General features: G+C 41.6%; 2 protein-coding genes, 3 long non-coding RNA genes and 1 pseudogene across 7 annotated transcripts in view; 1 reads left to right on the plus strand and 5 right to left on the minus strand.

Annotated features, from left to right (window-relative positions):
- Positions 1-4,352, minus strand: part of LOC309645388 — a 5,040-nt gene extending 688 nt beyond the window's left edge. The window contains exons 1-2 of the long non-coding RNA XR_014254855.1: positions 4,238-4,352; positions 1-3,823 (exon numbers count right to left, since the gene is read on the minus strand). The exon at positions 1-3,823 is cut by the window's left edge and continues 688 nt beyond it. This is a non-coding gene — a long non-coding RNA (uncharacterized lncRNA). The remainder of the gene's footprint in view (positions 3,824-4,237) is intronic.
- Positions 4,353-4,859: 507 nt separating this feature from the next.
- On the plus strand, positions 4,860-8,177 carry LOC309645394. The gene is made up of 2 exons (XR_014254861.1): positions 4,860-4,944; positions 5,606-8,177. It is a non-coding gene; the product is annotated as an uncharacterized lncRNA (long non-coding RNA).
- A 29-nt stretch (positions 8,178-8,206) lies between these two features.
- Positions 8,207-10,871, minus strand: LOC309645364 (antileukoproteinase-like). The gene is made up of 3 exons (XM_082430438.1): positions 10,715-10,871; positions 9,619-9,783; positions 8,207-8,295 (listed from the first exon to the last, which is right to left on the minus strand). The coding sequence occupies exons 1-3, from the start codon at positions 10,797-10,799 to the stop codon at positions 8,276-8,278; spliced, it is 270 nt and encodes an 89-aa protein (XP_082286564.1). The 5' UTR covers positions 10,800-10,871; the 3' UTR covers positions 8,207-8,275.
- A 23,432-nt stretch (positions 10,872-34,303) lies between these two features.
- On the minus strand, positions 34,304-47,887 carry LOC309645379. 2 transcript variants are annotated; one of them, XR_014254839.1, is made up of 3 exons: positions 46,860-47,887; positions 39,460-39,572; positions 34,304-38,943 (listed from the first exon to the last, which is right to left on the minus strand). It is a non-coding gene; the product is annotated as an uncharacterized lncRNA (long non-coding RNA). The 2 variants fall into 2 exon arrangements; XR_014254840.1 differs by having other exon boundaries at positions 34,304-39,572.
- Positions 47,888-48,034: 147 nt separating this feature from the next.
- On the minus strand, positions 48,035-49,712 carry PI3 (peptidase inhibitor 3). Its single transcript, XM_082430435.1, has 3 exons — positions 49,558-49,712; positions 48,395-48,712; positions 48,035-48,174 (listed from the first exon to the last, which is right to left on the minus strand). The coding sequence occupies exons 1-2, from the start codon at positions 49,652-49,654 to the stop codon at positions 48,396-48,398; spliced, it is 414 nt and encodes a 137-aa protein (XP_082286561.1). The 5' UTR covers positions 49,655-49,712; the 3' UTR covers positions 48,035-48,174; position 48,395.
- An 846-nt stretch (positions 49,713-50,558) lies between these two features.
- LOC309646105 (transcriptional adapter 2-alpha pseudogene) lies at positions 50,559-59,999 on the minus strand (annotated as a pseudogene). The gene is made up of 2 exons: positions 59,990-59,999; positions 50,559-54,315 (listed from the first exon to the last, which is right to left on the minus strand). The product of its transcript is annotated as a transcriptional adapter 2-alpha pseudogene (transcript).
- Positions 60,000-71,760: the final 11,761 nt, after the last annotated feature.

The following is a 71,760-nucleotide window of genomic DNA, read 5'->3' on the forward strand; positions in this document are numbered from 1 at the left end:
CAGGGACAGAATGTCCAGACTGTCCTGTCCTGTCCTTTTCTGTCCCACCCCACCCTAGCACTGCCCTAGCACTCCCAGAGCCTAACTTTTCTTAGGTTGTGGACAGATGCCAACAGATCAAATTTTTCCCATGAAATGTGGGTCCATGCCCTTGGAGATCCGACTCCTATTACCTAGTGTATTTCTGGGAAATTGCAAATTCATGTGCATATGTGGGTTTTCACTTATGACTGCATGTGTGTTTCTATGTGCCTGTTGTGTCTTTGTGGCACACCTGCTTGCTACTCAAGGCATGGTCCACAGACCAGCAGCGGTGGCGTACCAGAGAGCTGGAGAAATACAGCATCTCTGGCCCCACCTAAGACCTACTGAATCAGGATATGCATTTTATGATTCTCGTGCACAGTCAAGTTTGACAGGTCTGGCAAACCTGTTTGTATCTGCCCAGGAGAGCTTATACTTTGTTTAGGAGAGAGGGTCAGTACTCATAGGATGGGTGCATTGGATTGCAAGTCTGTATGTTTACAAGCTCACCTATGCGTGTCTTTACATGTGTGATGAGGGGAGTATTTCCCGAGGGCCGACTATATTCCAGGCACCCTGTAAATTCTTAACACAATCATTTGTATCCTCTGTCTCGTTTGATTTTGTTGAAGGCCTTGGGAGAAGCAGAGAGTAGGGATGATTTGTGCTGAAAGCCTTAAAAATATCCAAATGCTTTGACTCGATACATTCCACCTCTAGGCATCTGACCCAGCAGAGAAATCTGAATTAAAGAAAAAATGATTCATGCACAAGGACTTACATATACACATAATCTCTAAAAGAAACCAAGAACTGGAAATGACTGGTTTGTCCAGTGGAGTTACAGAAATGATGCCAAAGCCTTGAAGTGGATAACAATGTAGTCATTAGCTGAGTTCAGCAAAACACTTGTTTCCTGAGTGGCCTTTCCCAGCCAAGTGCATGTTGTACCTGAGGTTGATAGAGCTGACGCCCCTGCTCTCACGAAGGTCAAGATATTGATGCAGTTTGTATGACATCGGGAAATTGTGTTATAACGTAAACCAGAAAAGAGGATATGAAATTACATATACAGTGTAATTACAGTCAAGGGAAAAACGCACTTGAATCAGAAAGAACAAGCCACACCTTCCCTCTAGGCAAAGCGTGGGGAGGAGGCAAGAGGCCCGCCTGAGACCTCGGGCGCGCCTGGACACGTGGTCCTGTGAAAACCTTGGCTTGTCTTCTGTATAAAGTGTTTCTTATTCCCCATAGATTGCAAGAGCCACAGTTCAAAAGGAACAAAAGGGCTGCTTTGTGAAATAACGTCAATACTTGGCTGGGAGGATGGCTTTGCAAATTACGGGCAGTTTCGGAAAATGTTTCTCTTTGTGTAGATTTAGACTGTACACGATCTGAGAATTGTTTATCCTTCAGTCTGTCTCTCATCTCATCCACCCAATATTCACCTGACCTGCGGACAAATAAAGAAAATTATCTGCAATTCACAGCAGGTGTACTAACCATGTTGTGTCAATGCCCCCTCTGGATTATTTTGGGAAACATGGAATGCCAAAGACCTCACCAGACCATCCTGCTGTATTATTCCCTTACCTCCAGCAAGGGTTACTCCAGACTAAGGACCCCAGGCTCAGGGAAATACAGTCCAGCCCATGCATCACCTTGCATCAGGGGGAGGAGGCCAAGCCCCGAAAGGAGATAAACTCCTAGGTTACACACATGCTGAAGAAGCGGTGATAGGGTTTTTTTTTCTACTTCTCCAATTTTTTGACAATGATCACTTTTAAAAAATGAAACTCTTATCAATGAGTTTAAAAATATTTGAGTCCAGAAATTCCTTGTTTCTCCAGTTCTTCTTTTAAAGACTTAACGTTTTTAGACCAGTTTCAGGTTCACAGCAAAATTAACGAGGTAGAGAGATTTCCCATACACCCCCTGCCACGACACATGCATAGTCTCCCCTATTACCAACATCCCTCACCAGAGTGGTGCACCTGTTACAGTCAATGAACCTACACTGACACATCATAATCACCCAAAGTCCATCATTTACAGTAGGGTTCCCTCCTGGTGTCGTACATTCTATGGGTTTGGACAAATGTATAAAGACATATATCCATCATTATAATATCATACAGAGTATTCACTGCCCTAAAAATCCTCTGTGCTCTGCCTATTCATCTCCCCCTTCCCAATCTCTGGCAACCACTGATCTTTTTACTGTCTCTGTAGTTTTGCTTTTTCCAGAATGTCATATAGCTGGAATGACACAGCATTTAGCCTTTTCAGATTGGCTTCCTTCATTTAGTAATTCATATGTGTTTAAGTTTCCTCCATGTCTTTCCATGGCTTGATACCTTATTTCTTTTTAGAGCCAAATAATATTCCATTGTCTGGATGCACCACTATTTATTTATCCATTCGCTTACTGAAGAACATTTTGGTTGCGTGCAAGTTTTGGCAATTATGAATAAAGCTGTTATACACATCTGTGTGCAGTTTTTTGTGTAGACATATGTTTCCTACTCCTTTGGGTAAATGCCAAAGAGCATGATTGCTGGATTGTGTGGTAAGTGTATGTTTAGTTTTGTGAGAAACTACCAAATTGTCTTCCAAAGTGGCTGTACAATTTTGCATTCCCACCAGTGATGTATGGGAGTTCCTGTTGCTCCACATCCTTGTCAGCATTTGGTGTTGTCAGTGTTCCAGATTTTGTTCATTCTAGTAGGTGTGTAGTGGTATCTCACTGTTTTTCCTAGTTGCATTTCCCTGATGACCTGCGAGGTGGAGCATCTTTTTATATGCTTATTTGCCATCTGTCTTCTTTGGTGAGGTGTCTGTTAAGGTCTTTGGCCCATTTTTAATTTTATTTTTTTTTGAATTTAAATTTATGTATTTATCTTTGGCTGCTTTGGGTCTTTGTTGCTGCGTGCGGGCTTTCTCTAGTTACTGCGAGCAGGGGCTACTCTTCCTTGCGGTACACAGGCTTCTCATTGTGGTGGCTTCTCTTGTTGTGGAGCACAGGCTCTAGGCGCGCGGGCTTCAGTAGTTGTGGTGCACGGGCTTAGTTGCCCTGAGGCATGTGAGATCGTCCCAGACCAGGGCTCGAACTCATGTCCCCTGCACTGGCAGGCGAATTCTTAACCACTGTGCCACCAGGGAAGTCCGGCACATTTTTTTTTTTTTTTTTTTTTTTTAATTTATTTTTGGCTGTGTTGGGTCTTCGTTTCTGTGCAAGGGCTTTCTCCAGTTGCGGCGAGCGGGGGCCACTCTTCATCGCGGGGCGCGGGCCTCTCACTGTCGCGGCCTCTCTTGTTGCGGAGCACAGGCTCCAGACGCGCAGGCTCAGTAGTTGTGGCTCACGGGCGTAGCTGCTCCGCGGCATGTGGGATCTTCCCGGACCGGGGCACGAACCCGTGTCCCCTGCATTGGCAGGCGGATTCCCAAGCACTGCGCCACCAGGGAAGCCCCGGCACATTTTTAAAGTGAGTTGCTTGTTTATTTTCTTATTGTTGAGTTTTAAGAGTCTTTTGTTTATTTTGGATAACAGTCCTTTATCATGGGTGTTTTTTTGCAAACATTTGTTCCCAGCCTGTGGCTTGTCTTCTCATTCTCATAACATTGTCTTTTGCAGAGCAGTTTTTCATATTAATAATTTTTTTTGGCAATGATTATCTTGTATAATCTTCCTTAGGTCACATTTCCTGGGAAACGGCCTTAGGGGCAGATGTTTATGCGTAGGAGGTTTTCTGGGGAGTATTCTGAGAAGCAACACCTGCGAGAAGTAAGAGGAACACAGCTGGGGAGAAGAAGAAGTGGAATTGTGATTCATTGCAGCAAAGGCTCAGCCAGTCCCCTGGGGAGCTCTGGAGCTGGGAGGGTCCTTCAGAGGTGCCCCTAATCAAACTATGGAGCTGAGCCTTTGTACCCCAACATCAGCCAGTCTGTGGATACAGGTTGCCCCTGGGAATGGGGTGTAACCTTGGTTGAAACAGCTCACTATGGCCCAGGGAAATTCCCAGGGAGGCACTCAGCTCTCAGTGTCAGCAGCCAGCAACACCCCAGCAACTGATGGCATGAGTGCCTTCATCCTAAAGGGATCTGACAGCCCACTACAGTATCCACTATGTAATCTGAAAAAAAGTAAACTCGAAATAAAGAAAAAGAATATGGGGCTTGGAGATAAAGATATTGAGATCTACCAGTGACTTACTCTATGATCTTGGGCACATCTTTTCTTTGGGCCCATCTTTTCTTTGGGCCTAAGTTTTCCCATCTGTACACTGAGACGGTGTTATTAGACTCATTGGGACCCTCATAAGTCACAATCACCAGGTAAGGAGGTGCCCTGGAAGCTGACCACAACAGCTGGAGAAGATGAGGCTGAAAGATAAAGAGGGGAACCTGTAGACACAGAGAGTTCATCAAACTCAACGACGTGGCCCATCCCACTGGGGCTTTCCCTCAAAGGTGCTTCTATGAATCATTAATTTGTAAAACAGCAGAACAAAGTGGAATCTTAAAGATCAACTGGATCATCCGTTTATTATACAAAGGAGTCAAGGAACATGGCCAATGTCACAGAATGAGTCAGCAGCAAAATTGGGAATCAACCTCTATTCCCGAAACCTGCTCAAGTGCTTTCTCAACACCCACATTGCCTGTTCTTTGAGAGACTGAGTCAAGGCTTGTTTTGGTTCGAAGTAAGAGATACCCCCTCAAGCTAACTTCCCTGAAAGAAGAGCTATTTGAAGAGTCAGGATGAAAGAAAATCCCCCCATCCCCCAATCTTCTTAAAAAGGGAGAAACCAAGGGACTAGGAAGAAGCGATTTGAGCACAGAACTCCGTCAGTCAGTGAAGGATGGGTTCAAAACTTACCAAGAGGATTGGAAGGGCAGACGCTCTTTTAAAACAATAAGGCAGAATTCGCTCAGCCGCGGGCTCCGGAGCTGAGCCGAGCGCCTGGCGGCCGCCCAGGCCCCACGACCCTCGGCAGCCGCCCATGCCCGCCGCGCCCTGGGCCCGCGGCCCTTCCCAGCGCTGCGCTGCGCCGCCGGGCCCGGCGGGGGCGGGGCCGGGGCTGGGCTGGCGAGGCCGGGCCGGGCCGCAGGGCGGCCGCGGGGATGCGGGGCTGGCGGAGGAACCTCGCGCTCTGCCTGCAGCGGCTGCCGGACGAAGACTATCAGCACTGTGAAGGCTTGGTTCTGTTTGTGGCTGTACCTCCCAGCCTGACATACAGAAGGCACTTAATGAAACATTTGTTGAGGGACTTCCCTGGTGATGCAGTGGTTAGGAATCCGCCTACCAATGCTAGGGGACATGGGTTCGAGCCCTGGTCCAGGAGGATCCCACATGCCGCAGACCAACTAAGCCCGTGCACTACAACTACTGAAGCCCGTGCGCCTAGAGCCCGTGCAACAAGAGAAGCCCCCGCAGTGAGGAGCCTGCACACCACAACGAAGAGTAGCCCCCGCTCGACACAACTAGAGAAACCTGCGCGCAGCAACGAAGACCCAACGCAGCCAAAAATAAATAAATAAATAAAATAATTTTTTCAAAAACCAAAAAAAAAAAAATAAGGCAGAATTAATGGACCACGTGCGATAAGATTGGATTCCTCCATATAGACCTTGGGAGGGTCTCAGAGAAAAATTAACTTTGTCGTCCAAATATTTGATTTTAGATAAGCTAGTTGACAATAAGTTCTAGCCAGAGTGGAAGACTGCTGGGAGACCTTACTATTCACAAGAGCTTTTTGATTCTTCTCATTCTCAGCACCATGTCTCAGTTCCTTCCCCGGGAAGGCTGAGCCCGGGGTTCCTCCCTTTCAATTTCTACAGAGACCAAAGCCTCTAACTTCTTTAGGAGATGCCCAAGATATGGGCATAGACCTGGGAGTCTAATTGTTCTTTGTACAGATATTAAAACAGCACACCCCCGTTGAAACAATCTCCCTCTCTTTCCCACTCTTAATTTCAGAGCCTTTTAAACATTCTTCAGGGCTTCCCATAAATATCTCCTGCTGCAAACCATTAGCTTTCACCTTTCTCCAATTTAAGAATTTGATTTCCAGTTCTATATTGTAGCCAGTGGGTACAAATGATTTCTAGTTTCACCCGAGATGGTTTTTGAGTTTTCGTTTTTTGCTCTCCATGTTGTTGGGTGTGGCTTTTGGAAGAAAAAAAAGAGAAAGGTTTTTTTGTTTGTTTGTTTTGGTTTTTTTGAGAAAGATTTGTTTTATCCTAGAAGTACCTAGAGTGGGGACATTATATATTCATTTTGTTTTCAAGTATTAAATCCATGTTTTATTAATTAATTTTTTATTAGAGAATAGTTGATTTACAATGTTGTGTTAGTTTCTGCTGTACAGCAAAGTCAGTTATATCAATACATACACATATATCCACTCTTTTTTAGATTCTATTCCCATATAGGTCTTTACAGAGTATTGAATAGAGTTCCCTGTGCTATACAGTAGGTCCTTATTAGTTATCTATTTTATATACAGTAGTGTGTATATGTCAGTCCCAACCTCCCAACTTATCCCTCCCCCGCCCTTTCCCCCTTGGTAACCGTAAGTTTGTTTCCTACATCTGTGACTCAATTTCTGTTTTGTAAATAAGTTTGTTTGCACCCTTTTCTTAGATTCCACATATAAGCGATATCATATGATATTTGTCTTTGTCTGACTTACTTCACTCAGTATGACAATCTCTAGGTCCATCCATGTTGCTGCAAATGGCATTATTTCGTTCAAGCCTTAAATCTTGAAGATAAATCATCACTTTCCATAGTCAGCACTACCAGTCCCATTTTTAATTCCTCTTCTATGAAGGAAGGCATCATCCTGCATTTGGTGCGTATTCTTTGGTATATACCCATAACCAGCTTGATATTTTATGTGTAATTTTAAAGTGTATATGAATACTTCATAGTACACATTTACAATAAGTTTTCTGTGATATGTCTCCATGGTGATTCACATAAATTTATTTTCATTTTTCTATAGCATAGCAAGCATATCAAAGTACGAAAATTTAACCATTTCACAAATGAGAGCCATCTTGACTGGTCTCGATTTCTGACTCTTTGGAACAATCTTATACTAAACATCCTAATACATGTATTAGGTTCCCATTGGCAGGTATTTTGTCTTTCCTATGTCAATGGAAGGAAAATTGCTAAATGATAGCTTATATGAATTTTCAGTTTTATTAGGCATAACCAAATCACTCTTCTAAGTGGTTGTACCAATTTACACTTCCATCAGCAAACTATTAAGAGTCTCTGAGTGTTTATATTGTAGACTTTTAATTCTTGCCATTCTGACCAATGAAAAATGGTGATTGGTTGTTTTAATTGGCTTTTTCCTTGTAACTAGTGAGGATGAACCTCTTTATATGTCTATATACCATCCGTTATAATAATAATCTCTTATTTGATTGTCCATTCTATTCATAGTTCATTTATTCTAAGAGGTACGTTGTTTTTCTTACTTATTTGTAAAAATTCTTCACGTATTTTTCATTCTATTTATTTGTCTGTGATAATCATTCCAAATATTTACTTCTAAGCTATCATTTATCTTTCAACTCTTGTGTTTGTCAGTTTTGATACTGATGTCATCAAATTTAACCAGTCATTTTCTTAACTCCTTGTGCCTTGCTTACCCTGAGGTAAGTCTAGCATTTATTGAACCCCTAGTATGTGACAATCACTGAGCTATTCCTTTCACATGTTATCACCTCTAATCCTCATAATTTTATGAAATTGGCATTGTAGTCATCATTTCCATGTTATAGATGACAAAACTAAGGCTCAGTGGAACAGTCATTGCCCAAAATTACAGAGCCAGTAACCTATGGATGCAGGATTTAAACCCATATCTGCTTAGATCCAAAACACTTTCTTTTTTCTACTTTATAGGTTTTGGGAGAAATCCCGCACATGCAGATATTTTATTCTTCATCTCACACCTCATATCCTAGACCAGACTCAATGAGTCAAGGAAGATAGAAATGCAGAGAAAACCTGGGACATTTATTTATTTACTAATCAGCAGACATTTCCTGTCGTGTGCCAAGCTTCACGTTGGATGCTGGGGATACATAGATAAAACAGGCCAAATCTTGGCCCCCAAGGAGGTATTGGTCACAAAACCACATCTTCACCAAGGTGCTCTCATTTTTTTCCAGGCTTGGGGGGAAAAGGAAATCCCCAGACCACACAGACCAGGAAGTGGTAATCTTTTCAGACTGGCCCGGATGAATCTGTGGAAAGAAAATAAAGCAGAGCCTCAGCGCAGGAACAATTTAAGTGACCCTTATATCCTTCCTACCAAGAGGGTCCTTCTGCCACCAGGCCCTAAGTCCTTTGGGATACGTAAAGAGAGAGCATGGTGCTGGGATAGTCGAAACAGTGCCAGTCTTTGATCTAGGAATCAAGAAAAGAATCCAGGCTTTTCACTGGCTCTCTGCTGCAGTCTTCCCTCTGGTAAAATCAGGGCATTGGGCCAGATCTACATCTATGCATCTTACTAGACTTTCCTTTGGTTCCAGATAACCCAGCCAATCGAAGCCATAACCATAGCAACACTCTCTCAATGCACACAGCACTTTAAGTCTTAAAAAGCACTTTTACATTTAGTATCTCAGTAGATATAATTGTGTCCATTTTACAGATGGGGAAACTGAGGCTAAGAAAGATACAGTCAGTTGCTCATAGTCACACAGTCAGTCAGAGGCAGAGATGATATTAAAAGATAGAACCTTTGCCCCTTGTAACATGCTCCTTCCTCCTGGCTTATTCCAAGAAGCCTTCCTTCCCAAGACCCAGCATTACCTGTCACAGGCGCCCCCTTCCACTTCTTGTCTAAGGAACTCTAAGGGGTGAAGGGTGTTGAAGGGCAGAGGATCTGCTTGGGGGAGGGGGCAGTATTGGGAGACCTCAAACATCCTCCTTCACAAGCAAGGGCACCAGGAGGTTGAGACCATATTAGGATACAGGGGGATGTGGATCTTGCGAGGTCTTCTCCTTATCTTTAACTGGCTGTACACATGAATTCCTACACAGCCCCCTGCAACACTGGAGACCCTTCGGGCAGTGGCTGTCATTCAGGCAGTCGTTTATGGGGGTTGGGTCTCTTACACTGGCCAGTAACCACTGGACACTTCCCAGGAGTGAACTTAACTGGTAAAAACAAAGTCACAACTCAGAGGCTTCACTCCTTAGCACATCACCCAAACTCCCAACCCCATCTCCACCCTGTGCGTGGAAATCAGTTCTTCCCCAACCTCAGGACCAAAACTGAGGCTGGTGTATATCCTAAAGGAGACTCCTTCCCACCAAGGGGACCCTAACCAGTGTTGTATGTGTCTGACAGACAGACTGATTCATTATCTGATTGGCCAGCTAGCTGACTGGCTCACGAACTGACCCACTGTCTCCCTGAGAATACAGAGCTGGGGGTGGAGGATCCCTGGCTCGGTCCCAGCCTCCATCCCAGTTCAGAGGAGCGCTCTCTACTTCCTCAGGATGCGTATCCTCAAGTTCAAATCTCCTTGGTCCCGGTTTCCAGGACTCTACTTCCTCACCTGGATTTGACATGTATACAGGATCCATGCATTTGCGGCCACAATAGTCGTAGCAACATTTTTGCCTTCTCGGACACTGCCAGTCATTCTGGCATTCAGAGGGTGCACATCTAAGGGACTTCACAGAACGGTCGAAGAAGGGGCAGATTCCAGGTTTATATGAGCCTGAAAGGTAAGAACAAAGGAGGAAGAAGAAGCTGATGCTGAGTCATGACCACAATCCTGGAGAAGGAATCAGCTTCCCAGGAGAGGAGAGAAAACCTAACCTAGGTGGCTGACCCCAAAGGAATAAAGGGAACTGTTAGGATTCCAGTTTCAAGGCAGGTGTGGGGCAGTGCCTAGCTCAGCCAACCACTCAGCCAAGAGGGAGTCAATGGCACAAGAAAGAAGGTATAGATGGTGGTGTGTTACTAGATGCTTTAAGAGGGAGACTTTGTAGAGTTTGCCAATTTCCATGGTGTAAATATTCCCATCATGGCTAATTTCAAGCTACCAATGTGACATCAACTAGCTCGCAAAAGTCTTGAAGATTTCATAATCAGCCATTGCAGGTCAGTATAGGCCAGCTCCAGTAAATGCTGACTAGAGCTTATGGTCAGGTATCCCTTTCCCCGGGTTTGCCTGGGAGGGAGGCAGCACAGGACAGTGATAACGGGAGAGGCCACTCATCAGAGATTAAATAAAAGAGAACAGATCTACTGAGAAGAAGATAGAGAAAGAGAGAGTGACTGTTAAAATAAGAAACATTAAGAGAAAAAGAGACCAATTTGGAAAATTAAAAACGATAGTGACCAAAATCATGTGACAGAGAAAAAAAACCCAAACAAAACAGTAAAGAAGGAGCTATAGAGAAAGAAAAATAAGAAATACAGGGGCTGGGGTAAACAAGTCCATCTGGTGGAAGGTAAATTTCTGGATGTGCAGAAACTCCCTTAGTTGAAGTCCTCAGAGAGATGCTTGAAATTAGGGGCAATAGGCCCGACCATTGGAACAGTGGCTTCAAGGTCAGCCCCCAGGCTAAAAGGAAGAGGCTATTCCCACTCTGAGCTCTCACTGACTCAGGCACCTGGGTATGGCCTGAGAGAGTCCAACTCACCTCCGAAACCACCTTCCACAGCCCAGGGCATCAGGAATCCAAAGGCAAATATCACCAGGAAGACGGTAAGGCTGCTGGGCTTCATCCTGAGGGCAGGTGGAGCTGTGGTGGCCCGTGCTGGCTTCACCCTTTATACCCACTCCTATGCGTGTGGTCCCGCCAGAATTGCCCCGAGCCTTCCCAGCTGCTATTTCATAAGCCCGACATTCAGGTGAGGACAGTGACCACGTCATCCCCAGTGTTGCTGGCTCTTTTCTGCCCTTAGGCAAGAGTGTGAGGCCTAGGAAGGGAAATGTAGGACTTGGAGGGGGAGGTGTCACCAGGCTGCTCAGGAAGCCATTCAGGAACAAGCTAGAGGACCTGAACCACCCACCTTTAGGGTGGAGTAGGGGAGGGGGCAAAGAGGGCAGAACAGAGCATTACAAAGGAGATTCGTAGGGTCTTCCCTGGTGGCGCAGTTGTTAAGAATCCACCTGCCAATGCAGGGGACACGGGTTCGAGCCCTGGTCTGGGAAGATCCCACATGCTGCAGAGCAACTAAGCCTGTGCGCCACAGCTACTGAAGCCCACGTGCCTAGAGCCCGTGCTCTGCAACAAGAGAAGCCACCGCAATGAGAAGCCCAAGCACCGCAATGAAGAGTAACCCCCGCTCGCCACAACTAGAGAAAGCCCGCGCAGCAACGAAGACCCAACGCAGCCAAAGATAAAATAAATAAATTAAAAAAAAAAAAAAAAAAGGAGTTTCTTAGAAACCTGAAGCAATCAGCTAGCTGGGGCCTGTCTAAGTGCCCTGACTTTCCCACGCTCTGGGACTCTTGGGCGTTGCCACATTTGTTGCCAGATTACCCAGCGTCACTCTCTTCCCTGAATGGCAGGTGACACTTTCTCTTGCTTTCTCCTGACGCTTTCTCTTGCTTTCTCCTGTTTCGATGTAATACCTGCAGTGCCAGTCACACACAGAATCCTTGCTGAATGACAGGTGAAGAGGGGACAGCAAGCAAAACCTCTTTGGGCCTCAGCCTTCCCAGCTGTGAAGGGGGAATAATAGTAACTGACTAGATCACAGAGGGGGACTTGAGTTGAAAAGGGTGGAAGGACATTGAAGTGTGAACACACTACCCCTTAGCACTGTGGTTGGAAGTGAAATTGATGTGAAGCCAATCACATTTAAGCCACATTTCCTGAGATAAACCAACAGGGCTCTTCTCAGCAGTCAGCTGAATAGTAAGTTAAAAAAGGAGTGTCAGTTAACATGCTCAAAAAATTTTCCCACACCCTAGAATTACCCCCACTGCTTTTTCATGATTATAATGGACATTTATTGGACGTTGGCTACATGGCGAGAAATTCATATGGGACAATTCTAAACAGCAAAAGAAAGCCTATTAAGATGAAACCAAGGAAAAAATGCATGAAATACAGAAAATAGAATGTAGGAGAGGAAAAGAAGAGAGCCCCCATGATGATGGTGACAGAAGATGCCAGCATGACAGCTGAGTGCCAGAAATACAGACAGAACAAACTAGAGGTTACCAGTGGGGAGAAGGGAGGGGGGAGGGGCAATATAAGGGTAGGGGACTAAGAGGTACAAACTATTGTGCATAAAGTAAACTACAGGGATATACTGTACAACATGGGGAATATAGCCAATATTTTACAATAACTATAAATGAAGTATAACCTTAAAAATAGTGAATCACTATATTATACACCTGTAAATTATATAATATTGTACATCAACGCTACTTCAACAACAAAAAAATATTTTTAAGAAATTTAAGGAGAAAAAATAAAAGCATTACAAATTTGCTATTTAAAAAAGAAAAAAAAGGGACTTCCCTGGTGGCGCAGTGGTTGAGAGTCCGCCTGCCAATACAGGGGACACAGGTTCGAGCCCTGGTCTGGGAGGATCCCACATGCCGCGGAGTGGTTGGGCCCGTGCGCCACAACTACTGGAGCCCGCGTGCCACAGCTACTGGGGCCCGCGAGCCTGGAGCCCATGCTCCGCAGCGGCAGGGGCCCACGTGCTGCGGTGAGGGTTGGTCCCTGCTTGCTGCAACTGGAGGGGGCCCGCGCACAGCAACGAAGACCCAGTGCAGCCAAAAATAAATAAATAAATAAGAAAAAAAATACAGAGCTACCAGCCCAGATTGGAGGGGGTTAGAGGGCTCCAGTAAATTCATCTTCTGGAAGGTGAAATTAATAGAACATCTATGAATATGATATAAATACACACACATATGAATACATGGAGGGGCGATTTGGGCGATTTGTGGTTGAATAGGCAATACGTACATAGAAAACCAAGCAAACGCAAAACCAGACAATTTTTTCACATCAGAGAAAATTCAAAAGCTGTGCCAGAAGGGAAAAGTAGTTTGGTTTACTACATAGTTCAACTGTAACAAGTGTTTACATAGTCGTAATACTGTAAACAGTAGTGCTGATCAAATCACAATTATCATATAACACTGATGGGAGGGAGGGGAGTGGAAGTGCTGGAGGTGTAGGGAGCAAAGAGGTGGACAAAAATCTCGTTTTCAGTCATGGGAAGTCAATGGATTATATCTAAAACTGAAAAGTCGAGATGTAACATTATTATTACAACGATGAATATTACTTAGAGACAGGGAGACAAGTGTCAAGATGATAAACTAAAAGCGGTCTCCTCTAGGGGGAGGGTGGTGGTAAGCAGCCTCTATGCTTCACAACATGCTTTGTAAACTACGTGACTCTTTAGTCTATCTGCATGTATAACTTTGACAAAAATGAAAAGTATTTAAAAAGAGAGCCTGTTAACTCACATAGCTCCCCATGAAGATGTACAATCACCCAGGTAAAGCACTAAGCATTATTCTTCTCACAATAGGGTTCTTTTATATGAAAGACTCTCTGAATTGGGAGCCCTTGGTGGCCTGTCTTTTCACTTATTTAGCAGTGTTTTCTCAAAGAGCAGAAGTTTTAAATTTTGATGACAGCCCACTCAATATTTTCTTCATCATGCTTTTGGTGTTATATCTGAGAAATTATTGCATAACCCAGGGTCGCAAAGATTTTCTCCTTATGTTTTCTTCTGCAGGTTTTATAGTTTTACTTTTTGCATGTATGTCTGTGATCCATTTTGAGTTAGTTTTTGCAAATGATGTGGAAGTATGGATCAAGGTGCATATTTGGTATAGGGAAGCCCAACTGTTCTGGCATCATTTGTTAAAAAGACTATTATTTCTCCAATGAATTCCCTTTGCACTTCTGTCAACAGTCAATTGGCTACGTATGCGTGAATCTATTTCTGCACTGTCTATTGATCTATGTGTGTATCCTTTTGTCAATACCACAATGTCTTCATTACTGTAGTGCTGTGGACTGAATGTTTGTGTTCCCTCAAAATTCCTGTGTTGAAGCCCTAACCCCCAATGTTGTGGTATCAGGAACTGGGGCCTTTGGGAGGTGATGAGGTCATGAGGGTAGAGCCCTTATGGTGCATTTATAAGAAGAGATATGAGAGAGATGATCCTTCTCCCTCTGGCAGGATACAGCAAGAAGGTGGCCATCTACAAACCAGGAAGAGGAATCTCACCAGACACCAAATCTGCTGGTGCCTTGAGTTTGGACTTCCCAGGCTCCAGAACAGTGAGAGATAAGTTTCTGTTCTTTAATCCAGCCAGTTTATGTTATTTTTTTATAGCAGTCTGAGTGGATTAAGACATGTAGCTTTACGGTAAATTTTTCTTTTTTTTTTTTTTTTAACATTTTTTAGCAATAAAGTATTCTTTAATTAAGGTCTTGATTTCAGCCAAAAATTTTGGCTATTGTTGATGATTAGATTTTATAGCTAACCCTTCTGTGCCCTGTCCATAGTCCCAGGGCACTCTCCACTCCAGTACATGCCAGTGGCATCTACTATAATCCTGCGATACTCTGCCTGAGGGGTTTCAGGGAGCAGCTGTCAGCAAATGACAGATTGGAGTTGGAGGATAAATACCTCCTCTTTCTCACCCAGGGTGGGAAATTCTAAGGCAGGTTCTATAAAATCTTCCAGAGTTTTCCAACAGGATGAGCCCCAGTTGCCCACAGCAGTAAACTTCTCAGCACTGCACACTTTTTGGCTTCCATCCATTCCCCATCTCACAAACCCATTCTCTGAAAAATGCTTCTGGATCACTTCCCAAGTAAATTATTTGTCCTCAAATTATTGCCTCAGGGTCTGCTTCCAGGAGAACTCAACCAAAGATATATCCCAGCATCTAGCTCAGTAACAGGCATGTGTAGACTGCAATTGTCGTCAGAAGGAGGATGATTTCTATACAGTTCGGGAACCTGACATATGGTATGTGTTGAATGAATGAAACAATAAATGATCCATTGAGTGAACCCATGAAGGAAGCGCTATTAGCCACGCTCCAATCCCTCCCTCCCAGTTCATGCTAGTCCTTGGGGACAGTCATCTGTGTCCAGATTTTTACAGTGTTCCTTGCACACATTTGGAAAAGGTTCTCTGAAATATTCCAACAATCTCTAAGGGGAATGGAGGACCACTTCGCCACGAGGCTGGCTACTTGAGATAGTGGTCTCATGCCAACAAGTTGGTGGTGGGCAGCAGGGCTGAAACCTGCCAAATTGGGCCAAAAGGTAGAGATTGGGAAACATGGTGACAACAAGGGAGGATCACATCAACCACACCCTCTCTCTACCCGTCATCTAATGGATGACAACTGTGGCCATCAGAGCTCCTCCCATCAGAAATGAGCTTCACAGGTGAATTTCTTCCTGCAGGGGTTTTTCCCTCTCCAGCTCTTCCCAGATGTATCTTTTGAAATTTACATAAGGTTGGAATGCCCTCTCAAACATCCCCACAATTCTGTTGAGTCCGTAGATATAAACTTGTACAATGTTATGCCATTGAGACTTCGCAATTGTTTGTTAATGCAGCACGAAGTACATGATTTTGTGTGTGCTTGGATATGTATTTGGTCTCATATAATCATGTATGCAAACTGAAATAAGATATCCATTTTCAGATATCAGATTGACAAGAGTTTTAAAGTCTGACAATATATTATTAAGCTGTGGGGAAACAGAGACATATATTGCTGGCAGAAGGGAAAATCGGTTCATCCACTTGGCAGAATTGCTTGTTTTTTTCTACAAGAACAACCTAGCCTTGCCAAAAGGAAAAACCTAAAAAAGCAATTTGAATTCTAAGTATTGTCAGGGAGGAAGAAAGTTTTCTCTACCCTTTCTAGGTTCTTCCGTCTAGTCTATGAATTAAATTGACATGAGGCAGGTTAACAGGTGAAAATCAAACAAAAGCTTAATAACACGTATACATGGGAAAGACCCAGGAAAACTGAGTAACTCGCCAGAATGACTGAAGCCCTCACCTTAAATACCATCTTCAGCTAAAGACAAAGGAGGAAGGATGTTGGGGACAGCAGTTTGGAACTTCAAAGAGGAGGAAGGCAATTCATATGGAGATGGAAAAGCAAATGTTTGGTAAACAAATGTTTGCTGGGCCATACAGAAATAATGGACACATAGAGGAATTTTAAAAAACAGACTTTGCTAGGTTCCTTCCTGTCTACACACCTAGTTCATACTACAGTTTTCTCTGGTGATAGCTCCCTTCCTGGAACAGGTCCTCTATCTACATTTCTTTTATTTATTTTTAAATTTTTATTTATTTACTTATTTAGTTGATTTACAATGTTGTGTCAGTTTTGAGTGTGCATCAAAGTAATGATTTAGTTATGCATGTATCTATGTCTATTCTTTTTCAGATTCTTTTCCCTTATAGGCTATTACAAAATATTGAGTATAGTTCCCTGTGCTATACAGTAGGTCCTTGTTGGTTATCTATTTTATATATAGTAGTGTGCAAATGTTAATTCCAAACTCCTAATTTATCCCTCCCCCTCTTTTCCCTTTGGTAACCATAAGTTTGTTTTCTATGTCTGTGGATCTATTTCTGTTTTGTATATACGTTCATTTGTATCATTTTTTTAAAGATGTGGTATATATATATATATATATATATATATATATATATATATATATATATAATGGAATACTACTCAGCTATAAAAAATAATGAAATAATGCCATTTGCAGCAACATGGATGGACCTAGAGATTATCATACTAAGTGAAGTAAGCCAGACAAAGACAAATATCATATGATATTGCTTATATGTGGAATCTAAAAAAAAATGATATCCACATGTCTTTTAGGCAATTAGAGGGAAGGTCAAAGGTTCTTCCTGAGTCTTTTGGGCCTTAAAAATAATGAGCCTAAATTAATCCTCATGCCAAAGAGGCACAATTTGTGGTGGCAAATTTTGCTTGCCTACAGTACATATAGCTTAGGGGAAGAGCATGCCCACTGGTACTAGGATTCATGCTACAGGAGAGAGGCTCTATGTTAACACCCACTCCCAGCTACCAGGGCAGACTCTATGAATCACAGATGCTGGGTATGTAGAGAGAACCATGTGCTTTTATCCATTCTCTGATCAAAACACATTTTCTGTGCTCAGCTCTTTTTGGGTGCCAGGGATACACAAAAGACCAGGCACAAAGGAAGTATTCATGGTAGAACCAAGGCTTCGGTTTGGAACGCCCGGTGTTACAGGTTTCGTAGGGGTGGACTCCCTGGATCACTCATACCAGGAATCCTCAGCTTCACCACATGGGCAATAATCCGCCTGCAGAAAGAACATTCGATCAGAGCTTCCACCGTGGGACAGCCACCTTACCTCCAGACCCTCCACCTTAAGGGGGACCTCTGGCCGTCAAGTTCCAAGACCACTTGGGGCAGGAAAGAAGAGGCACGAGGTGGCAAAATGAAAGGATCCCTGGTCTTGGGGTCAATCCTAGCTATTCACTGACTCAGGATTCTCATCAGGAAAGTCAGGACACTGGCTGGAGGAGTCTTGAGGGGCCCCCAACTCTGGTGGTGCTGCTGGGCTTTAATCACCCAGAACCCAGAGGAGGAAATCAGCGCCCACGGCGCTTTATGGATGACAAAGCCCTGTGTAGGATATCATACTGATGAATGTGATCATGTCCATTTTGCAGAGGGAAAAACTGAGGTTCAAAGAGATCCAGTCATCCTCCATAATCATACTGTAAACAAGAAGCAGTTTTTATTCCAATTCAAGGTTCCTGTGCCCTGGACCACAGCTGCCTGCTTCTTTTCCAGTCCAAGATGACCTTCCTTCCAGGGCCTTCGGAGGGGTCTGGGAGAAAGCACCGTGCCAGGTAACCCTGTGGGAAACCTTGCCTGGGGCAAGGGTGGTGTTAATTGCAGGTAGGCCTTGCAAAGGCTCTGCCAGAAATAACTAGGCAGGCAGCCCCTCCCCATAGGTCTTTGGTACCGGAATGCTGAGGCCAGCTGGATAGAAGGACTTTGATCTGAGCTTGGACTTCCTCCTTACCCTCTATGGGGTAAACACATTGCTTGCCTACACACGACCTTGCAACATTTAGAAACACTTCTGCACTGGCTGTTGTTGACATTCATCTCAGCAGGAGGACCTTCTGCAGTTGCTTTGCACCACAAGACACCTTCCAACCTTCTCCTTAACTGACAGCAGGGCTGCAGGTTATAGTCTGGAAGCTACCTCCTGACCCATCAAAGCTACTCTCTCTTCCAGGGCTCATACCAAAAATGTCTGGGATGGGAGCACTGCCCCAGGTGACTGGCTGCGTTGAACACCGTTGGTGCCGTGACCAGGTTCCTTCAATACCTTTGATTGTCTCTGTATGGCTATGACCCAGATTAGTGTTTTGCTGCTAAGGACTCACTCTGAGACTTTGTCCAGAGGAAGAACCAAAAATGCCTGGGACTTTATGTGATCTTTCCTCAGCTCCTAGGCAATGTCTGACCAGTATGGGAGTACACAATCCCTGTTTTTAATGCTTCAAAGATCCCTGTGGGATCAGGCTGAGGCTGGGACTTCCTCTGAAATCATGCCATTGCTTGGCTTCTTCCCCTCATCCCCTTACAAGTTTCTCCTGGGTGCTCTTGAGCCCTTGGCTTAAATTTGCTTCTAGGAGAACACACCTGAGATGTTGACTCTGTGGGGGCTCTTGTTGAAGGACTGGGAGTGGGGATGATACTGAAGGACAGGGAAGCCTAGCAGAGGGAAAAGGGCAGAGAGCCCCTTCCTGTGGGTCTGGACCAAGTGGAAGATGGACTGGGGACGTTGCAATAAGCCTGGATCTCCTCTTTAGCTTTCATGAGGGAACACACATGTGCCCATACCTGCCCTTGTGGCCCTCGAGGTTATTACCCTGGCACTAACTGCTCTTCTTACATTGGTGAAGCGGATAGAGTCCCTGCCCTTGCCAGACACTCCTGGGCATTTCCCAGGCTCCGCCTCAACTGGACAAGGCAGAGGTGCAGTTTACAGGAGGTCCTGGTCCCCTCATGCTGCAAAACCCCAGCCCTGGGTCTGTGCTTTAACAAAGAATTCAACCCTTTCCACATCTCAGACCCCAAACGGAGGTCCACACACCTCCTGAAAGAGCAACTGATTCCTCCAGGGTCCCCGCAAGCAGTGCTGGTAGCTGGTGGCATGTGGCACTGACAGACAGATTGTCTAAATGACTGACTGGGTCACCAACTGACTAACCCCCAACTGAAGTGGACACCTAGATCCAGCGGGAACTACTTTTTCTGGGCAGGACCTTCTCTTTGGAATCTGAGATGTCTATAGAATCCCCAAGTGATGCAACAGAGGCCAGGGCGGTGTCTCTTCTCCCTGGGCACTGCCCATCATATGGCATCACTGGGGAGGAACCTGCAGACGATTATTGCCCGTGTAGTGAAGCTGAGGATTCCTGGTATGAGTGATGCAGGGAGTCCATTGTCACAGCTCCTAATTTTTCTTCAGTTGTCAAATCTCTCTCTGCCCCCCTTTTACAAGGATACTTGTGATGACATTTAGGTTCATCCAGATTATACAGGATAATCTTCCCATATCAATAATCAATATCCTTAATTTGACCACATCTGCAAAGTTCCTTTTGCCATATAAGGGAACATTCACAGCTTCCATAGATTAGGATGTGAGCATCTTTGGGAGCCATTATTCAGCCCATTAATTATTTCCATTTTGTTTTCTATGAGACGCCTCTCCAGGAGTGTTCCATTCTTTTGCTCCAGTTTTGGGGTTTTCTTTGCCATGATCCTGGCAATTATTATCTTGGCTCTTTTCCTGTATTATTCCTGGATTTCATATCTCTCTCCCTCTCTCTCTTTGTTGTTACATCGTGCATTTTATTGGAGCACATTCTCCAGTAGATTCCTGAGGAATGGTACATAGGAAGAAAATATTTTGAGACTTTGCACTTTGGGAAACATCTGTATTTTACCTTCACACTTGGTTGATATTTTGGCTTAGAATAAGATTATAAATAATTTCACTCAAAATTTTGAGAATATTGCTTTTGTTCTGATTTCCAGTGTTCGTACTGAGAAGTCAAATGCCATCCTGATTCCCCATCCTTTGAATGTGATGTGACTCTCTCTTTCTCACCCATCTCATAGCTTATAGAATCTTCTCTTTATCCTTGATGTTCTGTTTCACAATGATTAGCCTTAATGTAGGTGGTTTTTGTTTTGTTTTGTTTTGTTTTGTTTTATGTTTGTGAACTGGGTACTCACTAAGCATTTCAATTCTGGGATGTTTTATAATTTCTTTAATAATTTTACCGCCACCATTTTTTTGATTCCTTTTCAGAAAATTTCGTTAGCCAGATTTGATCTTAATGATTGATTCTCTAAATTTCTTATTTTTCCATCTTATTTCCATCTCGCTAACTTGTAATTCTAGTCTCTGAATGGTTTCCTCATATTTATTTTCCCCCACTCTTTTTAGAATTTTTAACTTCATCTGTCATTATTCTTATTCTTTGATTGTCCTTTTTAAAAACTATCATTCATGTTGCAGCAGTATCTCTTCTCCTCTGTTCCCTGCACAACCTCTGGTTCCTCTGGTCCTTTGTAACTCAATGTTTTTATCTCTTTTGTGTTACAAGTGTTGTCAATTGCATCGTAAACTTTAGCATCTGCCCTACTTAACAGCCTGTACCAAAATTTTGATTGGAAGCTTTGTATGCATGGCAGAGGTTCATCAAATGGTAAGCTTCACTATAGGAAAACGGGATCACAAGTCAGTTTTTAAAGTTTAGAATCTCCTGTCTCCTGCAGGGGCATTAGAGGTATAGCAAGGATAGTAAGGGTCAGGGAGAGTGATGTCCTAGGAGATAACTGCCCCATACACAGACAATCAAAAAAATCCAATTTGACTTCCTGCCTAAAACTAAGTTCCCCTAATTCCTGAGTCTTTTCAGATTCTGTAGGAAGACTTAGCTTTCTTCCCATTGTTGTCTCCCTGTATAGAATGTAAGGTTTGACCTTCTTCCTATTGGTGAAGTTAATTCCTATTCTTCTCTCCACATTGCTTTTTAAACATCAGGTGCCAAGAACTAAATTAATCATAATCCTTAGTTTGTGACCCACTATCATAGGTTCCATGCATGCTCAAATATAAAAATACACCACAGATTAAAGATACAAGACATATACTACACACAGTAAATGTAATATTATAACAGAGCCAAGAGTGAATATGTTTATCATAAAAATAAATGTAAATGGATCAAGCTCATCTATTAGAAAAGCATTTTTAGATTGCCTCACAAAACAAAACCTAACTTCATATTGTATAAGAGATATCTTTAAAAAAGTGATTTAGAAAGTCTACAAATAAAGGGCTAGGTAAAGATATAACAGATGGAGGTGGATGTTGTGATCTCAATATCAGACAGGGTAAAATTCAGGAATAAAAGGATTATTTGAAATAAAGAAGACACATGCTAGCAGACACAATTAACAAAGAAGAATATCCGTTGTTAATATCCATGCAAGAAATAAAACAAGCACCTTAATAAAACAGAAACCATTGCAAGTGCAAGAAGAAGTAGAAACACTCTAAAAATAAGAATTCAAATATACACTCACATCAAGACAGTAAAGATGCAGAAGTTCTAAACAACATAATTAATTAAGTAATCTTATAGATATACATTGCATTTTGAACACTGGTAACAGAAACTATACCTGCTTCTCAAGCACCTGTGAACCTGAATAAAGGAAACCTCATTTTAAATGGAGTCAGGAGGCCAGAAGGGGGAAGCCCTCACACACTCCCACTAGAGGTCAATTATACACCTCAACAGGAAGAGATGGTTGATTCCTAGCAAGAAGGTGTCTCTATTTTATTACCCCAGCAAGAGGAAGGTAGATTTCTCCTTGCCCAACAAGCCCAGCCAGTGGGAACCCTCACAGCTCAGCCAATGGGAAGCCATCACACCCTGAACTCTAGCTTTCCTCCAAAGGACTTTCCTTCAAAGCACCCATACCTAACTTCCTCTTTTTTCTCTATAAAGTAACGTTCCTCTCCTTTGTTTGCTGGACTTGCCTGTGGTTTTTGCTATAGCATGCTTGTCCTGAATTGCAGTTCTCTGCTATTCCTGAATTCATTCATTTTACTGGTAAAATAACTGACTGCTGCCAACACACAGAACATTCATAAATATTTACTATGTACTAGGTCACAGAGAAATCTCCCAGGCTTCCCTGGTGGTGCAGTGGTTAAGAATCCACCTGCCAATGCAGGGGACACAGGTTCGAGCCCTGGTCCAGGAAGATGGCACATGCCGTGGAGCAACTAAGCCCATGTGCCACAACTACTGAACCTGTGCGCTAGAGCCCACATGCCACAACTACTGAAGCCCGCATGCCTAGAGCCCGTGCTCCACAACAAGAGAAGCCACCGCAATGAGAAGCCCGCACACTGCAACGAAGAGTAGCCCCCGCTCACCGCAACGAAGAGTAGCCCCCGCTCACCGCAACTAGAGAAAGCCTGTGCGCAGCAACAAAGATCCAACGCAGCCAAAAATAAATAAAATAAATAAATTTTTTAAGAAAAGAAAGAATCTCTTGTAAGTTTCATAAAGTAGAAACAATACAAACAATATTCTCTAGTAGTAATGCAATGTCATGAGAGAGTAATAATAATTTTTAAAAAATTTCTTCCTAGAAATTTAGAAACTCTCTATAAATCAACTGTTGGGTCAAAGACAAGATACGAATTTCTAACAATTACTAATAGTGAAAATGCTGTGTATTAGAATCTAAGTGATGAGTTAAGCAGTAATCAGAGGAAAATTCATAGTTTTAAAGATGAATAGCAAAAAAATTGAAAGGGTGAAAATAAATGAATTAAACATCAAGCTCAAAAGCTTAAAAGGAACACAAAAGTAAACCAAAGTGAAACAAATCTAAAACACTGATAAAGAAAAAGCAGAAAATAATGTTAGAAATCCCCAAAGTGTAGTAGAGCTAATAAATAAAATACTATCTTCAGAAAAAGAAATCCATAAAAATAAATAAATGACCAGCTAATCTAATCAATAAGTAAGAAAACACAAATACACAAAATAAGAAATGGCAAGGGAAAATAATTATCAAACAAAAAATTTCTAGAATCATGAGAGATTTATTTGCACAGAATTATGCAAGTAGATATATAATTTTAGATGAAATAAATAATTTCTTAGGAAAGTATCATTTACCAAATTTTACCCCAATAGACATAGAAAGTGAAAACAGACCAATTTCTATACAAGAAATAGACAGTATTGAAAAACTATTCCATATGTTTTGACAAAGGCTGCTCTACTAGCCTTCAAAGACACATAATTCCAATATTGTTTAAATGATTCCAAAGTGTAGAAAAAATAATTTTCCAATTCTTTTTATGAAGTAGCTATAAACTTGACACCCAAACTTGGCAAAACTTACATAAAAAAGAAAACTATAGATTAACTTCACTAATGAATATTAACTCAAAAATCCAAAATTAAATTTAGTAAGCAGAATACAAAATATATTTTAAAAAATAATTCATCATGACCAAATAAATACAAGATGGTTAAATATTAGGAATTCTTTAATATAATTTATTATATAAATATATCTAAGGAGAAAAAAATGATAGAATTTATTCTCATAGATGTTGAAAAGAACTGCAGAAAAGTAAACATTCATTTATTTTTAAAAGCCATATGCGCGGGCTTCCCTGGTGGCGCAGTGGTTGAGAATCTGCCTGCCAATGCAGGGGACACGGGTTCGAGCCCTGGTCTGGGAAGATCCCACATGCCGCGGAGCAACTGGGCCTGTGAGCCACAATTACTGAGCCTGCGCTTCTGGAGCCTGTGCTCCGCAACCAGAGAGGCCGCGATAGTGAGAGGCCCGCACACCGCGATGAAGAGTGGTCCCCGCTTGCCGCAACTGGAGAAAGCCCTCGCACAGAAACGAAGACCCAACACAGCCATAAATAAATAAATAAAATTTAAAAAAAAACATATGCGCATTTGATAAACTAAAAAATGCACTAACACCTTCTTAATAGAGAATCTCAAAGGCTTTTCCATTAAGATTAAGAAGAAGATGAGGATGTCCACTAACTTCACTACTATTTCATATTGTATTGGAAGAAATAGCCAATGTATTGCACAGGATTTTAAAAATTAGAAATAAAATTATCATTGCAGATAACATGATCGTGTGTCTATAAAAGCCAAGAGATTCCATGTCAAATCTAATGTGTATAAATGATAAAATCATTTAATAATATTTTATATTAGCATCAAAAATCATTGATGTTCTTACACATAAACAAGAAGTTAGAAGATTTAATGTAAGAGAACATCCCATTTACAATACAACAAAAAACTTAAACACTAGAAATAAATGCCATGGGAAATTATCAAAATTTTAAAATATTTCTCAAAGACTCAAAAGTATACTTAAATGGGAAGACATCCCTTGTCGTTGGATGGAGTGATTACAGCATAATAAAAATGTCAAATTTCTTCATTAATATAATGTCAATAAAGTACCAATAATTTTTGAGGCGTTGATTCTAAACTTCATATAAAAGTAGGAAACCCCTAAAAAAGAAAACCATCAAAAAGACTAGCCTTACCATATGTTAGAAGACACTATAATGTCCCTATAGTTAAAGCACTGTGGTATCGGTATATGAAGAGAAAACTACACATTGAAACTATACTGTTTCCTGCCTGCCAGACTGGCAAAAATTCAAAAGCTTGACAACAAACTCCATCAACAAGGCTATGAAGAAATAGTCTTTCTCAGACATAGCTGGTAAGAATCCAAAATAGTGCAGTTCCTGGGGATGGGAACTGAGCAATGTTTAACAAAATTACATGTTTTTATCCTTTCAACAGTCTAACTTCTAGGAATCTACCCTGAAAACATATGTCAATGATCACGCTAACATAATTTGTAACGTCATTCGTAATGGCAAAGGATTGCTTATCTGTGCAGGACAAGGAAATGGGATGAATAAACTGTGATATATCCACACAATAGAATATTTGGGCACTATAGAATGAGGAAGTTCTCTAAGAGCTGAGATGGAGTAATTGTCAGTTATGTTGTTTAGTGACAGCGATGTATAAAGTAAGATACCCTTCATGTAAGAAACAAATCTAAATAAGAATATATATATATATATATAATGAAAATATAAGAAAGATAAACCAAAAAGGAATAAAATTGTTACCTATAAGGGTTGGGTGGAAGTGGAGTGAAGGATAGGGATGGGAAAAGACTTCTATGACTGTATCTTTTTATGTAATTTTGATTTTCCCTCCAGCTTTATTGAGGTATAATTGACATAAAACATTGTGTAAGTTTAAGGTGTACAATGTGATAATTTGATACTCTTATATACTGTAAAATGCTTACCACAATAAGGTTAGTTAGCACATTCTTTATCTCACAAAATTACCGTTTTATTGTAATTTTACCACTTTATTACAGTGAGAACCTTAAAGCTCTACTTTCATAGCAACTTTCAAGTGTACAATACAGTTTTGTTAACTGTAATCACCATGCTGTACATCGATCCCTGAAAATTACTCATCTTTTGGGGGTAAGTTATTCATCTTTTGACAGGAAGTTTGTACTCTTTGACCATCGCCCATTTCCCCTACCACTCAGCCTCTGGCAACCACCATTCTAAGCTCTGTTTCTTGAGTTCGATGTTTTTAGATCCCATGTTTAAGTGAGATATTTGCCTTTCTTTGTCTGACTTATTTTACTTAGCATAATGCCCTCTAGGTCCATCCATGTTGTTACACATGGCAAAATTTCCTTCTTTCTTTTTTTATGGCTGCACAATATTCCATCATGTATGTGTACCACTTCTTCTTCATCCATTCATCTGTCAGTGAATATTTAGGTTGTTTTCGTGTCTTGGCTACTGTGAATGTTGCTGCAATGAACATGGGAGTACAGATATATTTTCTAGATAGTGATCTTACCTCCTTTGGATATATACCCAGAAGTGAGATTGCTGGATCATATGGTAGTTCTGTTTTTAATTTTTTGAAGAACCTCCATATTGTTTTTCATAGTGACTGCGCCAATTTACATTGGTGCCAACAGTTCATGAGGGTTCCCTTACTCAACAACACTTGTTATTTCTTGTCTTTTTGATTATGGCCATTCTAACAGATGTGAGGCAATATCTCATTGTGGTTTTGATTTGCATTTCCATGATGATTAGTGATGTTGAGTTCCTTTTCATGTACTTGACATTTGTATGTCTTCTTTGGAAAAAAGACTATTCAAGTCCTCTGTCCATTTTTTAATTGGATGGTTTGTTTTTATTTTTGCTATTGATTATATGAATTCTTTATAGATTTTGGATATTAGCCCCCTTATCAGATATACGATGTGAAAATATTTTCTTCCATCCCATAAGTTACCTTTTCATTTTGTCGATTGTTGATTTTGCTGTGCAGCTTTTTAGTTTGATGTAGTTCCACTTATTGATTTTTGCTTTGGTTTCTCTGATTTCGGTGTTGTATCCAAAAAATCATTGCCAAGACTAATGTCAAAGAGTGTTTCTCTATGTTTTTTCCTAGTAGTTTAATGATTTCAGGTCTTATGTGTAAGTCCTAACTCCATTTCAAACTAATTTCTGTGAGTGGTGTAGATAGTGGTTCAATTTCTTTCTTTTGCGTATGGATATCCAGTTTTCCCAGCGCCATTTACTGAAAAGACTATCCTCTCCCCACTGAGCATTCCTGGCTCCCCTGTCAAACATTAATGGACCATATATGTGAGGGTCCATTTCTCAGCTTTCATTCAACTGTGTCAGAGAGGTACTGTCACCTGCCCGAGGCAATACGTCAGTCAGAGGCAAAGCTAACATTCAGACCTAGGTCTCATGAGCCCTGAGCCTGGGCTGCTTCTCCAAGCTTCTCCAGATCCTCTCCCTCCTGGGGCCTAGGTGAGAGGTCAGGCATAGAAGCACTGCTAATGTGGTCCTCTGTGGTTTTGTGCCCGGAAGACAGCGGGAGATGGTGTTGAAGGGCAGAGGTTCTGCTGAGGCAGCCCCCCTGCCACAGAGAGCAGAGCTCCAGGGGACTTAGGCCACATTGAGGGAGAGTGATGGCAGGTGGGTCAGAGATCTGAGCCTGACCGTCTTCTTGCTTCCTTAGGGACAATACACCACTTCCTATACTTGCCCTTGTAGCACTGCAGGCTGTGGCAAGGCCGAGCATCATTTTTGCAAGAGTTTGGAGGGTTGGGCATCTTCCAAGTGCCTTTCACCACTGAACACTTCCCAGGCTTCACTTGAGCTGGAGAGAGCAGGTCCAGAGCTTGAGACCCTCCTGCTGTCCAGAACAAGAGCCTGCCCAGCCTTACCTTGCTCCATGGAAGCCAGCTGCCCCCAGTCCCCAAACTGAGGCCTAAGCATCTCATGAAGGCAGGCCCGATTCCTTTAATCCAGTGCTCCCCCTGCTGGACTGACTGGTGGCTGATCTCCAGTCAGGCTGACGGTTGGTTCCACTATCTGATCAAGCGACCAATAAGATTTACAAAGTTGGCAGTGGCAAAGACCCGGCTAGCCCTTGTCCCCAGCCAGATCGAGAGGGAGCCCCCATCAGCATCCCAAGACCCTCTAGAGGGTCTGTGTCTCAGTCTTTGCGCCTTCCTTGCAGATACAACCCTCTCATAGGTTTAGAACATCTGTAGGATTCCTGCCCTTCATGCAACCTGCAAGGGCGGCATTTCTTCTTCTCCGAACACTGCTGGTCCTCCTGGCACAGCGGGGGCTGATAGACTTTGGTCCCAGTAGGGGGTTATGGCGGGTGCAGGGCAGGTTTCAGCTTTCTCTTCCTCAAGAGAAACAACACAGACAAGGAAGGAGGTGGATTTGACAAGGGCCCAAGAGACCATCTTCCCAGGAGGGTGAAAGGAGTCTCCAGAAACCAAAGGAAGGCTGTAGGGGAGCAGTCATGACCCAGAGTTGGGCAAGGGGTGGGTGCTAAGGACAGCCTGACAAGGGGCCATGAGACATCGCTGGCTCATGAGGGGATGTGCAGCTTTCCCATTCAGGTGTTCCTGCCCAGAGAAAGATACAGACACATGGAACAAAGGATGACAGAAAGAGGAGAAAATAAAGCATACACGTGAAAACATTTGACAAAAATCGAGAGAGAGAGAAGGACAGGCAGACAGAGAAAGAGCGAGAGACAGCAAGATAGTAATGAACCAGAAATGAAAAGAAAGGCAGACAGATACAGAGGGTAAATGAGATGAAGAGCAAGAAAACAAAGGAGATGCGGAGAATGAGAGGGAGACGGAGTATAAGAGAGAGACAAGGAGGTGGAGAGACAGACACACAGACAGAATGTGGCAGACAGAGCTATTTAGCCAAAGGGCCATTTCAGGTGGTCCAGACATACTCCCAGAAGAAGTCCTCACAGAGAACTTGGTCCCTATTTGTCAGGGTTTTCTTTCCTGGGATGCCCAATGGAAGAACTGGATTGAGCCCCACCCGAGGAAAGAAAGAGGAGCTCACCCCCAAGCTAGCCAGATGCCCCTCCTTCTCTTCCCTTTCTGAGAGACATGGGACTCCTGGTAGGTGACTTTAGTTCCAGCACTCTCTTTCAGCCAGGCCGACACTTTCTTAATATCGCACTATATTCCGAGACTCTTCCTCCTAAACCCTCCGTCCTTCCCTCCTCCGTCGCTAGGAGTCAGCCCTGCATCTGGTCTGATGGCCGTCCTCATCTCCTTGTCACCCATTTACCTCTCACAGGCCTTTCCCCCTGATACACTCTTGGTGATCTAATCTTATTCTGACATCTGCCTTCCAGAGGACCCAAGCTCACCCACTCACCTATTTGTTTTGGTTTGAATTGTTCAGGCAATGAAGGGAAAGGAAGCAGAGAGGCAGAAGAAGATTAGGAAAAGTAAGAACATATTTAGGGTTTTTTTTTTTTACAGATATTACTATCAAATGAAGAGGGTAATTGGAGTCCATTAGAAACCATTAAAAAGAGTGAGGTCCCCATTTTATTTATTTATTTATTTTCCCATTCTATTTAAAGGACAATATTCATTATACACCAAAAATTTTATCACTTGCATGATGAAAAATATATGTCAACTTAAAACATTCTAGGGCTTCCCTGGTGGCGCAGTGGTTAAGAATCCGCCTGCCAATGCAGGCGACACGGGTTCGTGCCCCGGTCCGGGAAGATCCCACATGCCGCGGAGCAACTGGGCCCGTGAGCCACAACTACTGAGCCTGCGCGTCTGGAGTCTGTGCTCCGCAATGGGAGAGGCCGCGACAGTGAGAGGCCCGCACACCGCGATGAAGAGTGGCCCCCGCTTGCCGCAACTGGAGAAAGCCCTCGCACAGAAACGAAGACCCAACACAGCCAAAAATAAATAAATAAATAAATAAATTTATTAAAAAAAAAACACACATTCTAGGAAATAAGCAGTTCTTCAAAAATGTAAGGTGCTTGTGTCAAAGAAAAATACATTTTTTTGAAGACCACTCTCCAAGACCTGAAATTCCTGTGTGATCCCGAATCAAGACAGAACCACATAGCAGAAAGTGAGGAAATGCATGACTAGATAACACTTCATTATTAGGTAAGTTAAGGGTCTTAAACCCCAAACTAAGATTCAAGGTTGCTAAGCAGGGCCTCAGACAGGATTTCCTTTTCCTGATTTATGATGGCCTAAATTTTAGACCCTAAAGTAGCCTAGAACTAAGGCCATGTCCTGCTCCATTTCCAACCCCAAAGTCCCGAACCTATTCCTAGATCATACTACTCCCACAAGTGGAAAGGCCAACAGCAGCGGAACCAGAGACAATGTAGCAAAGAGACTTGCCCTTCAGCCGCAGGATAAGACTGTACATCTTTCATAGCATCCAAACACAGAAACCATGACAATGGTTTAATGGAATTTAATGAACAGAGAATTTAATGAACAGAGAATCTGAGTGTCAGGAGACATTAAAAACCTATCAGAAAAACAGAAGTGCAGGAACTGGTCAAGACTAAATGTGAAACAGTAACCCCATTCTTTCTTACAAACCCTAAAGGGTCGCCCACCAAAGGCTGAAGACAGAGAAAGGGGGCGGGGGAGAGGAGAGAGACTCAGGAGTCATGGATTTTCATGTAGTTTTAAATACATAACACTTTATTTCTTTGTGTCATTTTCATATGAAGAAGCATTTAACTCTTGATAAAAGGAAGTCTTGGGAATGAGGTAAGCAGGGAAGAACTGGAGCTCAGTTATCCAAGTCTGAGACTGGGCTCCCCAGCATATTCTCAAGCCTGGTTAAGGAGGGGTTTCTACCTGGGGAGACAAGAGAGAAACAGATACAGGAAGATGCAAACCGTGGAGGGAACACAGATTGAGTCCCAAGACCACTGTGGTCTGAATCCTGCCAGGTACTCTCCTCCCAAGGGTACTAAGATGTGCTTCCGAGGAATCAGGGTTCAGGAATTCTAGGTGAGCCATGCTAAAGAATTATAATCTCAGAATCCCTTACCTCACCGTTTAAATGTGAAGAGGAAAGTGCTTCCTTATTATGTGCTGTTAGAAAAAACAATGGCCATGGAAAATGGTCATGATAAAAATTCACTAACAGTTGAGATGCTTAGAGATAATCTTATCCAAACCTCCTCATCAATTCACAGAAGAATGAGGCCCATGACACGAAAAAAATTGTATTTTCTGAGGAAGGAGGTCTGCTGGGCCTCTCTCTTTACTGTCCTTGAGGCAAGGTTCAGGGCAGATCTCAATTCAAAAGCTCTTTCGTCAATGATTTCTAAGGGCACTGAGAGTCCTCCACTCCCTCTGGGACACCTGGTTCTTCTGGAACGTTTCAGGGGCAAAGTGAAGCGGGGTAGACGTGGGGCTTCTCACCTCAGTCCAAAGTCGGCCACGGCTCCGTACACTGACGTCTGCAGTTGTAGACACAACACCTCTTGGACCCACTGCAACCTCTATCGCGCCGGCACAGAGGTAAGAGGACGAAAGGGCAGGAGAGAAAAAAATCTGGGCAATAGCCGGGTTTCCTGATAGCTGGGGGGAAAACGCCAGAGGGTGAGGTGCGGACGCCAGGGCATCAGCGCCAGCTTGTCCCATGGATTCCTCGGAGGAGGAAGCGTCCCCCCTACCCTCGCCCAACCACACCTAGAACCGCCACGCCCTCCATGCACCCTTGCGGAATCCAGGCTGTGCCAAGTGGAGAAAGAGCAGGAGGAAGACCACAGTGGGCGCCGGGAGGCCGCTCAGCTTCATGACGCGAGAAAAGCGTGTGGGTGAACGTGGAGGCTAGATCTCGGTTGATATCGACGCTGGCAGGCAACCGCCAGCAGGGGGAGCTGTAGTTCCCAGGGCCCAGGGTCAAAAGCGCCTGAATTTGACCAGGAGATATCAGCTCTCTCAGCCCTGAAAAAGGCACTGTAATAACCTCTGGGGCATAACTTGTGAAAACCCGCAAGTCCTCACTCTTCTTCAGGGAGTGGCAGGGCTGGCCTGGCCCTTAATAATTCTTGCTTTATGCAGTGGCTTCGGAAGCAATAGGAGGGAATTGTCTTTGCCAGAGCATTTATCAGGTCTGACAAACTCCCCCCTTCTCACTTTGTATCCAGGACAATTTAACCCCAACCCTCCCAACAGATTTCAGAAATGGGTACATTTGAAGACTTTACTTTGAACAAATTAACTTTTGGAACCCACCCAGGTACAAAGACAAGGCAAGATAGTAAGCTATTAGCAAAATAATATGGAGAATATCATGCGTTGGGCACTGCGTAAGTTTAAGTGGTCTAATGAATGTTTTCTACTTTGATGCTGCCTTGATGTCTCCATTACTTTGTATAAACTTTGTTTGTTACTAAGGTCAAAAGTCTAACTTGAGGTCATTTCGGAATGTGAACCCCAGGCCAAATAACCCTTCTAACTCTTTCTGCACTGCTGTAAAAGTGTGTGTTGTTCCCACTTGCTTGGTGACAAAGAGAGTATCTATCTTAAGCAGTGGCGAGAAACAGATCTATGGATGCACATAGGGGAGCTGGTATCCGGGGGGAGGCAGAGAGATGCTGAGGAAAAAGATGGCTCCCTAGCATAGTAACTCTGTCCGCCAACTTCTCCCCTGCCTTTCTCTCTCTCTCTCTTTCTCTCTCTCTCTTTCTTTCCTTCTTTAAAGAAGATTTTATTAGAGATATTTGCTGCAAATTTAGGCATTTTACAAAAAGAACAACAGATCTCATTCAATTGGTTTTCCACAGCACTGCACATGCCCTTTTAAAAAATTTAGAGTTGAGCTCCAAATGAAAGTTCTTTTTTTATTGAGGTAAATTTGTTATATAGCAAACTTTAAATTTTTGGCATTATATAAATTATAATTTGATATTTGTATACACTACAAAGGGATCACCAGCATAAGTCTAGTTACCGTTCATCACTATACAATTGATCCCCTTCACCCTCCCCGCAACCAGCTTCCCCTCTGGTAACCACTGATCTGTTCTCTCCATCTATGCGTTTGTTCTTGTTTTGTTTGTTTGTTCATTTGTTTTATTATTTAGAGTCCACATATTAGTGAAATCATATGGTATTTGTCATTCTCCGTCTGATTTATTTCACTTAGCGTAATACACTCTAGGTCCATCCATGTTGTCACAAATGCAAGATTTCATTCTCCTACGTCCTTATCAAGGATTATATCTCCCCAGGAGGTATAAGCTGCCAATATATCTCAAACTCCCCCGGCCCCCAGCTCTACGCTTCAGGACCTAAATTCCAGCTGAGTGTGGCCAAGAGATAGGGAGCTCCATTCTTCCACTCCAACTCCACTTGTAGGGTTGAGGCTCTACCCCACAGACTGAAGGTCAAGAATGCTGAGGCCACAGCAGCCCTTGGAATGGCTCATTCATAGGGTGGAGTTTTCATGCCAGGAAATAAATATCTATAAGACCAGAAGCTTCTGCCCATGCACAGAACGCTGTCTGTAAAACAGGGGTTCACCTCCAGAGAAGTGAACCACTATCTCCATCACAGCTCCATAGACATAGCTCAGAGATTTCGCCCAGGTTAAGAAGCAGTCTTTAACAACAGAAAGCTCTAAAGCTCTCCCCAAAGGAACCGACTTTTTTTGGAACAGAGTGTGGGAAAGTTCAAGCTGGAAGGCACTCTTAAAAACAATGGAGAGCCAAAAGTAAATAAATAAATTAATTAAAAAAAAACCAACAACAAACAATGGAGAGGGGCTTCCCTGGTGGCGCAGTGGTTAAGAGTCCACCTGCCAATGCAGGGGACGTGGGTTTGAGCCCTGGTCCAGGAATATCCACATGCCGTGGAGCAACTAAGCCAGTGGCCACAACTACTGAGCCTGTGCTCTAGAGCCCGCAAGGCACAAGTACTGAGCCCATGCGCCACAACTATTGAAGCCCGCGCGCCTAGAGCCCGTGCTCCGCAACAAGAGAAGCCGCCGCAATGAGAAGCCCACACACCGCAACGAAAAGTAGCCCCCGCTCGTAACTAAAGCCCGCATGCAGCAACGACGACCCAACACAGCCAAAAATAAACAAATAAAATAAATAAATTTATTTTAAAAATTAAAAAACATTGGAGATTTTGGTGGTAAGCAATTAGGAGGAAGCTGCCGCTCCGTGAGAGCAAAAAACTCAACTACAGGCTAACTAGTTTACCTTTAAGTCAGATTTGAAGGTAACTCCCAGAGAGATTCACAGAAAAATAAAACTAAGAAGAACCTCCTAGGTGCAGCAAAATGGATGGACCTAGAGATTATGATACTAAGTGAAGTAAGTCGGAGAGAGAAAGACAGATACCATATGATATCACTTATATGTGCAATCTAAAATATGGCACAAATGAACTTATTTACAAAACAGAACCAGACTCACAGATACAGAGCACAGACTTGCGGTTGCCAAGGGGGAGGGGGGTGGGGGAGGGATGGATTGGGAGTTTGGGATTAGCAGATGCAAACTATTATATATAGGATGGATAAACAAGTTCCTATTGTATAGCACAGGGAACTATATTCAATATCTTGTGATAAACCATAATGGAAGAGAATATGAAAAAGAATGTGTGTGTGTGTGTGTGTGTGTGTATATATATATATATATATATATATATATATATATATATAAAACTGAATCACTTTGCTCTACAGCAGAAATTAACACAACATTGTAAGTCAACTATACTTCAATAAAATAAATTTAAAAAAAAAAGAACCTCCTGTGGTCAGAGCAAACCTCAAAGACAAACCTCAAAACCTACCTCTGCAAAGCGGCCCAAATAATTGGAAAAGACTGTGTAGCAATTTATGCCACAGGGGATTTTTGGAAAAAAATAGAGCCATTCGCCTGCAATTTAGTGGAGCCTAAAAACTGAGTGTCATGCTGACAGTCACATAGCTTAACCGGAAGATCAGGAAAGACGGCTGAGGAGACTGTCTGATGATAACTTTCCTAAAGTAACAATTACGGGTTGGTACGTGGGAAAGGACTTAAGCTTGTTGGAAATTTTCCAGCGTTTGAGTATGTTTTGTGCTTCGAGAGATCCAATGTTCTGGGGTAATGGGATTAGGATAGATCAGTGGTTCTCAATCAGAATGATTTTGCGCCCCTGAGGACATTGGGCAGTGCCTGGGGATATTTTGCCATAACTTGGGGGGAATGATCTTTCTAGTATGTAGAGCTCAGGAATGCTGCCAAACATCCTACAATCCACAGGAAAGCCCTGATCCCCACAAGTGGTAATAGTGTCAAAGGTAAGAAATCCTGGGTCAGATGTATTGGGCCAGTATTTGTGATCATCAAGGACAATTCCTTCGGGGAAACTGAAGGAAGAAAAGACATAATTGAGTGTTGAGAGCAGCATTATCAAGCAGATTTTGGGCAGCTGTCCTTCTGTGTCCCGACCTTTATGAAACATTGGTTCTTTCAGCTCACAATACCTAAAGGTGTCCTAATGCATAGATTCCAGATTCTCAGCAGGAGAACTTCAGCTCTTGGCTTTATTTTAAAGGTCCAGTTTTTTCATCAGACGTTTGACTTGAGTTTTAGTTTTCTTACTTTTCAGAGCCCATTGAACATCTCAGTAACATGTTTGAAATCATATTAATACATTTATTATTTAATTGAGGGGTAATTGACATATAGCATTATATTAGCTTCAGGTGTACAACATAATGATTCAGTATTTGTGTACACTTCGAAATGATCACAACAATAAGTCCAATGACTGATTTCAACGCCACCAAAATTGTCATAAAAATATATCAACTGAAAGAGAACATACAGTAATGGTGAGGGAATACACACAACATAATGGAAGAAAAGAGAAACTCAATGCTTATGGGAATTTACAAATGATAAAGGCAGAATTCCCCATCACCAGAGAAATGTTAGATAACTCAGTAAATGATATCGAGACAGATTATCAGCAGTTCAGGGGGAAATACTGGATTTCTGTCTCACCCATTATCTTCAAATAGGCTTTAGATGATCCAGGATGTAAACATAAAATTTGAACTATAAAAATACTCAAAGAATACATAACCGAAGTTTTGCACACTATTGATTTGGGAATGATTTTCTGAAAGCAAATTGATACAGATAACCACATACAAATGAAAAGCTTTTGTAGGACAAAATCAATCCTACAGTAGGAAAAATAATTAGAAATTGGAAAAATATGAGTAAATACATACAATAGGAATATATATTCCATAATATATAGAAAGATCGTTTACAATACAATAAAGAAAACAGATTACCTAATAGAAACATGAACACAGACCAGGAATATATGGATGGCAGAAAAAGTAATGCAAGTGGCATATATATATAAGTGGCCTACATATACATATAAAACTGCACCTATAATTAAAGAAATGCAAACTAAAGTAAACACAATTCCTATTTTTTTCCCCATGAGACTGGTTTCCCACTGTTGATTTGGGGCAAGTTCCATCCACCATTGGTCTCTGTCTCAGTTATTGTAAAATGGGTGGCTTGAGCTCTTAGGACCCACCTTGCTTGAGAAAGATGCCAAGACTCTAAGCAAAGGTCTCTGCCTGGTGAGGAGTAAATTGGCACAAGAAGAGCAGAGAGATCATTGAGAGGACACCAAAATGAGGCAGGACACTCATGACAATGGCTAACTTGGCAAATTGTGGAGCATCAGTTCATAGCTGACTTCTTCTCATCTTCTCCCCAAATCTACGTTATCTTTGATTCTACACTTTGGCTTGAGAAATTCTGTTCCCCTGGAATTCCTGCCATGAACATGATGTCTGGTTCAGGTCAGACGAAAAGATCATAAAGTCTTTCTTTGAAAGGTTACTCATCCTCCTACCTTATTCAATATCTTACAGAAAGAGCAAAAACCATTATATCAGGACAGGTAGTTCTCGGCCCCAGCTCTGTCCTTGACCCCTCGTGTGAACTTCGATGGTGCCCCTAGACTTCAGTTTTCTCATCTTCGAGATGAGGGTGTTTGTCTGGACCATGTCCAAGGGGATTTCCAACTCCAAATGCAATGGAAGGTTGTGGCTCAGAGCATCTGGGACGAGCTGAGAAGCACCAGGTGTCTGTGCATGACCCTTGTCACACCGGACTCCCTGGGGCAGACGCGCATGGCTGGCTAGAACAGAGTCTCCTCATGCAAGGAGGCTCTGGACAAGGAGAGCCTAAGAAGTGGCCAAAGAATGTCCAAAAATTATCAGTGACCCCAGGGTGCACACAAAGCCTGCAGATATGACATCAGGGCTTCATCTCGGCAAAAAGCTCCTCAGCTGGGGAACACTATGTCTCTGGCAGGAGCGTGGTAGCAGTTGAGCTGTTCCCAATGAACCACATGTTTTCTGGCTGCACTGCCCATTCTGGGAACTTCAGCAAGCATCTCTTGATGATTTCACTAATATCATGCAGCCCCAGAAGTTCTCACCTTTCCCGTGATCCTTGCTCTCTCCTCACCATGACATGCAGAGTGTGATGAGGCAGTAGGTGGTGTAGAGAATATTGGAGCCTTCCTGCTCCATCCAATCCCCTTTCCTTTTAACAGCCGGTTAAACGACAGGCCAGAAGCTGGGACCAGAACACAGAACGAAGAGGAGGCTCACAGTGGGAATGAGAATGCTTTAGACAACTTTCATGTCTTGACTTCTAAGCATACACACACCCTTCCTATAATGAGGGAGTATCGCACCAGGTCAGTCTTGGGAGTGGGAGGCTGAGGCCACATCCCCCGTGGAAGCTGGAAAGTCCAGATGCCTGTTCCCTCTTCCTTCTTTGCAGCCAGCACATATGCAGGAGTGCTTGCTTTAAGAACCCAGGCACAAACGCCATCATGGATGTGAGGACTAGTGATTGTTAGAAGCAGACACAGAGAAAGGAAGAAGCGAGGATTTCTCCTGGCAGCCAATGGCTGCAGCATCTCACTTCCAGGGAGAGAAGCGGAACGGATGTCCAAGGCTTTGGCAATGTTGGCTGGACAAGACGTGACATCATTCTGACCGGAGGCAGGGGTGGGGTGCTCTAGGGTGATTCAGGAGGAAACAACTCTGGGACAAGTATTATTGAAGAATTAGTGCCTTAGTATCTAAAAACACTCAGCTGCAGACTAGGGAAGACCAAGTACCATCTAGCGTGGAAAAGCTGGGAAGATAACCTGGGATTAAAATAGGGGCAGAAAAAATGATTCCGGTCCATTAAAAGTGACCTTGTGAAAGAAATTACTGCTCATAGAGAAACTGATAGAAGAGGTGTCTTGCTGTCTGGTCCGATAAGAGAAGGCACTTTCCCAGGGACATTTCCATGGTGACTAGGGAGTGTGGCCTTCTGTTTCCGAGGTGGCAACATTTGTGCTGTTCTCCCAATGTGAAAAGTCTCTGGAGTTTCATGGAGGGTATTTGACGTTCGTTGACTGACCACTACATTTTGGTACCTCCCTTTGGAGTTCATATTTGACTCTTGATGGACATTCTGGCTTCCCGTTGCAAAGGGTCACTTTCCTTCACTCTGATACCTCGGGCTGCGCTAAGATGCTTGGCAAATGTGATGCTCCCACCTGACACTTAGATCTCCACTGAGTGACCCAAAGCAGCGAGGACCAAGGGGCAGCCTTTCCCAGGGCAATGCAGTATTGTCATCCGCAGCAGCACCCAACCAGGGGCATTGGTGGCTGCGGTGAGTGTCCAGGACCACAGCAGAGGGGTCCACATCACACAGTCGTTGAGCTGTTGTTGGCTGTGATCACGCTGCCTGGACACTCATTCTCACAAGGCCCTGAGCCTGAATCCTGATAATTCCATGCGCCACGTTTTGCAGATTGCATTCTCAGGGGAGCAGGAGCTGAGACAGAGTTAGGAGCGCAAGTTTCATGGCAAAGGAACACCTGTGCAAGGGAAGGAGTGGAAGCAGGACTAGGTACCAGGAGCATCGCTGTGCTGACCTGACCTCATCCCTGCCAGCCCACTGGGGGAGCTCTGGAGCAAGGATTTTCCATTAGAGGTGTCCCTCCTTAGGACCCTTGAACCACAGCCTTACTCTGTCCCTGGCCAGGGGTCCCCTGGGTATCGTGTGACCTCAGCTCAATTACCAGGTTGTGGCTGAGAAGCACTTGCTGTCCGTGATCAGCTAACACACTCCGAGAAGCTGGGTGGCGAGTTGCTTCTCGAAGGGGGTCTGAGCTGCACATCTCCTTCTGCTGCGGGGATTCACATCTCCATACACATTGGGGAACAGCTCTGGTGGGCTTTCTTCCTGCAGGAAACCATAGAGGATGAAGGTCCGCGGGGCAAACTACAGCCCCGGCCCCTGCGATTGGTGTCAGGGCTACAACCGCTCGTCATCCTCGCCCTTCTCGTCACCCCATTCTAGTCTCCTTGTCCTCAGCTACCATCAACGCGACTCCCCGTGGCTTACCTGGTGGTGTGACCCAAACCCTCATTCCTGAGCATCGCCACACCCTTCTCAGGCCACGGTGGTGACACTTGTCCATTCACGGTCACATAGGGAAGGTACTACCAAGATACTGTGCTTTTCCTCTGTGCATCTTCACTGCTCTCTTCCAGTTCTGCCTGGCCTATCCTCTCTGAGATGCAGTTCAAGTTGAGAAAAATTCTGTCTGATTGGTTTGGCAGATCAGCTACTTAAAGGCTCTGTATTCTAAATATCATGAACTTTGTTTGCGGCCCCAATTAGTGAAACTGAAACATTATTCACCACGAGCCTTGAAAATAACAGCTCGATTGTATTTCAGGGAAGATAGAAACTCACCCAAAGAGCAACCACGTGGACGTTGCCCAGCCACCTAATCCCTCTCGCAGACTCCTCGTCCTCAGGACCATGGGACCCGGAGAGCAGCCAAAAGGGTGAGAAAAGAAGCCAATCTGCAAAGTAGTCTCAGGATCATTTTTTTTCTCATACCATGGTGCTTTCCACCATTATACTTTATTATATTTATTTCTGCTTCCTTCCATTTTATTTTTTCTTCCTTTTTAAATCTACGTTAAGTAGCTCGTGGTTTCACTATTTTGTAATTCTTTAAAATAGGATTTTGATTTATTAATTAGATCTACTGTTTTCCTATTCTTGACTTTAGAAATTTTATGATTTTATCTTTATCATTATTTTCCTTTAGTTGTCCTTTGTTTTACTCTGTCCTTTTTTAGTTCCTTACGTTAAATTCCAGATTTTTCAAAATTTCATTTTTATTATTCATATATATAAATGTTATATATATGAAATCTTGCCATTTGTGACAATATGGATGAATCTTGAGGACACTATGCTAGGTGAAATAAGTCAGAGAAAGACAAATACTATATAAACTCCCACATTTAGAGCAGCATTTGTCACAATAACCAAGGTATGGAAACAACCTGAGTGCCCATAACAGATGAATGGATAAAGAAGATGTGGTATATGTAAATACATGTATACAATGGCATATTATTTAGCCATGAAAAAGAAGGAAAGCCTGCCATTTACAACGACATGGATAGACCCTGAACACATTATGCTAAGTGAGAAAAGTCAGACAGAGAAAGATGAGTATTGTATGATATCACTTATATATGGAATCTAAAAAAGCCAAACTCATATAAACAGAGAGCAAATTGGTGGTTACTAAGGTACAGGGGGGATAAGAGAGATGTTATTTAAGGGTACAAACTTGTAAAGAGTAGTAAATAAGTCCTAAAGTTCTAATGCACAGTAGAGTGAATATATACAAAAATATTGTATTATAATCATCAAACTTGCTAAGAGACTAGAACTTAATTATTCCATCCACTAAAAAAATAAGATAATTATGTAACATGATGGAGGTGCTAATTATCACTACAATGGCAATCATATTTCAATATATGTGTAACAAATTAACATGTGGCACACCTTAAATTTACACAGTGTTATATGGCAAATATATTTCAATTTTGCTAATCAAAACTACAATGAGGTACCACCTCACACCAGTCAGAATGGCCATGATTAAAAATTCTACAAATAATAAATGTTGGAGAGGGTGTGGAGAGAAGGGAACCCTCTTACACTGTTGGTGGGAATGTAAATTGGTACAGCCACTATGGAAAACAGTATGGAGGTTCCTCAAAAAACCAGAAATGGACTTGCCATATGATCCAGCAATCCCATTCCTGGCATGTACCCAGACAAAACTATAATTCAAAAAGATACGTGAACCCCTATGTTCATAGCAGTACTATTTACAATAGCCAAGGCAATAGAAACAACCTAAATGTCCACTGACAGATGAATGGATAAAAGGAGATGTGGTATATATATGTACAATGGAATATTACTCAGCCATAAAAAAAGAATGAAATTTGCAGCAACATGGATGGAGATTATCATACTAAGTGAGGTAAGTCAGAAAGAGAAAGACAAATACAGTATGATATCACTTGTATGTGGAATCTAAAATATGACACTAATGAACATATCTATGAAACAGAAACAGACTCACAGACACAGAGAACAGACTTGTGGTTGCCAAGGGGGTGGGGGGAGGGAAGGATTGGGAGTTTGGGATTAGCAGATGCAAACTATTATATATAGGATGGATAAACAACAAAATCTTATTGTATAGCACAGGGAACTATATTCAATATCCTGTGATAAACCATAATGGAAAAGAATATGAAAAAGAATATATATAGCTGAGTATAACTGAGTCACTTTGCTGTATAGCAGAAATTAACACAACGTTGTAAATCATCTATACTTCAATAAGTTTTTAAATAAATAAAATACATTTAAAAAGAAGAGCTGTGACAAAGCAATTAAACTTATCAAAACAGCTAAATAAAAAAGGCAACAAGTGCATGAAAAGGCAGTTCACAGAGGGAAAAAAAGTGTTAACACCTGAATTGATATGAAAGATGTACCATCTCATTGATCATAAAACACCAGTTCAAAAAGCATTTTGTTTCCACTGCATTTTACTGAAACATATTTTGTTCGCTAAAGACTTTGGATAATTCTTTCCCTTCTCTGGGCTTCAGTTCTATCAGCTGTAAAATGAGGGAGCTGGAGAGATTGTTGCCAAGGGCTCCATCAGTCCCTTCCACAATGAAAGGGGCTGAAAGATTCTATCAGAGCCATTTTTCTGAATATTGTGAGATAAGAGTAGGAAACACAGGGAGTTGAGACCATTGAAAAGGAAGAATAAGTGGGTGAAGACTCCATTGAGAATTAACTGCCTTGACATTGAGAAGAGTTGACTTGACAAATTTGTAGAGGATCATCTCGGCCAAATTGCTTCCATATGAACCAACTTCCCCATTAACTGTATTTTTCCATCGACGCATTTCCTACTTCCCCATTAACTGTACTTTTCCATCGACGCATTTCCTTGTACTGTTCCATCACTCAAGAATATCGATCTCATCTTAGGGACCACCCTTCAAGATCCAAATTGCGTGAAACCATCAACGTGACCTTATTAAGAAGTTAGCTCTACATCTTGGTTTTGGACCCAGCATGGCGGGGGAGCACTCTGTGACTTTGGGGAGCCCTTCATCATCCTCTCTGGGCCTCAGGTTTTTCATGTTTAATGTAAAGAAGTGGTTCATGATAATCTCAGAGTGTACTGTCTGTTCTAACTAGATGGAAGGCTGTGTGATCAGGGAATTGCCAAGAGCTGATAACCAGTGGGTGCATGTTTTTGCCTCCTAGGACTGGCACCCCTGAGAAGGATGATACAGATGCCCAGTGGGAAGAGAGTGTTGTGTCCTTGTTCCTGTTCTAGATAGGGAATAAGAAGTACTTACAGTTCTCTGTAAACTTTGCAGTGACTGCTCAGTTGTTCTGCCCCTGGGACTGACCATGAAACCTCAGAGATGGGCAGAGGGCTCCCAGCCTCAGAGGGACACTCAAGTTTGGTGGATGCTGGATCCAGTGGGTGGAAGTAGGGAGCAGGAATATGAATCCTTCCACTGGCACTGAACGTTTGATGTCTGTTCTTCTCACCAAGCCACTGTGAGTAGCTCAAAGGGCTTTGTGTGTGTGTGTGACCTTAATAGTGCCTGGAAGTAACAAATCAACTTTCTTACCCTCCCCCTGACTTCCTCCCCAGAGTTACTCACATGGTCAGATATGCCTGTATTAGGTTCTAGGTCGTTTGTGGAGTTTTACTGCAAAGAGCTCGAAAACCTCCATGTGCTCTGGCCTTCTCTTTTACAGATGGTGTCAGTGAGGTTCAGAGAGTGTGTGGAACTTTTCTGAGTCTAAGTGGATCAGAACAGAGGTCTGGGTGATGGCACAGTATTGCCTGCTTCTGAAATCTGGAAGGAAATCAGAGAACAGGGGGTACCTGGACGGAATGTGAGGCTGGATGTCTGAATGGGGATGAAAAGACTCTCTTCCCTGCCCAGGTATGGGCTCCCAGGTGAGCAGAACCTGGCCCAAATGGGGACATGGGACCAATGGATACCTGGTCCAAAGTCATGTCTCCCAAAATGGGCCCCTTATCATGCCATGAACCCCTTATTTCTTTGAATTAATAATTCCCCTTGACACTATAAATGATTAAAAATACTAGTGGGCTCCAGCTGCCAGGAGACAAATGTTTAGGCATCAGTTGGAATCAGAGAAATTTACGTTTGTAACAATTTGATCAAAATAGCCAGTTCCATAGGAAGGTAGAATGAACACTGGTCTAGGAAACAGGGAACCAGATCTTGGTGGCCCTGATTTGCTGAATGAAATTGTGAAAGGCATTTCTTCCTAAATTTCTCCCCATAAAATTGATATAAAACAATGATGAAAAATCTGAAAGTGAAATTAAGAGAACACTCCCATTTACCATTGCAACAAAAAGAGTAAAATATCTAGGAATAAACCTACCTAAGGAGACAAAAGACCTGTATGCAGAAAATTATAAGACACTGATAAAAGAAATTAAAGATGATACAAATAGATGGAGAGATATACCATATTCTTGGATTGGAAGAATCAACATTGTGAAGATGACTCTACTACCCAAAGCAATCTACAGATTCAATGCAATCCCTATCAAACTACCACTGGCATTTTTCACAGAACTAGAACAAAAAATTTCACAATTTGTATGGAAACACAGAAGACCCCGAATAGCCAAAGCAATCTTGAGAAAGAAAAACGGAGCTGGAGGAATCAGGCTCCCTGACTTCAGACTATACTACAAAGCTACAGTAATCAAGACAGTATGGTACTGGCACAAAAACAGAAATATAGATCAATGGAACAGGATAGAAAGCCCAGAGATAAACCCACGCACATATGGTCACCTTATCTTTGATAAAGGAGGCAAGAATATACAGTGGAGAAAAGACAGTCTCTTCAATAAGTGGTGCTGGGAAAACTGGACAGCTACATGTAAAAGAATGAAATTAGAATACTCCCTAACACCATACACAAAAATAAACTCAAAATGGATTAAAGACCTAAATGTAACGCCAGACACCATCAAACTCTTAGAGGAAAACATAGGCAGAACACTCTATGACATAAATCACAGCAAGATCCTTTTTGACCCACCTCCTAGAGAAATGGAAATAAAAACAAAAATAAACAAATGGGACTTAATGAAACTTAAAAGCTTTTGCACAGCAAAGGAAACCATAAACAAGATGAAAAGACAACCCTCAGAATGGGAGAAAATATTTGCAAATGAAGCAACTGACAAAGGATTAATCTCCAAAACATACAAGCAACTCACGCAGCTCAATATCAAAAAAACAAACAACCCAATCCAAAAATGGGCAGAAGACCTAAATAGACATTTCTCCAAAGAAGATATACAGATTTCCAACAAACACATGAAAGAATGTTCAACATCATTAATCATTAGAGAAATGCAAATCAAAACTACAATGAGATGTCATCTCACACCGGTCAGAATGGCCATCATCAAAAAATCTACAAACAATAAATGCTGGAGAGGGTGTGGAGAAAAGGGAACCCTCTTGCACCGTTGGCAGGAATGTAAATTGATACAGCCACTATGGAGAACAGTATGGAGGTTCCTTAAAAAACTAAAAAGAGAACTACCATACGACCCAGCAATCCCACTACTGGGTATATACCCTGAGAAAACCATAATTCAAAAAGAGTCTGCCCCTGGGACTCCAAAATGTCCATTGCAGCTCTATTTACGATAGCCAGGACATGGAAGCAACCTAAGTGTCCATCGACAGATGAACAGATAAAGAAGATGTGGCACATATATACAATGGAATATTACTCAGCCATGAAAAGGAACGAAACTGAGTTATTTGTAGTGAGGTGGATGGACCTAGAGACTGTCATACAGAGTGAAGTAAGTCAGAAAGAGAAAAACAAATACCGTATGCTAACACATATATATGGAATCTAAAAAAAAAAAAGAAAAAAGAGTGGTCAGAAGAACCTAGGGGCAAGACAGGAATAAAGATGCAGACCTACTAGAGAATGGACTTGAGGATACAGGGAGGGGGAAGGGTAAGCTGGGACAAAGTGAGAGAGTGGCATGGACATATATACACTACCAAATGTAAAATATATAGCTAGTGGGAAGCAGCCGCATAGCACAAGGAGATCAGCTTGGTGCTTTGTGACCACCTAGAGGGGTGGGATAAGGAGGGTGGGAGGGAGGGAGTTGCAAAAGGGAAGAGATATGGGGACACACGTATATGTATAACTGATTCACTTTGTTATAAAGCAGAAACTAACACACCATTGTAAAGCAATTATACTCCAATAAAGATGTTAAAAGAAAAAGGTGGGGGGGAGGTACATCTACCCACAGACTTTTCTTTGTCCCTAACCCCTTGCTTGGATTGTTTTGTAAATCCGGTGCCAAGATCACCAAGGGAGGCTGTGCAGGGGCAAAACTATTTTATCCTTGAAAGTTACTATGAAAGTAGAGCTTTAATGTTTTCATCATAACAACAGCAAAAACAAAATGGTAATTACCTGAGGTGAAGGATTTGTTAACTATTCTTATTGTGGTAAACATTTTGCAGGGTATACATGTATCAAATCACCACATTGTACACCTTAAACATTCATGTTATATGTCAATTTTTATCTCACTAAAGCTGGGGGGAGGGGGGCTTCCCTTGTGGTGCCGTGGTTAAGAATCCGGCTGCCATTGCAGGGGACACGGGTTCAAGCCCTGGTCTGGGAAGATCCCACATGCCATGGAGCAACTAAGCCCGTGCGCCACAACTACTGAGCCTGCGCTCTAGACCCTGCGAGCCACAACTACTGAAGTCCGCACGCCACAACTACTGAGCCCACGCACAGCAACTACTGAAGCCCACACGCCTAGAGCCCATGCTCTACAACAAGAGAAGCCACCACAATAAGAAGCCCACGCACCGCAACAAAGAGCAACCCCCGTTCGCCACAGGTAGAGGAAGCCTGCGCGCAGCAAGGAAGACCCAACGCAGCCCTAAATAAATAAATAAATAAATTTATTTTAAAATAATAATAATAATAATAAATAAGTAAAGCTGGGGGGAAAAGAGACACAATCGAAGGGGTAAATACTGCTATCTTCACCATACAGAATCTTCACATTCGGGAGCATGTTAATTATTTATTCAAGGCTTTTTTCTGTGCTACATGAACACTTGTTTACATTTCTTTTTTAAAGTTCTGCCTGTTTCTCATTAAGTTTATTTGTTGAGCGGTTTAATTGTGTTGATATTATAAGTGGAAATTTTTTTCCATTCCATTTTCTGATTATTGCTAGTTTATAATAAAAATAGGATTTATGGGAATTCCCTGGCAGTCCAGTGGTTAGGACTCAGCGCTTTCACTGCCGTGGGCCCGGGTTCAATCCCTGGTTGGGGAACTAAGATCTTACAAGCCGCGTGGCACAGCCAAAAAAATTAAAAATTAAAAATTAAAATAGGATTTAGTTTAATTTTTAAATAGGATTTATCATCACATATTCACTGTGTGTCTTTGGGTGATTAAGTGAAGCTTTCATGGTTTCAATCTCTTAACAAAATTAAAGATGTGTATACTACCCATCTGAGAGAGTTCTAATGAAAAATAAATAAGACAATACATATAACATATTTAGTACAGGATCTGGAACAGAGAAAACACTAAAACACAGAAACTGTTCTTACCACCGATGGTGTATTACGTGTTTGTCAGGCCAGAAGTTTAGCCACTGCTCTCACCTGTGCTCCAAGATGTGCAGTCCAGTCCATCCCCTGGAGAATGAGAGGGAAACCCTGGCTTGTAGGCCCCTGGGACGGACCAAGGGGCAGCGGGCTCTCTGTTCTCTCACCCCCAACAAAGCCTCTGCTCCCCACCTCCCCTCTAGCAGGAGCCCAACACACACACACAAAGAAGAGGTGTTTCAGGGCCATAATGTCAGGGCTGAACTGACATTCATTATTATACTTCCAGAATAATTTCATCCAACCCTCCTCAGAATGAGTAGACAACTGAAGATCAGAGATTTGTCTGAGGTCATCCAACAATTGGGGAGGAGGCTGGGGCTAGAACTCAGGTCTCCTGATGCCCAAGCCTGTGCTCTGCCCACTTCACCCCAAATGCTCCTCCCCCTGCAGCTTTGACCTTCCCTGAGAACTTCATTGCACAAGGACAGTGGGGCAGGTGAGCCAACAGCAGAACCACGAGGTCATCAAAGTTTGCCCAACATACACCCTTCTGGTGTCTTCACTCCTCGAGTCTGCTCTGCCCCAACTTGTATGTCTCCAGAGAACATTATTCAGCAATCACAAGAAAGGATCATGGATTCAGTGTGTCTTGCCGCCTCATTCACATCTTAAAACAGAAAGCTGGGAGAGGATATTGCTTAACCCAAAGGAATTATATGTTATTGGAGGCATCTCAAGCATGAATAGGGGAAATGCTTCATGAGCAGGGATTTCCCAGCATGTGTTTCTATGTCTTCTTGGGAGGACATAGATCCCTGGGAAACATGAAAGGAAAAGAAGGAGGGAGCTATAGATTTAGCCACAAGGGTTGGCTAGTCACACCGACAGGGCTGATCATAGCCAGGTCAGAAGTAGGGGTCAATTGGGAAGGTTTTGGGTTTTATTTCCCCCGTCCAAGGCCAAAGGCAAAATGTCTAGGTTTCCATTTCCTGGTGAAATGGAGGCTGCAGTTCTTGGGTTGATTATTGGATTTCTACAGTGAACCCTAGGAATGGGTCTTTCGTTCCTGCCCCCGCTCTCCTTCACACATCAGTAACATCTGCCGTGGGTCCCTCTCCACTCGCCACTGGGGACTGGAAGTCCCAACTCCACACCCATCTCCCCAGAGCCTCCAGGAGCCCAGAAGTCATAGGAGCCAGAAACAAATGGAGTAGAAAGTGGTCTTTTATTGGAAAGTACATGAGAGAGGCATCCCAGGTTTGGGCACCCTGGAGGAAAGGAAGAATGGGCAGTGTGGGAGAGGGTAGTGCTACAGGCACCAGGATCTGCATCCCTGGGGCTTCACAGGTGCAGCGAGAACAGACTCCGCCTGGTAGGAGAAAAGAGAATCAGAGATGCGATTCAGCAGGTCAAAGACTCAGAGGCAGTGGGAGGCAGGACCAAGCCCACTCGTCATCCCTCTCAGGACGAGACCCCTCAATCTCTCCATCACCTCCCTATGTCCTCTCCCCCACCAACCTAGGATCACTCTCCACCGCTCAGCCTTTCTGTGCCTTCACAGGTCACCTCTTCCTCCCCCCAGTTCTCACCTCACCAAGGATTCATACAGTCTCTCCCGCAATTGCCCACACAGCACTTCATTCTCCCCGGGCAATCAGCATCTCTCAGACATTTGTTAGGGGGATTTATACTGGTGCACTGGATCTGCATCCTGGGGCAGAAGCCAGGCTTATAGGGGGGTGGGACTTCGACTTGATCTTGTCCTTTGACTGGATCTTGTGCTTTGAATAGATCTTGTCCTTTGACTGGATCTTGTCCTTTGAATGGATTTTGTCCTTTGACTGGATCTTGTCCTTTGAATGGATGTTGTCCTTTGACTGGATCTTGTCCTTTCGCAGTGCCTTGACCTTTAGAACAACAAAGAAATATCCCCACATTTACAACAGTGTATCTGCTTTAACCATCTAGTCTTTCCTCCAGGTCCAGCCACTGTTCACTGCAGTGTCCCTCAAAATGTGACTTGAGATAGGGGAGGGTCACCAGGGCTAGCTGGGGTCTGTGCTCTTGGAAGGCTGGGACCAGGGTTCCTCGGGTGTCCATCTCTTCCCCTCATCCTCCATTCTGGGTCCTAGGGCCCTCACGAGGATATGCCAGACTGAAGTGTCTTTCAGAGGTGGTAAGGTCACTTGGCATCTTTGAGGAAACTTAATGGAAGGGAAAGGAGCCGTGAGACACTTACCAGGAGACCTGAGCTCCATCCTGGCTCTGGAGATTGTTTTGACAAATCCTCACCCCTCCCTAGGTCTCAATGTCCTCCTTTGGAAAATAAGGGTCTTCAAACTACATGATTTCTGAGGCCCTGTTGGTTTTTAACCTTCTCTTAGAGGACTGATGACAGGTGATTTTATGGGGCAGACAGGCAGGGGACAGACCCCACACCAAGGGATCAGATTCCTGGAACCCCTCACTTCATTGAACGTTCTGTCCAAGTATCAACACTTGAGGCCAAGGTCATGTAACAACACTCCTTCCACAAACAGCCCTGATATCTCAGTCCTGGGATGGAAAGCATGTAGAGTCTAGTAGGCAACTTCCTACTTCTCCGGATATGCTGGAAACCTACTGTCCAGGCTGAAGAGTGGGCTCTAGCCCTGCCTGCTGCTCTGGAAGTACCCCCTGCCAGTACCCAGGCTGCCCCCAACATCCTCTCCTCAACCCAACCCAGCCCCACCCAGGCCACTTCCCCATTCACCTTTTATGACAGCTGCCTGTGCCACCAGTGTCCCAAGGACAAGAAGTACCACCACTGGGCTCAAGAAGTTTCTGGACTTCATGTTGTCAGACTTCATGTTGTCAGGAAGGTGAATGGCTAAGAGCTGAGGCCAAACCTAGTTTTATGCAGCTCCAGCTTGGCCTGGCGCCAAGGGTGGATCTCTGGTTTCACAAGGGACAAGGCGTATATTTTCTTAGTTCTACCAGGAAATATTCACCTCCATCCTGGGAGGGACCTTGGGCCTTTCCCCAAGGATTATTCACAGGGAGAAATGGCAGTTACTGTCGCATCATCTCTGATAGCCCCAAGAGTTACCTCACTTTCTCACAAAGAAGCAGGGCTGGCTGGCCCTTGGGCACCATTACAGCCAAATTCTTCATACTTAGAATAGAAAGAATATGGAGCCCAAAGAAGAGAAAGGAATCACCCATGGTCATTTAACAAGTCAGTGGTAGGTCTGGTGTTCAGTTTTCATAGCCAAGGTGTTCCCCAGTTACTCCCTGTTCCTGCAAGACCCACTCAGACCTACCCAAACAGTTTACCCCTCCCAGCATCAAGCTGGGCTTTTCTTTCATTCTCCCCTAACCCCAAGAAAAACTCTCAAAGGCATGTTTGCCTTAAACGTCTAATGACTAATCAGTATACTTTTCCATTTCACAGGTAGTCTCTGAAATGCCCCAAGAAAGTAACAGGGAAGGTGGAATGTGACATCTGGAATGGCATGATGCCCTTGAAATCACAGTCAGAAGAGAGAAAACACCCATAAAATAAAAGGAAGAAATTATAAATCATCTATAAGGTGGACATCTACAGTGCATACATCCAACACGGCTTCCTCCTTCTTAGAACAGCACCCTGTTTCTTCTGAAGAACTCTTGTTTCTTTGTACCATCAACTTAGGAATCTAATGGGGACTGCTGATTGTGAAAGCCTGACACCCAGTCACAGGAGGGTGTGTGTGTGTGTGTGTGTGTGTGTGTGTGTGTGTGTGTGTGTGTGTCTCAGGTCTACTGACGTCCTTTATTTGAATAGACACTAAGGGGAAGGGGGAAGTCCCTCCTTTTGGTAAAGGTGGTAGAGATGAGCCTGGGAACTCCAGAAGCTATGGTTCCAGTCTGGGAGGAGGTTAACTGTGTGAGAAAAAGGAAACTAATTCACTTAGAAAATCAGAGAAATGATGGTGAGAGAGGATTGGGAAGACACAAGCCAGCCCTTCATTCCCCTTTATCTTGAGAGCAGCTCTTCCCACACTCTTCCCCTACTTTGGTTATGACCCAATAAATTGGCTTTCTGCCTAAGCTAGTCTGAGAAGGTATTTTGTCATTGCTACCATAGTTCAGAGTAATAAAAATGAATACCCAGAAGTTGGGTGTTGTCAGGGACAGAACCTGAAGTGTGGAAATGACAGTTGAGTTCTGGGTGAGACAGGGATTAAAGCAAACTAATTATTTTATAGTAAGCCAGTTGTTTAAATCTTCACCTTTGTCTCTTTGGACTCAGACCACATGCCCACCAATGCTGAAACATTAAGGAGATATAAACAAAGGTCAGAACATTAGAGTCTGCAGGCTACTTTAAAAAAAAAAAAGCTCACTGCAAAGTAAGCTATACAAACAAAAGAATTGTGTAGAACATACCTATATTCTTTAAAGAATTAAGGCATTAAAATGGAAGCCTGTACTCACCTGCCAGGTGAAAAAGGAGACTATTTACTCTATAGCCTATTACCCTATTAGCCTTTACTCCTATCCAATTTCTTCCCTCTCCATCCTCCACAGAGGTAACACTTTCCTGGATTTTCTAATTTTCTGTTAATTCAAGCATCTTGCTCATTTCTAATTGGGTGGTCTATCTTTTTCTTGTTGATCTGTAGAGAAAAGAAACTCTCACACATTACTAGTGAGAGTATATATTCATGCAACCTATTTGAAAGTAAATTTGGATCAGCTAGTAAAATTGAACATGAGCAAAATCTTTTAGATTTTTATCAATCTGATGGGCGAGAAGTGATACATTGCTGAAGTTTTTAGTTAGCATTTCTCTATCATGAATTATTTCAAGCATTTCTTCATATTTTAAAAGCCGCTTATATTTCTTTACCTGAAAACTTCATTTCTTTTGCTCATTTTCCTGTATAGTCATTAACCTTTTTCTTCTCAATTTCTAGGCACTCTTTATATATTATAGAGAAAGGTCCTTTGTCTATGATATGGTTTATAAATAAAAAAATTTTTTAAACACTGAAGTCTTTCATTCTGTTTCCCTCAGATCCTAAGAGTTTCCTTTTCATTTGTTACCCCCTAGATGAAGTCTATTAGCAAACTGCATGCATATTTACATCAGTCAAGAAGTGTGAGCAGATACTTCCAACAAAGCATATAATATTTGAATTAGACATTTTGAATGTTGAAAGAATTAAAGAATCAGTCAGCTACTGGAGGTAATTTGTGCGGATTCTGAAGTATTTCTATACAACTTTGTTTCTAACAGAAAAGGGAAAACCCTGACTCTGAGTTTGTCTTCTTATTGTGCAGAAAGATTTGAGGACCAAGTTTCAGATATGGTGGGGTCACTCACCCTCATATCTAGTGAGTTCCATATATGAAGAGGCTTTCCTTTTGTTTTACAAGTAGCTCCTTATTGTAGGCTAGCCTTTCACCATTGAGAAATTAGGGTTTAGGTCTTAATCTAAGCAACACTGAGGTTTATTGCATCACCTCCATCCACAGGGGTCTGGTACCCAGGGAAGCCAAGGGTGAGAACAGGGTGAGCCCAGGACACACATGTTAGCAGAGACAGTGCAGCATGATGAGTTGTGCATCCAACACCCTAAGTGTGCTTTAGTTACCAGAATATTTGACACACCCACAAATTAAGTAGCAAAACATTTTAATCCATTAATTCTAAAAATAACAGAGACATTTTATATCCAGTGCCACCTCCTCAAAAGTCTACTGCAGATTAGACAGCCAGACTGCAAATTACAAAGCCAGACATTAAAGTTGAAGATGCAGTTTGGGACAAGACCATCATGGGGAGATTTCCCTCCTCTTTGCTCATAAACATAAGTTGTCAGCTTAAAAAAATCCTCAGACAGAAAAAGAAAGCTTTCTCTCTATATAACGTCTTTATTTTAAATCTGTTTGTAATGTTTGAAGGCAAAACAGATAATCAGAAAACCAACCTCCCAAGCAAGTACAAGGATCTGAGCTGGACTCCTGGGACTAAAGACTGGTTTAGTTCTATTTCTACCAACACTGTGATGTGAGGTACCATGGTTCTCGTTTTAGTTACAAGAGGTGTTAGGAATGAATGCCCACACACAATTAATAATAGCTTATCTAGCACATAACTCTGCAGCACAGTACCAACAACAGGAGTATTTTAAAGCAGGGTGGAGAAGAAAGTAGACATTAATACAACTTAAGGTTTCCTTTGTTCTTCCCCTCCTTTTACAAGGAGAATTCAGCTCAGAAACAAAACTCCAGAATGCCCGTACTGTCCTTTGGCCCACCAGGCCCAGAGAGCCTCAGGCTTTAGTGATGTATCCTTCTCAGATGCGGAAATCATAGATTTCCCGTGTTTTGCTCACGTCTATCTTGATGAGTGTTCTTGCCTCTTGATGAGTGCCAGTCTCAAGCCTCCTTGCTTGTTACATTCGTTCAGTAGAGCAGATTTGTATTCTAAATAGGCTCCTGGGACCAACCTCACCATCTGACAGATCTCCTTTTGTTTTTCATTCAACATCTCTGTGCCAGGGAGGCCAGTGAGGTTCAAGGGCGGTGCACTTCGTCTACCTGAATTCGAAGCCATTGGTACAGAAGGACTCAGGCCAGATTCAATGTCAGCCTGCCGGCGGAGCCACTGCTGGCAGGCTCTACTGTCCTGGATGTACTGGAGAACCTCTGAGAGCCAGTGCGTTTGAGGCGTTCCTCTTCTGGAGTCTTTTTGAGGTGATCCTAGGTTTGGCACTACAAAAATTGGTAATGCCTGCTGTCCTGTATTTCTGGAGCCTCTTGATTTCCCTTCGGAGTTCGAATTCCAATGCATGGCTTTCAATGAACTTGTCATGCTCCACTGGCGCCATTATCCTTGCAAATCGCCTCATTGTTTCATAAAGGTCTTGGACTTCCTTGGGATACAGCCGTTCCATTAACTGAAACTTTCCAAGGTTGATTAATCCATGGTCTCTTACAATTTTTTTCCCCCTTTGTCTCTCCTTTAACCTAGAATGATAGATATCTACAACAGCCATCTTCAGAGTGTGTAAAATGTCTGAGTCATCTTCAACAAAATCAATGTCTCTCAAGTCCCATTCTGCATAATTGTCAAACTCCTCATTGAAATCTGCTCGAGCTGGCATGTATCCTGCCATGTCCCAAGAAAGCAAGGAGTCAAAGGCAGGTCTGGGAGGGTCATCTGTAGAGTGAAATGGAATGGCTGTGTCAGCAGTTTTTGCCTCCTCTGCTTGCTTCAGGTTTAGCAGGGTAGATGCGAACAGATGATTATTGATGAAATGCTTCATGTAGTGCTTCTCACACTCCTCCTTGGTCTTGGTGCACATTTGATCGGCTACATCTCGTCAATTTCCAAAGCCACAGTCCATCACAGCTTCTCAAAGTGCCGTTTCTTCTTGAGCAGTCCAGCTGGGGTCAAGAACAGGAAAATCTGAGGTCATTATTTCATAAGTATGATCACTTTGATGTTTCTTGTACTCAAATCCTCGAGTGAAACATGCTTAAGGAACTCAAACGGTCCATTCCCCAGTTGGCAAAGACTGCTGCTTTGATATTCCTCAGTGTAAGGCTCCTTCAAGGAGATTTCAGAACTGGCCAACACATACAATAAAGCTGACCACCTCCCCCCCTCACCGCATCCCCCTCCTCCACCTAAATAAAAATTTTAACTCATTCTTAGACCTGCACAAAACAGCTCAGGGTGGCACCCTTTCCTCCTTTTATCTAGATATTGCCTCCTGTTGTTTGGTTATTTCTGCTCTGGACTTCTGCATTTCTGCTTCATGATATCCTTAAACTGGTGAAACTGGTTCATTATTTTCTTTCAATTCATGTGCCAAAAAAAAAAATCTAAATGATACAAAAAGGATCATAGGAAAAAAATAACTTTCTAAATTGAAACAGACACCAGAAAAAGTAGAAAATCTGAATAATATTGTAAACATCCTAGAGATGGAATCAACAGTCAACAATTATTTGACCAAAAAAAAGCATTAGGATCAGATTTCTTCATATGCATATTCTATAAGGCAATCAAGGAACAACTAATTCTAATATGACATAAATAGAAAATAAGATACAATTTCCAGCACGTTTTATGAAGTAAACATAATCTTGATACCAGAACTTAATAAGAATTTATGTCAATTATATCTCAATAAAGCTGTTAAAAAATAAAATTCTCAACAAGGATACTATGAAAAAGGAAGATTCTAAGCCAATCTCAGTCATAGAACATAGATTCATGAACACAAAAAATCCTAAATGAGTCACTTACCACCTGAATGCAGTAATATGCAAAAAGGACAATTTTTTGGGACTAATTTTAATTTATCTGAGCTATCAAAGGTAGTTTAATGCTAGAAACTCAATTAATGTAATTCACCACACTAATAGATTAAAGAAAAACTATAATTTTAGATACAGAGCAGCATGCAATAAAATTCAAGATGCAGTTGCAATATAAAAATAGCAAATTAGGAATGAAGAATAATTCTTTTAAAGCGATAAAAACTACCCCATAACAAACATCATACACAAATGTGAAAGGTTTTAACCTCTCCTTATAAAATCAGGAACTATTCCCAATTCTGTTCAATATTATTCTGGATACCCTATTCTATAACATCAGACAAGTAGAAGAAATAAAAGGTGCAAGTAAGTATTGGAAAGAAAAAACAAAACTGTCATTATTCAAAGATGATGCAACTGTGTTCAAAAAATTCCAGACAAATCTACAGATAAATTGTTAAAATCAATGAGAGTTTATCATGACAGACACATACAAAGGAAATATACAAAAATCAATGGTACTCTATACATCAACAATACAAATCAGCAAATGAAATTTTAATGATATATATAATTATATAAAATATGAAGAGCTTATGAATAAATGTAATAAATTTTGTGCAGAACCACTACAGAGAAAATTAGAAAACTTTAGTGAGAGACATTTTTTAACACCCTCAAAACAGAAAGGTATACCATGTTCATGGATTGGAAGACTCAATATGATAAGGGTGCCAATTCTCTTCAAACTGATTTTTAGTCTGAATGCAATCAAACCCCCAGAAAGGTTTTTGTAAAATTAAACCAAAAAAAAAAAAAAAGACAATATAATTCTAAAATGCATACAAAAAATGCAAAAGACAAGATAGCCAAGATATTCTTGAAGAAGAATAATTTAATAAGACCTGATATAGGAAATATCAAGGTTTATTTTAAAGCTGTAATAATTATGATAAAGTGGTATTACAACAATGATAGATATGCAAATGAAACAGAATAGAGAGTCCTAAAACAGATGATTGCACATAATGAGATTATGTTTTTAACTTGGCTATAGTAAACAAATATCACTTTGGTTATATTAAGAAGGCTGCACATCATAATATTAATATACATTCCCTGAGTGGTTGATAGGAGGATACAGGTTAAAAAGGTAGGATAGAAGGAAGGAGAAGGCAAATAAAAACAAACAAATAAATAAATAAATATTGCTTTACCAAAGAACTCATCAAGTCTGATGTGATCCTATTACATTTATAAATATAAATGTCCACGAAATCTTACCAACAGAAAAAAAAGTAGGAGAGTAATATATGTGTTTTGATAACATTTCAGTCGAATATAGAACTCCTGACAATATTTATGTATGAAAAAGGAAAAGGGCTTGAAGGAATACACACTGCTGTGAACATTGGTTACATGATGATGATGGGAGGGGACAAGTATGAGTAGTTTTTCCTTTATATGTATTAGTTTCTAAGTTTTTTACTTGTCACAACTGTCGACAAAACTTCAGTTAACAGTCAAGTTAAGAAGAAAAGAGGGAATTTTATTTGAGCCAAACTGAGGATTATAAACCGGAAGACAGACTCTCAGAAAGCTCTGAGAAACTGTTCCACTTCCACCAACTTCAAGGTGGAAGTTGAAGGCACAGTCATATACATTTTCGAGACAAAGGATCATACATCAAAATGACATACTGATACTTTACACAAAGTTCACCAAGGTTACATAGTCCGGGTAAGCACATACAAAGAGAGCAGCAAGTCCATGACCCACTACAGAGTTGGGAAAGAATGCTATTCTTTTAAGAAGTTACACTGCTAGTGTCAAAAGAAAGGGGAAAAAATTATCTTTATGGTCAAGCAGACACTATTATCTTTGAGGAGGTTTGGTTAATGTGTAATGCAGATGCACACTGCATATTAAGGAGGGAGGGAAGAGGCCCAAACGAATGCAGAGAGAGAATTTTATGTTTAATTTTTTCTTGTCCTGCCTGAAAATATGGATTTTATTTCATCACAGCAAAAGTGATCTGAACATATCAAATAAAGAAAATTAAAATTCATAATAAATTAGAATAAAGAACTTAAGCAATCATGTGAGTGGAGAAAGGTTAATTGAGAGTTGTACCTAAAGAAGTGATTATATACATGTAATCACTTTTTTAAAATATTTATTTTATTTATTTATGTATTTTGGCTGCACTGGGTCTTTGTGGCGGCATGTGGGATCTTTTAGCTGCGGCATGTGGGCTTCTTAGTTGCGGCATGTGGATTCTTAGTTGTGGCACACATGTGGGACCTATTTCCCAGACCAGGGATCGAACCTGGGCCCCTTGCATTGGGAGTGCTGAGTCTTACCCACTGAACCACCAGGGAAGTCCCTATATACATGTAATCATTAATGCAAGTGTTAAGAAGAGATGCTTAAATTATGTGTCATAATGTAAAAATATAATAGTGTGTTATTCCGATGCAGTCAAAAGAAATCACTCTAGGTAGTTCAAGCAGAAAAAAGAACTTCAGCTATTGTACAAGCACATTTCACTGTAAGAACCCAAATCACACGTGAAATCCTGGATGTGAAAGAGTCTGGGAAAAGATAGGCATTTGATTTACAACCCCTGCAGGAAGGCATTCTGGGAGCAGTTGAAATGCTTGTTGATGAAGACACTGCAGGTACCTGCCATACCCCTGCACCCTCCCACACTTACACTTCCAAACATCAGCAAATATTCACCTCCCAGAAGGCAAAGCGCCCACCTTGCGTGGGAGTTGAAGTGAACGGGTCTGAGAACAAGAAAGGTCGGACACAAGTGCTGGGAGATAAAAAAAAAAAAAAAAAAAAAAAAAAGATAAAAGATAAAAGAAAATGCATCGGGGAAAAAGAATATGGAGTATTTGAGAGAGGTTATTACCTTGAAATGTTAGAGTAATGTCTCTTAGTGGCCATGGCTGATGGCGGAAGCCCTCCTATTTCAGATGAGTACTTAACAATCAAAGAAGTCCACACGTGTATTAAGGAAACTGTCCGTTATTGTAGCAACAGAGGAGGGAGCCCTTGAGCTAAGAAACTAAGGAAACTATTCTAACCTCCAACCCTTACCACTCCAGTAAGATATTCCTTTCAATAACTGGTCCATGAAAATCTACTGATTTTAAAATAAGAAAGAAATTTGGAAATCATAGACCATACAAAAATACTCCTTTTTAAAAAACAGAAATGAGTAGCAAAGCTTAAAAGCATTTAAAACAGGATTTTTAAAATCCCCAGTACAATGTCACCACAAAGCTGAGAAAAACCGATATTCTAAAATAAATGTTTAAAATTAGTAAAGCAAATTAAAGGTATGAGGAACCATCATAAAGCAGAAATACAGAAACTCAAAGAAGAGATAGCAAAATAGCAGGGAGATGTGAAATGGAATCTGAAAGACAGTAGAGAAATTGAAGAAAAGGACAAAAACATTTCATAAATAAGGACTAAGTAAAGTAAGGAAGAAAATGGAAAACATAAGAAAAGCAAAGAACATGAAATAAAAATAAAGAAGTAGCTTAAAAATACAGAGAGAGTCTTAAATATTAAAAAGTCAATGGAGATTCACCAGACACATAAATCAAGTCCCACAAAGAAGAAAATCAAAACAACAAAATAGAAGAATTATTTAAAACTATAATTGAGGAAAATATTTCTGAAATAAAAGATTTGAGTCTACATATTAAAAGCTCACATTGTGATAAACATAAGATGAATGCAAGTAAAATTTTTGGACTTTCAAGATAAAAACAGAAGACTTCAGGAAGCCACCCTCACCCCCAACCCAAAAAACAAAATCTAAAAAAATCAGATTGTATGACAGCAATACTCAATGCCAGAAAATTGTGCAGCAAAACTTAGATACTCAAGGAAAGAAAGTGTGTACAGAGGATTTTTGTACAACTAATTTGTCCTGGACGTAAAAGGCTACAAGAATATATTTCTAAATGTGCAAGAACTCAAGGACTGTTGTTTCTAAGAGCTTTCCTGAGGAATTTATAAGGGACAAGTTTTATCCAACCAAGAAACATTTGTGAGAATTAGCAACATGATTACTGTTGAGTACTGAACATTTTAACTGTGGAACTAAGTCTAAGATGAAGGAATAACTAGTAAATAGTATGCAGATATGATCTGCTGTGAAAATGTAGAAATAGCAACACTTCCATCAAATAGGAGGATAAGGGAGAGTGAAAGTGATCAAAGAGTAAGCTCGATGATTGCTTTATATATAATAGCTTCAAGTCAAAGAATATTTAAAACACATAAGCTTCAACAAAATTAAAAATTTTTGTGCATCAGAGGGCACTATTGGGATAGTGAGATCACCTGCAGAGAGGGAGAAAATATTTGCAAGTCAGGCATCATCTGATAAGGGTCTAGGATCCAGACTATATAAAGAACTCTTAAAACTCAACATTAAAAAGGTGAACAACTCAATTTAAAAATGGGCAAAGAACTTGAAGAGATGTTTCTCTGAAGAAGATATACAAGAGGCCAGTGAGCACAAGAAAAGATATTCAGCATCATTAGTCATTAGGAAGATGCAAATCAAAATCCCAACAAGATACCACTTCATACCGAATAGTGTGACTATAATAAAAAAAATTTAATGGAAAGTGACAAGTGTTGACAAGGAGGTGAAGAAATTGGAGCCCTTGTACATTGCTGGTGAGAAGGTAAAATAGTGCAGCCTCTGTGGATAACAACTTGACAGCTCCTCCAAGAGGTCAGCATAGAATTACCAGATGACTCAGTAGTTCCACTCCCAGGCATACACCTAAAAGAACTGAAAACAGGAAGTTCTGGTCCATGACTGAGACATAGGAGTCTCCTGAACTCACCTCCACCCATGATCATGCAAAGTCTACAGCAACATGCAGAGCAATTCTCCTGAAAGAAATCCAGAAACGAGCTAAGCCAATGCTACATATTGGGCAAGCAAAGAAATACCCACATTGAAAATGGTCTTGGCATACCCTTGGCATATGGGGAGCCACTGAGGACAAAGAAGGCAGCGTGGACAATCACAAAGGTTCAAGAGACAAACAAGAGCTTGGGAGGGTGGATGACAAGTTTCCTCTCCTACATGAGGCCACGCCATCAACACTGGGAGACGTGGCTGTTTTATCAAATGCCCAGAAACCAGTACAGACAGTCAAGGAAAATGAAGTCTCCACACTGGGTCTTGGATATCTGGAAATCCCTTCCCCCTACCGGGCACACCCACTTTCACCGAAATCTCCAGCTCTGACTACCGACCCTCAGCTCTGCTAGTCCTGCCATCTCACCAGGACTCCCAGTGCCCAATTATGTCCCAGAAATATCAGAAAGTTTTGCTGCAACAGTTTACTGGGAGGTCCCTGCTCTTTAAGCATCTCCCCTTTTGGAGTCTGAGATTCAGTCTCCACTGGCAGCCACTTTGTCCCCCTAGACGACACAGTAACCTCTTCCTGTGGTCTCTTTTGAGAAATAAATGATGAGGCAAAACACCCTGAGTCTCCAACATGTTAGAATAATTTACTGGCATGAGCAGTCTCCTCTAGACACTTGGGGTAGGGCCGACTTGGGGGGTGGCAGGAACTTACAGTGCAAAGGGAAGTTTCCTAGACAGACCCCAGTGACCTCATGGCTCTGCTGTCCATGGGCTGGTCTCGCTGCCCTGTTCCAAGGAAGCGCCAAGGAAGTCCAAGGCCCCAGGAGGAGACACTTTGAGTGACTACCAGAATGCTGGCCTGGAAGTCAGTCTCAGCTTTGCCCCCAATTTGCTGGGTGAACTCAGGAAAATAGCTCTCCCTCTCTGAGCTTCTGTTTTGGGTTTTGATTTTTATTGAACTTGAAGGGCTCAGATGCAAAGGGCCATACTAGGCCAGGCATTATGAGGTTCTGAATACATCATCTCCTCTACCAAGAATAAAATTAACTCCTCTTGAAAAAATTTCATAAAAAGAAATTATACCTGAATTAAGTTGGCTTTCTAAAATTTAACTTTTGGAGGGTTGGCTTCCTTCTGTGAGTGGAGGTGGGAAACAGAAGCTGAGGGCTGGGAGTGGGCAAACAAGGAAACCCATGTCTCTTTTTGCCCCTGCAGGAAGACACCATCCATGGCTCCACCCCACCCCCATTCTCTGGGGACACGGGAAAGAGTGTGGGCTGGGCTGGGATAGAACCTTGACACCGGGGCAGCTTAAGACCAAGCCAGGGCCAGTGCCTGACCTCCAGGCCTGGCAAACTAAGAGGTACCACAAGTGGTGACCATCATTCATACTTTTAAACATTTTCTATGTTTCAGTCTCTGTACCAAATACACTCTATGCATTATCTCCTTTAACCCTATTAACAACCCTCAAGATGGCATTAACTATTTTCCCAGTTCTGCAAACATATTGTTGAGACTTACAGAGGTTAATAACTCCCAGAGAAAAACGTGTTTCTTGATTGGTTCAAGAGGGCACAGTAGAAGGATGACTCCCTCTTTTTTTTTTTTTTTTTTAAGAGTTTTAGAAATTTCATGTAATGTCTGAAACATTTATATTTACGTATTTCCATACAAATAACCCAATGAAAGTTTAGTATTAGTTGTTTTGTTTGTTTTTTTTTATACTGCATGTTCTTATTAGGCATCAATTTTATACACATCAGTGTATACATGTCAATCCCAATCGCCCAATTCAGCACACCACCATCCCCAGCTCACCGCAGTTTTCCCCCCTTCGTGTCCATATGTCCGTTCTCTACATCTGTGTCTCAACTTCTGCCCTGCAAACCGGCTCATCTGTACCATTTTTCTAGGTTCCACATACATGCGTTAATATACCATATTTGTTTTTCTCTTTCTGACTTACTTCACTCTGTATGACAGTCTCTAGATCCATCCACGTCTCAACAAATGACTCAATTTCGTTCCTTTTTATGGCTGAGTAATATTCCATTGTATATATGTACCACCTCTTCTTTATCCATTCGTCTGTTGATGGGCATTCCGGTTGTTTCCTTGACCTGGCTATTGTAAATAGTGCTGCAATGAACATTCGGGTGCATGTGTCTTTTTGAATTATGGTTTTCTCTTGGTATATGCCCAGTAGTGGGATTGCTGAGTCATATGGTAATTCTATTTTTAGTTTTTTAAGGAACCTCCATATTGTTCTCCATAGTGGCTGTATCAATTTACATTCCCACCAACAGTGCAGGAGGGTTCCCTTTTCTCCACACCCTCTCCAGCATTTGTTGTTTGTAGATTTTCTGATGATACCCATTCTAACTGGTGTGAGGTGATACCTCATTGAAGTTTTGATTTGCATTTCTCTAATAATTAGTGATGTTGAGCATCTTTTCATGTGCTTCGTGGCCGTCTGTATGTCTTCTTTGGAGAAATGTCTATTTAGGTCTTCTGCCCATTTTTGGATTGGGTCGCTTGTTTCTTTAATATTGAGCTGCATTAGCTGTTTATATATTTTGGAGATTAATCCTTTGTCTGTTGATTCGTTTGCAAATGTTTTCTCCCATTCTGAGGGTTGTCTTTTTGTCTTGTCTGTAGTTTCCCTTGCTTTGCAAAAGCTTTTAAGTTTCATTAGCTCCCACTTGTTTATTTTTGGTTTTTTTTCCATTACTCTAGGAGGTGGAGCAAAAAAGATCTTGCTGTGATTTATGTCAAAGAGTGTTCTTCCTATGTTTTCCTCTAAGAGTTTTATAGTGTCCAGTCTTACATTTAGGTCTCTAATCCATTTTGAGTTTATTTTTGTGTATGGTGTTAGGGAATGTTCTAATTTCATTCTTTTACATGTAGCTGTCCAGTTTTCCCAGTACCACTTATTGAAGAGACTGTCTTTTCTCCATTGTATATCTTTGCCTCCTTTGTCATAGATTAGTTGACCATAGGTGCGTGGGTTTATCTCTGGGCTTTCTATCTTGTTCCATTGATCTATGTTTCTGTTTTTGTGCCAGTACCATATTGTCTTGATTACTGTAGCTTTGTAGCATAGTCTGAAGTCAGGGAGTCTGATTCCTCCAGCTCCGTTTTTTTCCCTCAAGACTGCTTTGGCTATTCGGGGTCTTTTGCATCTCCATACAAATTTTAAGATGATTTGTTCTAGCTCCATAAAAAAATGCCATTGGTAATTTGATAGAGATTGCATTGAATCTGTAGATTGCTTTGGGTACTATAGTCATTTTCACAATATTGATTTTTCCAATCCAAGAACATGGTATATCTCTCCATCTGTTGGTATCATCTTTAATTTCTTTCATCAGTGTCTTATAGTTTTCTGCATACAGGTCTTTTGTCTCCCTAGGTAGGTTTATTCCTAGGTATTTTATTCTTTTTGTTGCAATGGTAAATGGGAGTGTTTCCATAATTTCTCTTTCAGATTTTTCATCATTAGTGTATAGGAATGCAAGAGATTTCTGTGCATTAATTTTGTATCCTGCAACTTTACCATATTCATTAATTAGCTCTAGCAGTTTTCTGGTGGCAGTTTTAGGATTCTCTATGTATAGTATCATGTCATCTGCAAACAGTGACAGTGTTACTTCTTCTTTTCCAATTTGTATGCCTTTTATTTCTTTTTCTTCTCTGATTGCCGTGGCTAGGACTTCCAAAACTATGTTCAATAATAGTGGTGAGAGTGGACATCCTTGTCTCGTTCCTGATGTTAGAGGAAATGCTTTCAGTTTTTCACCATTGAGAATGATGTTTGCTGTGGGTTTGTCATATATGGCCTTTATTATGTTGAGGTAGGTTCCCTCTATGCACACTTTCTGGAGAGTTTTTTCATAAATGGGTGTTGAATTTTGTCAAAAGCTTTTTCTGCATCTATTGAGATGATCATATGGTTTTTCTTCTTCAATTTGTTAATATGGTGTATCACATTGATTGATTTGTGTATATTGAAGAATCCTTGCATCCCTGGGATAAATCCCACTTGATCGTAGTGTATGATCCTTTTAATGTGTTGTTGGATTCTGTTTGCTAGTATTTTGTTGAGGATTTTTGCATCTATATTCATGAGTGATATTGGTCTGTAATTTTCTTTTTTTGTAGTGTCTTTGTCTGGTTTTGATATCAGGGTGATGGTGGCCTCATAGAATGAGTTTGGGAGTGTTCCTTCCTCTGCAATTTTTTGGAAGAGTTTGAGAAGGATAGGTGTTAGCTCTTCTCTAAATGTTTGATAGAATTCACCTGTGAAGCCATCTGGTCCTGGACTTTTGTTTGTTGGAAGATTTTTGATCACAGTTTCAATTTCATTACTTGTGATTGGTCTGTTCATATTTTCTGTTTCTTCCTGGTTCAGTCTTGGAAGGTTATACCTTTCTAAGTATTTGTCCATTTCTTCCAGGTTGTCCATTTTATTGGCATAAAGTTGTTTGTAGTAGTCTCTTAGGATGCCTTGTATTTCTGCAGTGTCTGTTGTAACTTCTCCTTTTTCATTTCTGATTTTATTGATTTGGGTCCTCTCCCTCTTTTTCTTGATGCGTCTGGCTAATGGCTTATCAATTTTGTTTATCTTCTCAAAGAACCAGCTTTTAGTTTTGTTGATCTTTGCTATTGTTTTCTTTGTTTCTATTTCATTTATTTCTGCTCTGATCTTTATGATTTCTTTCCTTCTGCTAACTTTGGGTTTTGTTTGTTCTTCTTTCTGTAGTTTCTTTAGGTGTAAGGTTAGATTGTTTACTTGAGATTTTTCTTGTTTCTTTAGGTAGGCTTGTATAGCTATAAACTTCCCTCTTAGAACTGCTTTTGCTGCATCCCATAGGTTTTGGGTCGTCGTGTTTTCATTGTCATTTGTCTCTAGGTATTTTTTGATTTCCTCTTTGATTTCTTCAGTGATCTCTTGGTTATTTAGTAATGTATTGTTTAGCCTCCATGTGTTTGTCTTTTTTACATTTTTTTCCCTGTAATTCATTTCTAATCTCATAGCGTTGTGGTCAGAAAAGATGCTTGATATGATTTCAGTTTTCTTAAATTTACTGAGGCTTGATTTGTGACCCAAGATGTGATCTATCCTGGAAAATGTTCCATGCACACTTAAGAAGAACGTGTAATCTGCTGTTTTTGGATGGAATGTCCTATAAATATCAACTAAATCTATCTGGTCTATTGTGTCATTTAAATCTTCTGTTTCCTTATTAATTTTCTGTTTGGATGATCTGTCCATTGGTGTAAGTGAGCTGTTGAAGTCCCCCACTATTATTGTGTTACTGTCAATTTCCTCTTTTATAGCTGTTAGCAGTTGCCTTATGTATTGAGGTGCTCCTATGTTGGGTGCATATATATTTATAATTGTTATATCTTCTTCTTGGATTGATCCCTTGATCATTACGTAGCGTCCTTCCTTGTCTCTTGTAACATTCTTTATTCTAAAGTCTATTTTATCTGATATGAGTATTGTTACTGCAGCTTTCTTTTGATTTCCATTTGCATGGAATATCTTTTTCCATCCCCTCACTTTCAGTCTGTATGTGTCCCTAGGTCTGAAGTGGGTCTCTTGTAAACAGCATATATACGGGTCTTGTTTTTGTATCCATTCAGCAAGCCTGTGTCTTTTGGTTGAAGCATTTAATCCATTCACGTTTAAGGTAATTATCGATATGTATGTTCCTATGACCATTTTCTCAATTGTTTTGGGTTCGTTTTTGTAGGTCCTTTTCTTCTCTTGTGTTTCCCACTTAGAGAAGTTCCTTTAGCATTTGTTGTAGAGCTGGTTTGGTGGTGCTGAATTCTCTTAGCTTTTGCTTGTCTGTACAGCTTTTGATTTCTCCATCAAATCTAAATGAGATCCTTGCCGGGTAGAGTAATCTTGGTTGTACGTCCTTCTCTTTCATCACTTTAAGTATATCATGCCACTCCCTTCTGGCTTGTAGAGTTTCTGCTGAGAAATCAGCTGTTAACCTTATGGGAGTTCCCTTGTATGTTATTTGTCGTTTTTCCCTTGCTGCTTTCAATAATTTTTCTTTGTCTTTAATTTTTGCCACTTTGATTACTATGTGTCTCAGCATGTTTCTCCTTGGGTTTATCCTGTATGGGACTCTCTGCACTTCCTGGACTTGGGTGGCTATTTCCTTTCCCATGTTAGGGAAGTTTTCGACTATAATCTCTTCAAATATTTTCTCTGGTCCTTTCTCTCTCTCTTCTCCTTCTGGGACCCCTCTAATGCGAATGTTGTTGCATTTAATGTTGTCTCAGAGGTCTCTTAGTCTGTCTTCATTTCTTTTCATTCTTTTTTCTTTAGTCTGTTCCGCAGCAGTGAATTCCACCATTCTGTCTTCCAGGTCACTTATCCGTTCTTCTGCCTCAGTTATTCTGCTATTGATTCCTTCTAGTGTAGTTTTCATTTCAGTTATTGTATTGTTCAGCTCTGTTTCTTTGTTCTTTAATTCTTCTAGGTCTTTGTTAATCATTTCTTACATCTTCTCAATCTTTGCCTCCATTCTTATTCCGAGGTCCTGGATCATCTTCACTATCATTATTCTGAATTCTTTTTCTGGAAGGTTGCCTATCTCCACTTCATTTAGTTGTTTTTCTGGGGTGTTTTTCTTGTTCCTTCGGCTGGTACATAGCCCTCTGCCTTTTCATCTTGTCTATCTTTCTGTAACTGTGGTTTTTGGTCTGCAGGCTGCAGGATTGTAGTTTTTCTTGCCTCTGCTGTCTGCCCTCTGGTGGTTGAGGCTATCTAAGAGGCTTGATGGGAGACTCTGGTGGTGGGTAGAGCTGACTGTTAGGATGACTCCCTCTTGCGAGAACGCCAGAATCACAGCAAATGGCTGAAAAATCATCGACAGGAAGACACTGGAACTCGCCAAAAAAAAGATACCCCACATCCAAAGACAAAGGAGAAACCCCAATGAGATGGCAGGAGGGGTGCAATCACAATAAAATCAAATCCCATAACTGCTGGGTGGGTGACTCACAAACTGGACAACACTTATACCACAGAAGTCCACCCGCTGGAATGAAGGTTCTGAGCCCCACGTCTGGCTTCCCAACCTGGGGGTCTGGTAACAGGAGGAGAAATTCCTAGAGAATCAGACTTTGAAGGCTAGCAGGATTTGATTTCAGGACTTCGACAGGACTGGGGGAAACAGAGACTCCACTCTTGGAGGGCACACACAAAGTAGTGTGCACATCGGGACCCAGAGGAAGGAGCAGTGACCCCATAGGAGACTGAACCAGACCTACCTGCTAGTGTTGGAGGGTCTCCTGCAGAGGCAGGGGGTGATTGTGTCTCACCATGATGACAAGGACACTGGCAGCAGAAGTTCTGGGAAGTGGTCCTTGGCATGAGCCCTCCCAGAGTCCACAATTAGCCCCATCAAAGAGCCCAGGTAGGCTCCAGTGTTGGGTTGCCTCAGGCCAAACAACCAACAGGGAGGGAACCCAGCCCCACCCATCAGCAGACAAGCGGATTAAAGTTTTACTGAGCTCTGCCAACCAGAGAAACAGCCAGCTCTACCCACCACCAGTCCCTCCCATCAGGAAACTTGCACAAGCCTCTTAGATAGCCTCATCCACCAGAGGGCAGACAGCAGAAGCAAGAAGAACTACAATCCTGCAGCCTGTGGAACAAAAGCCACATTCACAGAAAGATAGACAAGATGAAAAGGCAGAGGGCTATGTACCAGATGAAGGAACAAGATAAAACCCCAGAGAAACAACTAAATGAAGTGGAGATAGGCAACCTTCCAGAAAAAGAATTCAGAATAATGATAGTGAAGATGATCCAGGACCTCGGAATAAGAATGGAGGCAAAGATTGAGAAGATGCAAGAAATGTTTAACAAAGACCTAGAAGAATTAAAGAACAAATAAACAGAGAGAAACAATACAATAACTGAAATGAAAACTACACTAGAAGGAATCAATAGCAGAATAACTGAGGCAGAAGAACGGATAAGTGACCTGGAAGACAGAATGGTGGAATTCACGCTGTGGAACAGAATAAAGAAAAAAGAATGGAAAGAAATGAAGACAGACTAAGAGACCTCTGAGACAACATTAAATGCAACAACATTCGCATTAGAGGGGTCCCAGAAGGAGAAGAGAGAGAGAAAGGACCAGAGAAAATATTTGAAGAGATTATAGTCGAAAACTTCCCTAACATGGGAAAGGAAATAGCCACCCAAGTCCAGGAAGTGCAGAGAGTCCCATACAGGATAAACCCAAGGAGAAACATGCTGAGACACATAGTAATCAAAGTGGCAAAAACTAAAGACAAAGAAAAATTATTGAAAGCAGCAAGGGAAAAACGACAAATAACATACAAGGGAACTCCCATAAGGTTAACAGCTGATTTCTCAGCAGAAACTCTACAAGCCAGAAGGGAGTGGCATGATATACTTAAAGTGATGAAAGAGAAGGACGTACAACCAAGATTACTCTACCCGGCAAGGATCTCATTTAGATTTGATGGAGAAATCAAAAGCTGTACAGACAAGCAAAAGCTAAGAGAATTCAGCACCACCAAACCAGCTCTACAACAAATGCTAAAGGAACTTCTCTAAGTGGGAAACACAAGAGAAGAAAAGGACCTACAAAAACGAACCCAAAACAATTGAGAAAATGGTCATAGGAACATACATATCGATAATTACCTTAAACGTGAATGGATTAAATGCTTCAACCAAAAGACACAGGCTTGCTGAATGGATACAAAAACAAGACCCGTATATATGCTGTTTACAAGAGACCCACTTCAGACCTAGGGACACATACAGACTGAAAGTGAGGGGATGGAAAAAGATATTCCATGCAAATGGAAATCAAAAGAAAGCTGCAGTAACAATACTCATATCAGATAAAATAGACTTTAGAATAAAGAATGTTACAAGAGACAAGGAAGGACGCTACGTAATGATCAAGGGATCAATCCAAGAAGAAGATATAACAATTATAAATATATATGCACCCAACATAGGAGCACCTCAATACATAAGGCAACTGCTAACAGCTATAATAGAGGAAATTGACAGTAACACAATAATAGTGGGGGACTTCAACAGCTCACTTACACCAATGGACAGATCATCCAAACAGAAAATTAATAAGGAAACACAAGCTTTAAATGACACAATAGACCAGATAGATTTAATTGATATTTATAGGACATTCCATCCAAAAACAGCAGATTACTCTTTCTTCTCAAGTGCGCATGGAACATTCTCCAGGATAGATCACATCTTGGGTCACAAATCAAGCCTCAGTAAACTTAAGAAAATTGAAATCATATCAAGCATCTTTTCTGACCACAACACTATGAGATTAGAAATCAATTACAGGGGAAAAAATGTAACAAACACAAACACATGGAGGCTAAACAATACGTTACTAAATAACCAAGAGATCACTGAAGAAATCAAAGAGGAAATCAAAAAATACGTAGAGACAAATGACAATGAAAACACGATGATCCAAAACCTATGGATGCAGCAAAAGACGTTTTAAGAGGGAAGTTTATAGCAATACAATCCTACCTCAAGAAACAAAAAAAACTCAAATAAACAATCTAACCTCACACCTAAAGGAACTAGAGAAAGAAGAACAAACAAACCCCAAAGTTACCAGAAGGAAAAAAATCATAAAGATCAGAAAGAGCAGAAATAAATGAAATAGAAACAAAGAAAACAATAGCAAAGATCAACAAAACTAAAAGCTGGTTCTTTGAGAAGATAAACAAAATTGATAAGCCATTAGCCAGACTCATCAAGAAAAAGAGGGAGAGGACGCAAGTCAATAAAATCAGAAATGAAAAAGGAGAAGTTACAACAGACACTGCAGAAATACAAACCATCCTAAGAGACGACTACAAACAACTCTATGCCAATAAAATAGACAACCTGGAAGAAACGGACAGATTATTAGAAAGGTATGACCTTCCAAGACTGAACCAGGAAGAAACAGAAAATGTGAACAGACCAATCACAAGTAATGAAATTGAAACTGTGATTAAAAATCTTCCAACAAACAAAAGTCCAGGACCAGATGGCTTCACAGGTGAATTCTATCAAACATTTAGAGAAGAGCTAACACCCATCCTTCACAAATTCTTCCAAAAAATTGCAGAGGAAGGAACATTCCCAAACTCATTCTGTGAGGCCACCATCACCCTGATACCAAAACTAGACAAAGACACTACAAAAAAAGAAAATTACAGACCAATATCACTCATGAATATAGATGCAAAAATCCTCAAGAAAATACCAGCAAACAGAATCCAGCAACACATTAAAAGGATCATACACCATGATCAAGTGGGATTTATCCCAGGGATGCAAGGATTCTTCAATATACGCAAATCAATCAATGTGATACACCATATTAACAAATTGAAGAAGAAAAACCATATGATCATCTCAATAGATGCAGAAAAAGCTTTTGACAAAATTCAACACCCATTTATGATAAAAACTCTCCCGAAAGTGTGCATAGAGGGAACCTACCTCAACATAATAAAGGCTATATATCACAAACCCACAGCAAACATTATTCTCAATGGTGAAAAACTGAAAGCATTTCCTCTAAGATCAGGAACAAGACAAGGATGTCCACTCTTACCACTATTATTCAACATAGTTTTGGAAGTCGTAGCCATGACAATCAGAGAAGAAAAAGAAATAAAAGGCATACAAATTGGAAAAGAAGAAGTAACACTGTCACTGTTTGCAGATGACATGATACTATACATAGAGAATCCTAAAGATTCCACTAGAAAACTATTAGAGCTAATCAATGAATTTGGTAAAGTTGCAGGATAAAAATTAATGCATAGAAATCTCTTGCATTCCTATACACTAATGATGAAAAATCTGAAAGAGAAATTAAGGAAACACTCCCATTTACCATTGCAACAAAAAGAATAAAATACCTAGGAATAAACCTACCTAGGGAGACAAAAGACCTGTATGCAGAAAACTATAAGACACTAATGAAAGAAATTAAAGATGATACAACTAGATGGAGAGATATACCATGTTCTTGGATTGGAAGAATCAATATTGTGAAAATGACTATGCTACCCAAAGCAATCTACAGATTCAATGCAATCTCTATCAAATTACCAATGGCATTTTTTACAGAACTAGAACAAAAAAATCTTAAAATTTGTATGGAGATGCAAAAGACCCTGAATAGCCAAAGCAGTCTTGAGGGAAAAAAACGGAGCTGGAGGAATCAGACTCCCTGACTTCAGACTATACTACAAAGCTACAGTAATCAAGACAATATGGTACTGGCACAAAAACAGAAATATAGATCAATGGAACAGGATAGAAAGCCCAGAGATAAACCCACGCACCTATGGTCAACTAATCTATGACAAAGGAGGCAAGGATATACAATGGAGAAAAGACAGTCTCTTCAATAAGTGGTGCTGGGAAAACTGGACAGCTACATGTAAAAGAATGAAATTAGAACATTCCCTAACACCATACACAAAAATAAACTCAAAATGGATTAGAGACCTAAATGTAAGACTGGACACTATAAAACTCTTAGAGGAAAACATAGGAAGAACACTCTTTGACATAAATCACAGCAAGATCTTTTTTGCTCCACCTCCTAGAGTAATGGAAATAAAAACAAATGGGACCTAATGAAACTTAAAAGCTTTTGCAAAGCAAGGGAA

Source organism: Balaenoptera physalus (genome assembly GCF_965194825.1).
Source record: "Balaenoptera physalus genome assembly, chromosome: 16".
Lineage (NCBI taxonomy): Eukaryota > Metazoa > Chordata > Mammalia > Artiodactyla > Balaenopteridae > Balaenoptera > Balaenoptera physalus.

Excerpts from the sequence above, each read along its gene's own strand:
- LOC309645364 (XM_082430438.1), bottom strand. The coding sequence starts at position 10,799 with ATGAAGCCCAGCAGCCTTACCGTCTTCCTGGTGATATTTGCCTTTGGA. Across the intron at positions 9,784-10,714 it reads TGTGGAAGGTGGTTTCGGAG|GCTCATATAAACCTGGAATC; the intron begins GTGAGTTGGACT and ends CTTACCTTTCAG. Across the intron at positions 8,296-9,618 it reads TGTATACATGTCAAATCCAG|ATTCATCCGGGCCAGTCTGA; the intron begins GTGAGGAAGTAG and ends TTCTTTCCACAG.
- PI3 (XM_082430435.1), bottom strand. The coding sequence starts at position 49,654 with ATGAAGTCTGACAACATGAAGTCCAGAAACTTCTTGAGCCCAGTGGTG. Across the intron at positions 48,713-49,557 it reads ACAGGCAGCTGTCATAAAAG|GTCAAGGCACTGCGAAAGGA; the intron begins GTGAATGGGGAA and ends GTTGTTCTAAAG.